Consider the following 72,089-nt stretch of genomic DNA (forward strand, 5'->3'; position numbering starts at 1 on the left):
ATGAGACAAGACAAACATCACCGGTGGGGTGATCAGGTGCCCCTTCGCTGGGATGAGACATTCTCAACCATTAGACAGCACCAACTCTTGGAACTGAACCTAACAAAAACCATTTTTCGGTCCAGAACTATTAACCTTTAATAATTTCGTGTAAGTGTGACCTCTCGCTTTTGGTGCTAGAGTTCCATCCTAATGAGCCCACCATAGGAAAGAAGCAGATTAGAACAAGAGACTAAGTTACCTTATCCTCTTATAGGAGATAAAATAAAGAAATGCGCAAAACTACCATCCTTTAGGGGGAGCACTCCTAGGGTGCCTCGAGGCGATGTGCAATAACTTTATTCAACTAACGAGGGGGACCGAGGGATATGCTATCTCACTTCTTGCTCCCACTTACTATGAACACTCTCTTCATCCACCTTGATATTGAACTACCAAAATGTTGGGTTTTATATCCTAAAACTTGTAGTATGTAAACAATGGAGCTTATTCTGATTATTCAATAAAGGTATTATTGAATAGATCTATTGCTTGAATAGAAATCCAATAAATCTAAAAGTCCCTTGACTATTGGATGAGTAGTTGAACTTTGTGTGGATACATAAAGGTGGATCAGGTTCGAATAAATAGTCAAAATGATCTATAGTACATGGATAAGGTTGGGTACCTTATTCTGGTAACACTATTGGATACGACCTACTCTATAGTTGTTACAAGGAGTTGTAAAGTGCTACAAATGAAGTGATCCTAATTCATTCATGTTGGATATAAGGAGTGGGGGTGTCCTTGTGCAAAAGAGTTTGTACAAGATCGGACCACGAAATGAGTCACTCTTACTTTATAACGCTGTTTACTTTTTAAGACTGACTATTTCAAAGTGATGACCTAGGTAACTTGACCTTAATCCTGAGCTAACTATGAACTCCTGTTTAACTGGGATTGCCCTTAGATTTGCATAGGTGAGGGTTGGCTCATCAGTGTCGGCTTGATATGACTGCCATTTCAGGGGTAAGACTGGATAGATAGCTGGGGACATAGGGTGCAAGAGGGAATTCACTCCTACCCTCTTTAGGGATAGTAGAGAGGTTGTTCCCTTAAGTGCTGATTTTGGGGCTTGAACAAGGGATCCCACCCTCTCATTTGGCATGAGAGGGTCTCGGTTTTGTGATTGGATCACAAAACAATTGTTCATTAGGAGATCAGTGGGGACTTAAGGAACAAGAGGTAATTTTGGGGGTAAAACAGAGATTTGACCCAGCCGTTATTGTGAACAACTGGTGAAGAGTTAACTTACTAATCATGGTTATATCGAGTGGACATAATATATCTATAGTGAGAGGAGTTCAACTATGGGCTTTAATGGAGTGACCCATTAGTTAACGAATGAGCGTTAGATCGGTCTAATGAGTTTAGCCGATTAATCTCGGATCGTTGGAGCCTATGATCTATAGGTCCATGAGGTCCCCCTACTATCTCGAAAATGGAATAACTCTAGAGTAGTGTGATAAGTTAATTTGAAACGTTCAAATTAAAATAAAATGGAATTGAAGAAAATATATTTAAATATATGAATATGAATTTGTGTAAAAATAATTTAATATTGGATATTAAATTAATTAGAATTATTTAAATTGTTTAAATAATTATTTATTAATTTTTTTAGAATATTAATTTATGAAATTAATTTGTAACATTAATAAATTTTGATTTTAGAAATAAAATATGATTTTAAAATCAAAATAGATTTTGGAAATTGAAAAATTATACAAAATTGAAAATGAGTTTTTCATCTTGAACTAGCTTACAAGGAACCCACCTTATCCTTTAGTTTACTCCAAGCATGAGCTGCATCCCATGCAGCACATCTCTTTGCATGATAGTCTGCAATATATTGAAGAGACTGGAGTGAAGAATGGAGGATGAACCGACTGTTTTTTTATTGAAAAATTCGGATGAAGAAGGTCTTCTTCAATGTGTTGGTTCAATGAGCTTTCTCCATATTCCCTTTGATTCCAGCTTATTTTGAGTCCCACAACTCAATCTAGAGCACCAAGAGAATAGTAGGGAAGATCTTGTGGTGGTCTACACAAGGATTCAGAGGATTTTGTAGTTGAAAATGGAGATTTTGTTGGTTCGGCCAAGGTATGTTCTTAAACCCATTAAACTCTATTTTTAGCATGTTTCTTTTCAACCAAAATTAATGAATTAGAATGCTTATGGATTCTATTCCCTTCCGCTGCATGCTGGTGTTGATCCAACACCAAACACCATCCATTAGAGGGACACGTAAAGGTGTCGCAAGGCCGAGGGTAGATATCACGGTGTGGACTATTTAGGAAAAACGTGAAAGGTTTAAGTGAAGCATCTTATGCCCCAAGTACCTCCCACTGAATGTTCTACCTAGGGTTCATTAACCTAGATAATCCGACTACTGATTTTAGTCTAAGTTGTCATTTTAAACTCTGCTCATAAACAACGTTTGTCTATGAAATATGAACAAGTTCAAGTAGTCACATTTAAACACTTTAATGAACTGTCCTTAACTTGCATGCATGCATCAAATCTATCTAATTCACCTTTCAAGGTAAGTTCCCAAGTAGGGGTGTTACATTTTCGTCAACTGAAATACCCCAGCCTAGACAGAACCCACCTTAGACAAAAGGTCCCTTATAGATAGATTTGCTACACTTTAACCTTTTATTTTCCAATTTAATCCTATCAAACTGATTAAAAGATTAAAGTCTTAGGGTTGCTAATCATATTAGAACCGTGATTTTAGGTTTATGTGACCCAAGTTTTAAACACTTTAAAATCATGAATTAAACCTAAGTGAGCATGCATGTCTTTCTTATTTCTTTTAGTTATAATTTCTCTTTAACTTAAAAAAAATAACTAAAGCATTACGCACAACGAGGCGTTTATAACATTTATGAAGTAATCTATATGTCATGCTTCATGCAATGTCCGGTCATTACTATACATAACTTTTATATAACGCGTAACAACCAAGCAAACATGCTATCATTTACCCTTATACTATAACAATTATAATATAAAGATGATGCATGTCAATGCTTTTTATGCATGCATAAATATAACTCTTATATTATATGATGCATGAGCATGCTCTTACATAATTAAATCATGCTTCTCTAAATTATAATAATTACAATAAAGAGATGATGCATGAGCATTGCATAACCTAAGGTGGGATTTACTATATGTGCATACCATATGATATATAAAAACATACATCGCATGTAATAAATAAAGGATTAATGGACCGGGATGAGCCTTTAAAAAAAATGTAATGAAAAAATCCTATCTGTTACATTTTTCATTGAGCAAATCGGTTCACAGGCGAACCGAGTCTTGAACCGCCAAGAGGACTCCATCATGTAGTAAACTTCAGTAGGTAGACGATCGTTCAGCACGCACTAGACGATAGAAGCATAATTAAACGAACGCGTAGACGATGAGGCTGGGAAGCCTGATCATCTATGTGATCTCTTAGCACGACGACAGGTAAACGATTTACTTTGCATTACTAAACGATCGTTTAGTCAGTTACTAAGTGATTAAACTTGCCAACCTAAACGATCGTCTAGCGTGTGTGCGTTAAACGATACGCGAGCATCTCATCGTCTACACGTCGCGATACTCAGCGATTGCACCCGATCGTCAAAACGATATGATGAACTCTTGATCACATACCCCATCGTTTAACCAATGCATTCAAAAGCGATCGCGTAATCCATTGTCTTTACGATGCGATCAACAGCGATCGTGTATCACATCTTCTGCACCATGCGGTCAACCCTAGATCGTCTTCTTCCTCGAAAAACTGCAACGCTTGCCCAGAACTTCTTCGAATGACTCAAAAATTCAAACAAATTTTGAATACAGACTCGGTAACGATTATTAATGCCCAAAAACGCAGGGGCCTTTACAAAAAACCGCAAATGTAAAAGGATTTAAACCAAATTGAGGTTAATAATCCCAAATCCATCCATTAATCCGCACATCCACTGCAAATTTAACCATTAAATAGTGTAGAAATGCACCCATCATGAATGTAAATGTCATTTCGTTGCAACATATAAAATCGAAGTATCAGAACCTGGCTCTGATACCAATTGAAGGATCTCTTACCGAAGAGTTCCATGAGCGTGTTCGGATTGCTCCGATCTCACCATGACTGGAATACATATTATACATTCAAACACACAGTTATGCAAACAAATCTTAATTAATGGCATGCTATGTACAAGATATACTAAGGGAAAGAGTGTCATACCAGTTGAAGACAATCTTCAATCTTCGGAACTCGACGTAGCGGAACTCTCCAGAGCTCGTTGCGCCTTGTTTTTGTTTGACCGGCCTATCATTTTTTGCGATCTACCAATGCCTAGCAGCAGCATCACAACCGCAAGATCACGAACGAAATGGGGACAACACCACCAGAAAAGAGCCCGGGGTATTCTCGGAGTGAGAACCCGAAGCGTGGTCTTTGGTGAATTTGGTAGAGGAAGGAAGAAACACGAATCGTGTAGGCGATAAGAAAGTGGGAGGGAAAAAGACGCTATCGCATAGCAAAATTCTTATCGTTTAGGTGAAGTTACACGATCGTTTAGTTTTTACTAAACGATCGTTTAGGAAAAGGTATACGATCTTTTAGCAAACTCAGCACACTATACGATCGTTTAGAGAAGCTATGCGATCTTGTAGGAACTAGTATGCGATTGTTTAGGCGCGAGGTGGACGATCATTTAGGCGGAGAGGAACTATCGTATAGGCTCTCGAAATGCTTAAGCGATCTCATAGGACCAACGCATGCTCTCTTCTATATCTTTTTGGATGACGATTCAAAATGAAACAATTTCATTTTTATTTTATCGGTTACAATAACTGACTCATTGCCACTAACCCACATCCAAACGTGATTTTTGGGTTAATTATCATATAATTAACCAACTAAAATATTAATAAATATAATCATATTATATTTTCATCCTATAGATTGATATCACATATCTACTATAGTATTTTCTCCTCTACTTGATATAAATCATATTTATATCTAATTTCCTCCAAAATAATGTATCTCATACATTTAGCCAATTATATCATATATAATTAACCAGTCCAATTATATCATATATAATCGAACTTCCTCTTATCAATTTGAACATTTCAAATTAACTCAAACACTGGTTCTCGACTTTATCCAAGCTACCCAGGGGACCTAATGGACCTATGGCTCGAAGCTCCAATGGTCCGTGAATAGCTGACTAAACTCTTTAGCCACGAGATCCACCATCCGTTAACTGTCAAGCATTCCACTAAAGACCAACAGCTAAACTCTTCTTACCACAAATATATTTCTGTGTCCATCGGATATAATCAATCATGAGTACGATAACCCTTCACAGATGCTCGTAAGTACAACTGGCTCAAATTACCATTTTGTTCTTGTAGTTACATCTCACTCCTTAAGTACCACTAATTCCTCTAATGAACAATACAACATAGTCCAACTATGTGTGAACACCTCTTGGGCCAAGAAAAGGTGTATTACGCCACATCGTTCAAGCTCTGGAATCAGCCCTTAAGGGAGCTATCTATCTACTTACCCCTACTTCGGGGAAGGAGTGAGTTCCATCATGTGTAGCTAAATTCCTAGCACCCAAATAAGTCGAATCCCCAAAATAGTAGGTTTGAATCGGCGACCTGGCCACTTGTACCCATACAAATCAAAGGACCGCTCTCAATGGTCGGAGTTCCCAACTCACTCAAGATTGAGGTCATGTTACCTATGGTCATCCTAGTGAAGTGCAGTTTCTATCATGAACAATGTTATATAACGAGACGTTAAACTTCGTGTCAGGTCTTATACAAACTCTTTGTATAGGACGCCCCCCTCGTATGTCCCCAACTCGAATGATCAGGATCAGTCTATCTGTGACAAGTCACAACACTTGTGACCATTCCACAAAGCGGGACGCGTCCGTAGCGTTACCAAGATAAGGTTTCCCTCCTATATCCAACCTGGTTGATCTTCTTCGGTGATCGGTCTTTGGGCTTGTTGATCTTCTTGGATGATCGACCTTTTGGCTTGATGATCTTCTTAGATGATCGTCTTTGAGTTTGTTGATCTTCTTGGATGATCGTCTTTTGGACTTGTTTATCTTCTTGGATGATCGACTTTTGGGCTTGATGATCTTATAGAATGATCGAACTTTGGGCTTATTGATCTTTTTGGATGATCGGTCTTTAGGCTTGTTGATCTTCTTGGACGATCGGCCTTTGGCTTTATTGATCTTCTTGGATGATCAGCCTTCAGACTTGTTGATCTTCTTGGAGGATTAGTGTTCACACGAGGCTTCCGGAGAAACTTGTTTCGTGGAGTTGAACTTAAGTTGGTGTTGATGTTGATGTTAATCTGATGCGATGTGGTTTGATCTCTAGTACTTGATCCTCTGATTCTCTCTCGGTTGAATGCGTATGCTTGATGTATAGAAGCGGGGCGTATGGATGTTCTTGAGCTTTGAGTCTTGGAAGAATGCTTGAATCTTCAATGGACTTCAGTTTTCAAGCATGTTCAGAATGCTTATATCTTCAAAGGACTTCAGTCTTCAAGCGTGTTCAGAATACTTGTATCTTCAAAGGACTTCAGTTTTCAAGTGTGTTCAGAATGCTTGTATCTTCAAAGGACTTCAGTCTTCAAGCGTGTTCAGAATGCTTGTATCTTCAAAGAACTTTAGTCTTCATAATGCTTATATCTTCAAAGAACTCTAGTCTTCAAGCATGGTCAGCTTTAGGTGTCAAAGAATCTTTTTATTGTAGAGAATTCTCTCTAAGCTCTCTGGAATGCAGAATTGCTGACCTCCACAAATGAAAAGAGCTCTTCTATTTATAGGGCTCTCGAATGAGCTTCTTGGGCTTGGGCTTGGTTGATCCATGTGTCTGGCCTTTGGATCCAATTAGTTGGACTTGGGCTTGTTGGTCTATGGGTCTGACCTTTAGGCCCAATTAATCGGATTTAGGCCTGATTTGACATTTGGGTCAAATTCAACCTATTTTTAGACTTAGTTGGACTTTGACGCAAATAATAATATCAAATTGGGTCAAATTAATCTTATTTGATTAAACTATCATGCTAAAACCACATGCGCTCATCGAAATTTGTCTTTAGCTTCAATTCGGGACATATGTCAACTCATAATTAGGCCCAAATTTAATGATTTGGGATTTTGTCAATTTAGTAAATGGTGTGGCAACTTGTGATTGGTCCAAAATTTCTCATTCAACACCCCTATTTGAATATCTAATCTCTTGGGTGAATGTATACGTCTCCAATTGATCTTGGTTAGTCGGGTTGGTAAAATGTCTTCTAAAATTATGATATTTTGAGAAATTAGTTTTTATGTTTTTTTTATTAGTATAAGTTTAGTTTAATACTAATTGGTATGTATTTTTTTCTTTCTTTCTTTCTTTTTTTATTTATTTATTTTTTTTTATTTTAATTTGAGGTTAGAAGTCTGATTACACGAGAACGAACGACGAAATTTGTACACTATTCTGAAAATGGCAAAACATGTTTTTTATTATAAAAATGGCTGAAAAGAATAGATGATGTATTTTAACAACATTAATGGACAGATTTATCCTAGAAACATGATCCTATAATTAAGGTGTAATTGGCATAGAATTAAAAAATAATAAATAAATAAAACAGAAAAACATCCCCTATAAATTAGGATAAATCAAGTGATTCTTCTAGATTTGATAAAATAAATTTAAAAAATTAGATTCATAGCCATACTTATTAATTTTATAAAAATAACAAAAAATAAAAAAATAAAAAACTCAATCCACGTGATACACTTGATATAATATTGATATATACTTAATACACTACTAGTATACACATAATACACTTGATACAATGTCTCGGCCCTACTATAAGGAAGAGCGTCATTGAGGACGATGACGAGTTTAAGTAGGGGAGAATGTCTCGACCTTACTATAAGGGCAAGCATCATATACACACTTGATACACTTGATACATTATTGATACATGTTTTATTTAAGTGTTTTTTAAAAAATCATAAAAATGATTTTTTTAAAATACACTTTTTCTCTTATTATTCCAAACACGGCCAAAGTGTCAAAATAAGTATACTAAATTGAGTGTTAGTGAGCTTTAGGTTGAATCTTCCCGACCTATTGTACATTTATACTTAAAAATGAAAGAAACAATATCATTTAAAAAGCATACAAATCAATGAAAAAAATACACAACTGATATCCTTTAAACGTGGTATATTAGTTGACTGATATACCAAAAAACGTGAGATTGTTAAAAGTAAAAAATTGGAATATGGAATAAACAAAAATTTAAATCTAAAAATTTTGTCATATTTACAATTTTCCATATATTTAAGTTATGCCCATAATTATACATTTTGGATTTATCACCCATTGCAAATTCTCTTAAATCAAATCCAATCAATACGGACAATTGCATATATGAAAATGTAATACAAAATAATAGCAAAATTAGTACAATCTTGAATAATTTTAACTTTTATGAGTACCTATTATTAATTAAAATCTATCATTAATAGACCTATCAATGACTGAGGTCTATCATTTATGGACCTATCTGATAATCTTAACGTGGATTCAAGTCTATTCGTGATAGATCTATATTACTAATTTAAGTTTATAATTGATTGTTTATAAGAATGATATTATTATAATATGACATATAAGAATGATATTATTATAATACGTTTACTGTCAAGTGATTTCTTGCATTTTTTTTTTTTTACATTGTTATGAATGCACATTATCAATAAAATAAGAAATATTGTATTAATGCAAATAAGAGCGTAACTCAATTGGCATAGTATTCATACTATCGACCTAGAGGTTTGAAGTTCGATTTCTTCACCCCACATTTTAATTACAATACCTTTCAAAAAAAAAAAATATTGTATTAATGATTTTTCACTATCTTTTTTTCCATATTTGATTATTTACTACTAGATCAATTACTTATATACCTTACAAATAGGGAAAAACTGCTTTATAGATGATATTTAACATTCATTTCAATATAAGGTAGTTAATATGTCTAGAGCATGCTTGAGTTTGGTTTTAGAAACAGTAATATTAACAAAATTGATGTATTAACAAGTGATTAGTTATTATTTAAATATTTTGTTCTAGACTCTTAAAACTTATTTTTGTACCATCAAAAGTGATTTTCAACGACTAAAGAGCATGTTTGATATTAATTCTAAGAATAATTGTTTTAAGCCCAATTATTTAATTATAATTAGTTTTGTAAAATTGTTATAAAAAATGTTAATATTTGGCCTTATACTTGTATAAGTGATTTAATTTAATTAAGAGTATTTTTAAATGATTAATGATTTTTTAAAGGTAATTTTAAAATCAAGAAATTACTAAAGTATCGTTACATTTAATATTGAAAAAAATAAAGATGGAAAAAAATTAGAGAGAGAAATTTAATAGACAGCAAGAATTCAAAGATAGAGATAAAATTATGGAGATATAAAAGTCAATTTGATAGAAAATCTCAAAATAGAAATGTAAAAACAATGAATCAATAAAAATAAATAAAGTTGTATTTCGCATTTACATATATGTATATTGGTAGTGAATTAAGAAATTAGATTTTAATTTCAATAATTATTTAAAATATATTTGATATTATATATATAAATATAGACGCAATATGAGAGAAATCACTCACATAATTGATCACATAAAATTAAAAAATAATTCTCAAAATCCATGTAAAGCTCCAAATTAGTGATTTTGTTTCTATCACCCCAAATAGCCCATATCGTAATATAAGCTCGAGCCAGTTCAACGTCATTCAGACAACTAATGGTGCAATCACACAGGTGAAGTATAATATAGTAAAGCGATCAGTACTACAAAATCTACATTACTTGACATTTCTGTAGAAAAAAAACGTCAAGTAATATGATTTTGGACAAAAAAAAGTCAAGTAGAAGGGCTAAAAAAGCAGAGATTGACGAAATATTTCGGATATTTTCATGCGAACCTTTATTTGACACGATATAAGGTCTTACTTGACACATTTCACGTGTCAAGTATAAGAAGCTCTTACTTGACATTTTTTCCGTGTCAAGTAAAAGGGTTAAAAAAGCAGAGATTGACGGAATATTTCGGATATTTGATAAGCCTCCAATTATGTGGCAATATCATGAAAGAAAGAATAAATGAGAGGCGGTTGAATCGGTTAAGAAGGATGTCCAATTTCGTTTGGAGAAGTGGAGGTTTAAAAAAAGAAGGAAACGGAAAGAGAGGCCAATGAAATCTGAATATCAAGAGTGAGGAAGTGGAGCTCTCGAGAGTGGGAGTTCGGAAGTCTCTGTCGTGGGAGAAGTCATCGCAGTGTGCTGCTCATCGTCTACTTCTACTAAGCGATCGTGTAGCAGAGCTCAGCGATCATGTAGCATTTGGTAGGCAATCGTGTAGCATTTGGTAGGTCATCATATAGAAACTGGTAAGCGATTGTGTAATGTTTTGTAAGCGATCGTGTAGGTCCAGGTAAGCGATCATGGGGTGTTTATGGGCGATCATTTAGTGTTACTCAGCGATCATATAGCGTTTGATAGGCAATCGTGTAGCATTTGGTAGGCGATCTTATAGAAATTGGTAAGCGATCGTGTAATGTTCTGTAAGCGATCGTGTAGTTCCGGGTAAGCGATTGCAAAGTGTTTGTGGTCGATCGTCTAGTGTTACTCAGCGATCATGTAACAGAGCTCATCGATCGTGTAACATTTGGTAGGCGATCGTATAGCATTTGGTAGGCGATCGTATATAAACTGATAAGCGATCGTGTAATGTTTTGTAAGTAGTCGTGTAGTTCTGGGTAAGCAATCACGGGGTGTTTGTGGGCGATCGTTGAGCGTACAGTATTTTGTAAACGATCGTTTGGAGTCATTAAGCGGACATCTAGTCTCTGTTTGTCTATTATCGTTTAATAAAGAGTTCGTTCATCGTTTAATTGCTATTCCGAAAGATTGTACCAACTAGTTACGATAATAAAGATTTTCAAGAATCAGTTTCCTAACAATATTTTCACGCGAACCTTTACTTGACACATTTTCGTGTCAAGTAATATAAGGTCTTACTTGACAAGTTTCACATGTCAAGTATAAGAAACTCTTACTTGACATTTTTTTAGTGTCAAGTAAAATATAAAAAAATTACCTAATAATATTTTTTTCTTACTTTATTGAAAAGCCCTAAATTTATAATTTCATTTTCTCCATTTCTCTCTTTCCCCAAACCCTTGGCCGTCTGCATTTCTCCTAGTCACCATCGTCCACATTTCTTTAGTCCATCAGTGTTGCCATCCATGGTTGTCCGCTACTAGTGATGTCGTCCAGTGGGTCGTCCGCTGTCGATAGTGTTGTCTGGTAGGTCGTGCGCTGCCGCTGAGGTCCGCTGCTAGTGGTGTCGTCTGGTGGGTCGTCCGCTGACGGTGGTGTTGTCTGGTGGGTTGTCGGTTTGTGGTGCCGTTGGGATCGTTCGCTGTGAGTAAGTATTTTTTTAAATTAAAAAAACTGAGTTTACAACTTGAAGTTTGCATTTTTGTTATGTCTATATTTTTTTAATTGAAATGTGTATATATTTGTTATGTATATGTTTTTTTTTTAGTTTGAGGATGCAATTTGTTAGATGATGCAGTTTGGGGATGCACTTACGGATGATGTTTCTTTTTTTTTTTAGTTTAAGGATGCACTTATGGATGCAGTTTTTTTTTTAGTTTGAAGATGCAGTTTGTGATTAGTTTGTGATTGAGGATGCAGTTTTTATTTTTTATTTTTATTATGTGTATGCAGTTTGGACTTTTGAGTTTGGTTGGAGTATTGTGATTAGATTAGATTGGTTGTTTATTATTATTACTGCTGATATTTTGCTGATCTGCTTGGTTTTATGAGTTTTTGTGATTTTGTTGGAATATAATGTTTGATTATTTGGACCAAATCTTGGTGGGTTATTTAGATGTTAACTTTTCTGATCTGCTTGGTTTTTATGTCTTCAATCACCTTATGCGAATAAAGATTTTTAAGTTTTCTATAAATATCAATTCCATACAAATTTTATAAGTTTTATGAGTTATCTAATTTGAATTATTGTAATATTTTTTTTGTAGTTCCAAGATTAGCTTATTATAAGTATGGATAAATCATGGATGACAAATAGTAGATTATCTAAAAAGTTTGATTTGGGTGTAGAAAACTTCATCAAATTTGGATTTTCCAATATAAATAATACTACTATACATTGTCCTTGTTTGAAACGTGGAAATTGTCAAAGTCATAATAGCAATGATATTAGAGATCATTTATATTTTAATGTGATTGATGAAAGTTATAAGATTTGGTTTTGGCATGGTGAGGAACTTCCTAGTTCATCCTTGCATGAAAAATCCTCTGAGTGTAGGTATGAAGAGAATGATATTGGAAATATAAAAGAAATAGTTGAAATTGCTCATGAGCAATGTTCAAAAGATCCCAATAGATTTGAAAAGTTGCTTAATGATGATGAGAAGCCATTGTATGAAGGATGCAAAAAGTTCACCAAGTTGTCTACATTAGTGAAGTTATATAACTTAAAAGTTAGACATGGATGGAGTGACATTAGTTTCTCATTACTACTAAAAGCATTAAAGGATATCATACCTTCTACTAATGACCTTCCTATATCAATGTATGAAGCAAAGAAAATATTAGGTGCACTAGGAATGGAATATGAAAAGATTCATGCATGCCTTAATGATTGTTGCTTGTATCAAAAGGAATATGTCAATGCAATTGTGTGTCCTAAATGCGGTGAGTCAAGGTGGAAATATGGTAAAGACACAAATAAGAAGAAGAAAATCCCTGCCAAAATAATGTGGTATTTTCTTCCTATACCACGTTTTCAATGGATGTTTAGAAGTGTTGAATGTGTTAAAAACCTGACTTGGCATGCTAATGAGAGACAAATGGATGATAAATTACGTAACCCTACAGATTCCCCAGCTTGGAAGTTAGTTGAAACCATGTGGCCGAACTTTAGTTCAGAACCCAAGAATCTTCGTTTAGCATTGTCAGCAGATAGAATAAATCCACATAGTGATATGAGCTTTAAGTATAGTTGTTGGCCAGTTGTTATGGTCATTTATAATCTTCCTCCATGGTTGTGTATGAAAAGAAAGTTTATGATGTTATCAATACTGATTTCAAGTCCAAAACAACCAGGAGATGACATTGGGATATACTTAGAGCCATTGATTGATGATTTAAAACTTCTGTAGGAAAGTGGTGTGCAATGTTATGATGCTTATTAAGAGGAACGATCAATGATTTTCCAGCATATGGAAACCGTAGTGGATGTAGTGTCAAAGGTTATAAGACATGTCCAATTTGTGGAGATAACACAACTTCATTAAGATTGATATTCATGCAAACATTTTTCTCGATATGTATCACATCTAAGCAATGTCTAACATGGAGATGTTTCCAATAAGGGAGTTGGAAAAAAGCAGACATCCTATTCCAACAACCTTTGATACTTCCTTTTGTGATATTTCTTTTTTTCTTTTTTTTTTCCTATTTGAAAATCAAGATCTTTAGTTTTTTCAAATACAACCTCTGCAGACAAAGGTTCTGGAATACTTCCAATTTCTCTCTGACCATCAAATGATTTCTTTTGACGTCGAAAATGATGATTTTGTGCTAGAAATTTTCAATGGCCAAAGTATGCCATTTTTTCCAGGTACCCTTCTTGAAATTCCAGGAAAAACAAAAGACGGATTGAATGTTAGACGTGATTTAGCTGATTTAAAAATTCGACCAGAGCTTACACCTTTTAATGGGGATAAAAAAATCTTCCTTCCTCTGTTTGTTATACTCTTACTAGAGAAGAAAAACGTTGTGTTTTGAAGATGATATCAGAAATGAAGGTTCCTGAGGGTTACTCCTTCAATGTTAGAAATCTTATGTCAGTAAAAGATTTAAAACTCAATGGTCTTTAATCTCATGTTTCCATGTGCTCTTACAACAATTGCTCCCCATTGCCATCAGATCTGTGCTACCAAAGCATGTTTGATATGCGATAACTCGTTTGTGTATTTTTTTCAATTTTATATGTAACAAAGTCTTTGATATTATACAATTAGAGAAGCTGCAGGAAGACATTGTGATTACATTATTTTATTAGAGAAGTATTTTCCTCCCTCATTCTTCACAATAATGGTGCATCTCAAAGTTCACATTATTAGAGAAGTCAAACTTTGTGGGCCTATATATTTGTGATGGATGTATCCCTTTGAAAGGTTCATGAAAGTGATTAAAAACTCTGTGAGGAATAGGCATCGTCCAGAAGATTGTATTGCTGAAAGTTTTATATTAGAAGAAGCTGTTGAATTATGTTCGGATTTTTTATGTGGAGTAGATCCTATTGGACTTGGGTGTCAAAAGTTAAGAGACAATTCAGGCAATTCAGAAATTGGTAGACCATTGTTAAGTGGAGTTCTTTACATACTTGAACGAGATATTTTATATTAAGTTCATCGATATGTCTTAGAGAATACAATTGATGTGTAACCATATATAGAGTAAGTTATTGTGGCTTGGATCCATTTATTTCATTAAATACATGAATTTGAAAATAATTATATTTGAACATTTTTAAGGTTACAAGAGATTTGGGAACTAAATTATAATACATTTAAGGTTGCACTTTTTAAATGTAATTGGGTTGAGAATATTGGTGGCATAAAAACTGATGAGCTTGGTTTTGTGTTAGTTGACTTAAATAGAATAGGCCACAAGAATGATTCTTTCATACTAGCATCCCAAGCAAGACAAATATTTTATGTTGAGGATCCAAATGATGGTCGATGGTCTATTGTCCTTACTCCACCACAAAGAGATTTTGAGGATCAATACAATGACAATGAGCTTGGAGATACTACTCTACATTGTCAAGGAATTCCTAAAGCCATGTTAGATATTGAATCTAGAATTGATTTGGATGAGAACACTTCAACATATGTAAGAATTGATTGTGAAGGCACATGGATTCCTAAAGAGTAAATGTATGGGTGAGTTTTCACTTACTATTAATTTTTATAATTTTGTTGTATCTGACACCTAACTAAACTCTTTTCTATTTTTCAGAATAATTCTTACACCATGGAGATGGCAAGTGATGAGGACTTGCAGTTTGGTTTGGATATTGTCAATGAAAATATGTAACCGAAGCAAGATGAAATACCAAACAAAAAGAAAAGGCGAACGCGAGGACCGACTATTATGCATGAGGTAACAAAAATTTGGAGTGTAGGGGAGAAAAAATTGGTTGAATATAATGATGATAGAGTGACTATTGGAGATAATGGATATAAGTTAAAATCTTTGATAGGATCTACTGTGCATTATCATATCCTGATTACATATATATCTTGGAAGTGTGTACCAACTTAAAGGAAAAACTGTTTAATATTGTTGAGGTATGTATATTTTCCTTTGTTGATGTATTATATTAGTATTATGCTTGAAAAGTAATAATCGAGTTTTTTAAATGTTTAGGGTGCTTTCATAATTGATGGTAGAAGTAAGAAGGCTATTCTCAAAGTTGTGGGCGTTGCATCTCGTCAGTTCAAGTCTTGGTTAACGACATAGTATATTATCCCTTTTAAGGATGAACCCCAAATTTTGTTACACTCACCTTCAATGTACTCCTACATAATTGAAACATATCATTGGCAAGAGTTTGTCAAATCGAGATTATCTCCGGAGTTTGAGGTATTAAACTTTTCATTAAGAACATCAATATTTGTCACTTTCTTCTTATTTTTATTTCGAACAATTAAATTTATATAGAAAGTGAGAAATCAACAACAAGCACAAGAAAGAAGAACAAGTATAATCATCGGATGTCCAGAAGAGGTTATGCGAATCTTGCCGAGGAAATGGAATGAATATTCTTAAGTTTAACTATTTTACAAATATTTTTATATCTAACAATATGTTTATTATGCAGAAAAAATTACCTTCGTCTAACGAATGTGATTTTGGACGAGCTAATATGTGGAAAAAAGCTCGGATAAACAAAAAAATGATAGTATAACAATGGGGATGTCTAACAAGTCGTCAACCGAATAGTAAGATTACCAATGTTATGTTTGCATGAAATCATTATAATATTTTATATGTGTTATTGAATATATATAATTTCCATTTAAAATGAGATCATAAAGAATAAAGATCCACTTTCCAAAAAAAAAAAATGATTCACCGAATGATGTTTTGCCTCAAGCCTTGGGTACTCCAAAATATGGTGGATGCGTACGTGGGGTGGGTGGTTTCATTACGCATATCATTTACTTCCATACAGTGAAAAAAGGGGATACAAAAAAAAAAAAAATTGTTGATGAAAATGAAGTACTTTGTAAGCACATTAAGGAGTTGGAAGATCAAATTCAAAGCAGCCCAAGATCTGAGCATGGTAGTTGCTCCAAGAATAAAATCCGAAAGATTAAGGAAGGGAAGAAGGTGAAGGAGATGCATTAAGGTTACAACTATTAGTTATGATAATTTTTAACTTGTTAATTTGTACTTTTATATTTATATTGTAGGAGAAGGAAGTTGTTAGTACATCAACCACACATGAGGAAAAGAAGAAGGTGAAGGAGATGGAAGCTATTACTGTACAACCGATCTTGAAGTGAATTGTATTATGAGGTAAATTTACTATTAGTTACTTATAAAATTATACCTTGGTGGTTTTTGGAGAAAGTTTCAGAGAATGCGGGAAAGGATGAGGAAGTGATTGCTATTAGTGTACCACCGATCTTGAAGGTGAATTGTATAAGTCCCATGTTCTTCTATCTTATTTAGGAATGAACATTTACTCATGTTCTATCTTCATTGTGCTAGGAAAAAGTTTGAAAGACGATGCCGAAAGAGAATGAAGTTACTAGTGCACCATCCAATTTATCAATATTCTTGAAGTCTATTGTTAGGTATGCTGAAAAGGTAATGGTTAATGGGACTAGTATTTCCTTCCAACTACCTGTTAAACTCTTTGGTTTTGGCTGAAAGAGTTATGTTTTGTGAGAAGATGTGTTCGAGTTTTGTAGCATGTAAAAAGTGAAGACTTTATCAATGGTGGCTTATATCGCGTAAGTAAAAGTTATTTGTTTATGATATATTATCACTTTATTATATACTAGTAAGTTAATGTGTTCGATCTATTATTGTAGGTACCTACACTCGTTCATTGTTGATTCAAATAAAAGGTCCAAGTATATTTTTGTAGATCTATCTTTTATATCCGTGGGCCAAAATACTCGAGAAGTTAGAGCTCGGAACCTTTGTAGTAGATTAATGGCTTATGAACACGGTCATTTAGTTATTGCTCCTTATAATATTGGGTAAGTATAACTAACTCATGTTCAGAACCATATACTCATGTTCTACATTTTCCTGTTTGTTCCAGTGTACAATTGTGTTGGGATCATTGTACTTGAAAGCTTTTTCTACTCTGTTTTACCTTAATGTAATGAGCTACCTTCATGTTGCATACTAATTAGTTATGTATATTTATTTAGTGATCAATGGTCGTTAATTGTTATCAATGCGTATGATGACGTGGTGTACTATCTTGACTCATTGACAAAAAGTTCACGAGAAGATAACAAATACATAAAAAATATGTAAGCTAACTTTGCTTGAGTTTTTTTTTTCGATGTAAAGTTTATTTCATTTTGAATATTATACTATACTATTTGACGAATGTAGGGCAATGACCATTTACCAATCTCAAAAAAGTTTGCAAAGGACTCGAAAAACCACATTTTAGAAAATAGTAAAGGTAAGTATAAGAGCATTGAAAAATTAATAGAATGATGTTTACTTAATGCATTTGTATGATATGTGTATTATTATTGGCTTTGTATTGTAATGTCCTTTACAAATGGGAACTGTCGAATGTGGGTAGTACGTTATGAGATATATGCGAGAAATCGTGACTAAAGAGAAGAATATATTAATAGATGCGGTATGTCTTTAAACTACTTATATATATTGTAACATTATAGTGCAAAAATTAAATAAATATGTATATCTCACTTTCTATGTTTTATAGATTGATATGAAGAGCTCGTACTCACAACTTGAATTGGATGAACGCTTGGAATGGGCTGAATATTTAGGTCGCTATATCTTATGGACTTCCTATAAATTGTGTATGTGGCTACATGGGAATGCCCAAAACTTTTTTTTGTGTAAATGTTTTGTTCAGTCATTATAGGTTATATACTTCAAAGAAATGTGTGGTGGAGGATAGAATTTTAGTCTTGTGATTTTTGGATTACATAGCACATATAGATTGGTCTTACAATTGTGGAATTATTATATTGGGGTGGGTTGATAGAGTAATGTAAATTTTTTGAATTATCGTACTGTTGTACGATTCGTCTTGTAAATTTTGGAACCGTTCATATAGACATGAGTAATAAAAGAACGGAATTGTTTATTTTAGTATTCTCAATTGTTACATTGGATGTATTGGGCTGATATGTAGACCTGAAATATCTATGCAACTGTTTAGTTGATGGAATTGTCTTATTGGAACAAATGTAATGCAGGAAATGAGAAATGGAAATTAAATTTGAATGTTTAATTTGGAAAAAAAAGCATAGATGACATTATATATGTGTCAAGAATTAGATTACTTGACCATTATTTCGTGTTAAGATAAAAATATATTTGACAAATAAAAAATATCAAGAGTAATCACAATAATAAGTGTCAAGAATTAATATACTTGACATGTCAATAGTGTTAAGTGTATTATATTTCTTGACATGGAAATTGGGTCAAGAATTATTTCTCTTGACGTTTTTACACTATCAAATTATGACATTATACTTGACAGTCGAATAGACAACGTTTTTATTAGCATCAAGTATGCGCTCTACTTGACATTAGAAAAACGTCAAGTAATCCAATTTTTGTAGTAATGGACATTGAAAAGCGAGGATCGTCCTCAAGGATCAAACTTACAGATTTTTGTTTAGCTATTCTAGGATTGTGTCAATTTTATCTAAAGCATGAAAACTAGATGAATGAATTGGTTTTTTAAAGTAAAAGAAAGTTTAGAAAACAAACTAGATCAAAGGTCATTATTAACTTCATTAAGTCTTGTAATAGTTTTATGGAATCTTGTGTTATTGAGATGTTAAAGTCTAGAAATGAAATCTTGGTTTATTATTTTTCAACAATAAATTTTTCTCATGCAAATTTAGTTGATTACTAATTTTTTGAAACAAAAATAAGAAGCATAGTAATAAGTAGAGTCATAGACAACTTTCAATATTAACCTAGCTATTTTCATGAGAGATTTTAACAATGATTCAATACAAGTCTACATAAACATGCAATCTATCAAATTGAACAACAACCTAATATATATTGATGGCCTAATATAAGCATAAGCACAATAGTATTGAAAAAGTTCAATTCGACAATATCAATAAAAATACTATATATTAACTTAAATCCATAAATAAATTCATCAACACTCCAGAGCAAACGAGTCTACCCACACATGGTTTTCAAACATATTATCATACAATTTGGCAGGCATAAATAATAAAGAAAGTGCAAAGAACAAGAAACACTCGACTTTTTCTTGCAACAAAACTCCCTTTAAGGCTCCAAAATTTCGTTCAAGTCAGTTGGGAACCCTAGGTCTTATAAAAACAGTTTTCCAAAAATACACAATTTTTAAATAACCTGGTGCCATAAGGCAGCATTGTAGCGTATTATTTAATAGAGTAAGTTAACATGTAACAGAGTAAATTAGAATCAATAAGCACTCTAAATATACTTAATTTGAGTTTAAAACATGCTTCAAAGTAATTATTACAGAAAAGGGTTTATTGAACACAATACCTTTGATGAAACCTCTTCAACACCAGTTGAGCTCCACGTAAATGTACTTCAATCTATAAGTAGACCACCATGAAGATCTTCTCTATTATTCTCTTGCGAGGATTGTGTGATGGAAATACTAAATTGAGCTGGATTGATGAAGATATGAAGAGGGTTTGGAAGGTTTCGAATTTTGCAAAGTTCTTGAAGAAGTTCTGAATGCTTAGCTTAATAATTTAGCCCAACACTTAATTTATAAAGCTTTCATCATGAAAATTCAAAGCTTGCATGAAGGCCAACTCCTACTTTATGGATTAAGTGGAATTAGATGAATAAGGTGCTTTGAACCATAGTGGAGATTTCCAACTTTTGGAAATCTACAATTTGTATTTTCAAAATTTCTTTGTGTTTCAAATTTTGTTTTCAAAAATTGATTTATAAATCAATTTTACAAATAAACTAAAATATTTGTTTTATTAGTTTTAAAAAAATTAATTCAATTAATTAATTTTAAATAAAACTAATTAAAATATTAAATTAAAACACCAATTTCACTATAATAAATTTAATTTCATATAATTAATATTCAAATCATAATTTAAACATTAATTGATTCTCCAATTTCGTTTAATTTCGATAAAATTAAACATTTCAATTATATCGAGTACAATTAATAGAAACTCTAATCGAATTTGAACATTTCAAATTGTAAACCCTAATTTCAAATCTCATCAAGATTACTCAATTTACTAATCGAAATTATGAGCTAGTAAAGGGACCTTATGGACCTAAAGATCATGAGCTCCAATGATTTGTAATTAATTGGTTAAACTCTTTAAACCAAATTTGTTAACTATCAAGACATTCCACTATAGCTTGATAGCTGCATTCTCCTCATTGTAGATATATTTCTGTCCATTTTAATTATAATCGGTATGTCAATCTTTCACAAGTCGTTATATTTACAATTGAGTCAAAGATTATCGTATTTACCCTTGTAAATACATCTTGCTCCTTAAGCTTCCATTGATCCTGTATTAAACAATTGATTTATAGTCCACTTGATAAATCATAATTCTCTCTTCTATGAGAAGGCGGGGCCCTATTGTTCAAGACAAGGCATCAACGCTTAAGAGAATAACCCATTTGCTAACCCTAAATCGGGTAGGGGAGAATTTCATATTGCAAAGCTATGTCCCTAGCTATCTATCTGGTCTTATCCCTAAAAATGAGAGGTTTATTGAGCAGTGTTGTTAGACTACTCTCCCCTATGCAGATCAAGGGATAATTCTGAATTAACAAGAGTTCATAGTTAGCTCATGATTAAGATCAAGTTACCATAGATCATTGAGTTTGAGATGGTCAGTTTTAACAGTAAACGATTGTTATAAAGAAAAGTAAATATTTCAAGGCCCAGTCTTATGCAAACTCATTGCACAGGATGCCCACACTCACATATCTCCACATCAATGATTTTTAGATCACATCATTTGTATCAGTATAAAAATGAGCCACGTTCAATAGCCTCACCAGGATGAGGTACTCAATCTCATTCGAATACGTATAGACCATTTTGGCTACATACTAGAACAGAACCCTTTGTTATGTCGCCACATAAAGTTAAAGTATTCATGTTATAGCCATGAATTTATTTATTGGATTTTCATAAAAGGATACAATATCGATAGTAATTTATTGAATAAAATACTCAACAACATTTATATCGATAAATAGAATATGTTAACAATATTTACGAACTGCGAGTTTAGGACATTCCCAACAATCTCCCACTTGACTAACACTCTGGTTAGATTAAAGTATAAATATAAAATGTTTAGAATGTTGAGAAATGAAAAGAGAAAAATACAATAAACTAGGGCATCTAAAATATCCTTTGACATTCTCCCACTTGCCCTAGATTATGATGTTCCCATTTACCCTAGATTATGATGTTCGTAGTGCTAGTCCAACCAGGTGGCCCTTGAACGCTTTAAAAGGACTAGTAAGATTGTCTTCTGAGGCTATCTGTGTTACTATCACATCTTCTCGGTATACAATCTCTCTAATGAGATGATACTTTCTTTCGATGTGTTTTCCACGTTTGTGACTTCTAGGTTCCTTGGAATTAGCAACTACCCCATTGTTGTCACAATACAGAGTAATGAGCAAGTGCATATTCGGAAGCACTTCCAAATTTGTTAAGAACTTGCACAGCCACACTGGTTCTTTAGCTATTTCGCATAGAACTACATATTCTGCTTCCATCATGGAATCAGCTATACAACTTTGTCTAATGCTTCTCCATACTATCACTCCTCCATAAGAGTGAAAACTGATCCCGAGGTAGATTTCTTAGAATCTACGTCAGTCTGAAAATCAGAATCAGTATATCCTGTAAGGATCAAATTCTTAGGTCCATACACAAGCGTATAGTTTCTTGTTCTCTTGAGAAATTTGAGGATGTTTTGTACAACTATCCAATGACCGCGTCCTGGGTTAGAGTAGAACCTACTGACGATTCTAACTGCAAAACATATGTCAGGACGTATACATAACATAGTGTAGATCAGACTCCCAACTACCAATGCATATGGAATTCTTTTCATTTCCTTAATTTCTTGAGAGGTTTTAGGACACCATTCCTTTGATAGATGAATTCCTTGTCTAAAAGTTAACAAACTCTTTTTGGAATTTTGCATGTTATATCTTGACAACATTTTGTCAATATAAGATGCTTGAGATAGTGTTAAGGTTCTGTTCTTTCGATTTTGAAAAATCTGAATCCTAAGAACATATTGAGCATTTTCCAAACTTTTCATTTGAAACTGTGATGCTAACCATCTCTTTACGTCAGCAAGGTAACTTGTTCATTCCCAAGGAGCATGATATCGTCAACATAAAATACCAAGAATGCTATAGTTTTATTGACTATTTTCTTGTATACACAAGGCTCGCCAACATTCTGTTCAATGCTATAAAATTTGATCACAGTATCAAATCTTATATTCCAAGATCTAGAAGCTTGCTTCAACCCATAAATGGATCTCTTAAGCTTACAAACTTTTTGTTCTTGACCCTATTTAATGAACCCTTCTAGTTGAGACATAAAAATACTTTCATCAAGAAGACCATTCAAAAAAGATGTCTTGACATCCATTTGCCAATTTATAAATCATAACCCTTTCTTCCATGAGAGAGAAGGAACTTGTTGTTCAAGACAAGGCGTTAGCGCTTAAGAGAACAACCCATCTGCTAACCCTAAATTGGGTAGGAGTGAATTACATATTATAAAGTTATGTCCCCAGCTATTTATCCGGTCTTATCCCTAAAATGGGAGGTTTATTGAGCAATGTTGTTGGACTACTCTCACTTATGCAGATCAAAGGATAATTCCGAATAAACAGAAGTTCATAGTTAGCTTAGGATTAAGATCAAGTTACCCTAGGTTATTTAGTTTGAAATAGTCAGTTTTGACAGTAAACGATTGTTATAAAGAAAAATGACTATTTCGAGATCTGGTCTTATGCAAACTCACATGATGCTCCCACTGACATGTCTCCACATGAATGATTTTTGGATCACATCATTTGTATCAGTATACAGAATAGAATCTATCCAATAGTGTCACTAGGACGAGGTACCCAATCTCATCCGTATATGTATAGACCATTTTGACTACATACTAAAACTTAACCCTTTCTTATATAGCCACATAAATTTAAAGTATTCATGTTATAACCATGGATTTGTTTACTGGATTTTCATAAAATGATTCAATATCAATAGTAATTTATTGAATAAAATACTCAACAACATTTTTATTGTTAAATAGAATATGTTAACATTTATGAACTGTGAGTTTAGGATATTTTTAACATTATTGCCGCAACATTGCAGTTCTATGGGAAAAGATGCATGCGAATGAAAGCGTTGCACTGTCCAGTGCCACAGTACTCTCGCTTGACGTGTGCATCTCTCCTCAAGGTGTCGTTGCACTCTTCAAGGAAGTGCAACAACAACAAACTTACAAAATAGAACGAAAAGAACTTTAAATTAAAGGAAAATAAAGAACTTTTCAAGTGCTTTTCACCACCACAAACTTAGAAATTTGCTAGTTTCTAGCAAGGATAGAATAAGACTATAAGAAATAAATAAACGTGCTAGTGATTGAAATCTCAATATTAAGAATAACATGCTAGATCCATAAGTAGAAACATGCAAGGACATCTATTGTTTGTGGGTGCAAGTCACATTCAATTCAAAACTCAGAACTGACTTTAGACTTGATTGAGCTTTTTCAGTTTTCCCCCTATTCTTGCTCAAACATCAATCAAGCATCTATTCATTCAAGAAAGTAATGTATCAACTAAGGTGTTTGAACCATCTCATTCTAAAATGCCCTAAACTTGCATTCTTTTACCTAGGGCACTAGCTTTCACACATTCACCGGCTCGTACCAAAAATTTTTATGGGCTTCCTAACTGATTACTACAATGCTAAATTGAATCATTTTTACCCCTGTCCATGCATACACATTACATGTTTTTTACCACTGTCCATGTATACACATTACATGTTTTTTTTTTTTCAAAACTCTCTCAATTGATATTCTTTTGTTTGACTCATTCTTTTTGTGCACAAATGTCTATCTTTTTCAATTAGCAAATAAAACTCTTCTTTTCCCTTAGTATAATGTTACAAACCATCATCCAAGAAAACTCTTTAATTCAAAGTGACAACCAAATATATGAGAGACTCCAAGAGGAATTTAAATAGATCATAACTCAAGAAAATGCTATCATATTTCTATATTAGATCATCTAACATGTATATTTAAAATAAATCATAGACAATCATCATCAGAAGCATGCAAGTTTATACATTTTACTAAAACTTTTAAGCAATCTAGCCACTTAATATACAAAGAAATATCATCAATCAAAGTATCTACCTCATTAAAATCAAAATCTAATATTCTCTACTCAAGATAAGTGGTTAATACTACTTCAGCATGCTCAGATACGTCCTATCTATGTATGACATCACTCATATTACAAGTACTAAGCTCCTAAGGAGCCTTAAAAGAGCAATAAATGCTATAGAAAAGTTCGACTAATTATAGCTTTTTATTACACGCCATATGCTAGAAATGCACAGCTTTTTTTATAGCGTTTTGTAAATGCTAAAAATACAATTTTTGAATTGCACATTTCCTCTTTGTAAAATGTAAGATAGCATTTTTAAAAAAGCTATAAAAGTGTTTTTATAGCAAAAATGTATGGTTGTCATTTGTTTATTATAGCATTTATTTGTAGTTATAATTATTTACTTAATGAAGGCTATAATAAGGCTACAAATTGTCATAGTTTTTTTCTACTAATAGCATTTATAAACTTTTTAAAGCTTTAATGAATATTATTGTTGCATCTTTTATAACTTCCCTAATATGTTCAGAATTCGTTGTTATGTTTCGTGCTACACATTAGAAGTCATATTAAAAAGATTGTATATAACCCACAAAATAAATATAATGAAAATGATTTGGATTTATTGTCGGTTGAAAAAAGTGAAATCGGATGTATAATGTCGGTTTTATTTTTTTAAAACGGATTTTTAATGTCGGTTTTAAACATATGATAACCCTCTAAATCTCAGTGAACCACCAAAAACTATTTTCGGCTTTGAATTTGAGTGGGGGAACTCACAATTCACCACATTAATACCCAAATGAATATGGAACAAAAATGTCATTAAATAAATACATAAAAAGAAGTAGAAGGAAGATGTGTGGGGCGTTTGATTTACATGACAGTCCAACAAGAGGAAGTCTTGGGGTTCCAAAGAGCAGGGAGAAGAAACTTCTTGCCCCTAACCCCAACGGCATTGTAAGCGCCGCCAGTGCGGGGATCAACGGCGACCTTACCGGTGTAGCCAGGGGCGGCTCCAGTGCCGAACATGCCTGGGCAGGCAGTAGATGCCTCGATTACGATAGCCTTGTCGCCGAGTGTGAATAAGCCAGTTTGGAAGGGGTTGGTGACAACGGAGGCCAAGCCAGAGGCCAATGAAACGACCATGGCGTCAGCCGCGACATCGCCGCTTGGTGGCTTGAGGATGGCGCCTGATGGACCATAGTCGGCTCGGTGGAATGGCCATAAGCAGGCTCCCGGGCACTCAGTCTCTGGGTTCCCAATAATGACGTACGGAACTCCATCAAAAGCTCCATGCTGTGCGCATTTTCCCATGCAAAGCCCTTCAACCGTTACATCTCTAGCTGCCACAATCACCGGGAGGGCACGTGGCAACCCAACGACGGCGTTTTTGACAAGAATCTTAATGAAATCACGAGTCATAACCTTTCCAAGAGAGTAGTTAGGATCAACGTATTGCTTGACCACCCTGACTTTGATTTCGGCACCACCGGGAACGTAGGAGCTAACCATGCGCCACCAGGATGAGACTTGTGAACCGTACCCCGCGGGACCATACTGGTTCAACGACTTCAAAAACGCCCTCAGTGTGTTCTTCTGAATCCGCCCTAACCGGCCATAGAACACCACCGACAAATCGAGGTTGCCTCTAAGCATCGTCCCACCGTGGTTTTCCAATGCGGCCAGTGGTTGAGTGGCGGCCTCTGCCACAGAGAGGCCAATTAGAACCACCAGGAGAAGGGAGATGGCAATTCGCCTACAACACTCCATATTTTTAACTTTTATTTTTCTTTGTTAATTTTTGGCTTTATGTGTTGTTTTTTATTTAGCAGTGCTGCTAAATCTTCCTTCCCACTTCTTAAGGTTCCACCTGATGGGGGATTTTATATGGCCGTTTGGTTGTTAGGTGGCTGCCTCATAATCGGACTGCTAATGGCCTTCCTTTTCTTCGGATCTCTATTTTTACCAATTCTATTTTCTCTCTTTTTTATTTTTTTCCTTCTTATTTTTCTATAGTTAGTGTCAACCTTTTCAAATATTCATTTCTTTTTCAACTAAAAACTTGCAACCATACATTTGTCCCATAAAGATTTAGTATGCAGTTATCCCAAATTCTTTTTTATTTTTTTTATTTTCTTAATTTCAGACTTTAAATAAAACCAATATATTATGCTTTTTTTTATTTTATTTTTTTTATCATGGTCCCTAGATTTTCCTTTTAAATTTATTTTACTTTGATTTTGATTGTTTAATTACCTCTTAATTTTATTTTTTAATTAAAATCATAATATTTTTTTTTCTATTTTCTAAAAATTCCGTCGTAGTTATATTTATATCTTTTTATTTATTTATGGGAACTACAGATGTCAATCGGCAAAAAATCACGGGTAGTTTTTAATTTTTATAATTTTTTTATTCTTGTTTTAAATATTGTGATAATATAATTCTCTTTCTTTTTTTATTTTCATTGGAATTATTTAGTTAAAAAAAAGTTTTTTTTAAAAAAAAAATTGATGAGATGATTTGATTCTCCTCTTAACCCTAAATTTTAATTTAAACTAAAATATTTGTTATTATTTTTTTAAATTTTCGTGTAATTCTTCTTCGGTCAGAGGTTTTTATTTTAATTTTATTTTAGATTTTTTTTATTATCTTCTTAATCTCAAACTTTAATTTAAGCTGAAGTATTATTTTTTTCAATTTCTATTTTGCTTTGATTTGGATGATTTCATTATACTTTTAATTTTAGACTTTAATTTAAACTATAATATATTTTTTGTTTTTTTAAAGGTCTCGTAATATCTCATTGTTAAAAAAAAAATACAAGGATTTTATTTTCTATATTTTTTAATAAACTTCAAATTTTTTTACCTTTCGACGTTTTTTTCCGACGCATCAATTTTCGTCGACATAGATTGATTTCTCCCGACGTAATTTTAATTCGTCGGCCAAAATGAAGCAACATCTACGTTTTTTTTATTTATTTATGCCGACGCAATTAGACATTTATCCCGACACACAACGTGTCGACCAAAGTTTTAAAACAAATTAGTTTTCCTAATTCCCACTTTCTTTTCTCCCAATTTCCTTTCTCACTCAACTTTTCCACCATTTTCCTCCCACTCCTCCCCTCCCCCCACGTTTTTTTCTTCCACCTCCCTCCCATTCATTTTTTTCTTTGCAAGCTTGGAGGTTCGATGGCCGCTCTTCCGATGCCGGCAGCTGCACACTCCTCCAACGTCGGTGCCACACACTACTCCAACTCCAACAGTTGCACGTTGTAAGTTTACCTATTGTGTTAACACAATGCTTTCTTTTTCTTTTTTTTTTTTGTTGATTAACATTGATTTTTCTTAAAAAACAAGTTAAATGGTGGGTATTAGAGTGTCATTGACTAAAATAAAGATCTAATTGAAACTTCTAAATGGTACATTAGCTCATTTCCAACAACTTTGTTCTCCTCTGTTTCAAATGTTATTTTCAAATGATTAAAATGAATGCATTAGAAAAGAAATGAAAAAAAGAACACACTTTTTTTTACATTACATTAATGAGTTTTAACTAAAGGTTGTAACTTATGGTTGAATATACTCTTTTTCCTCTATCTTGCCACTACAAGAATTTTGGGCTTTAATATCGGTTGGAAAAAGTGAAATCGGATGTATAATGTCGGTTTAAAAAAAAAACGGATCTTTAATGTCCGTCCATGGTCATCCGCAGTTGGTTGGTCGGTCTCCATTAGTCTCCATCACGTTTGTCGTCCATTCGTCAGTCTCCAATCGTCATTCTCCATCGCGTTAGTGTTCAGATCTGTAGCCGTGGGTCGTCTCTACCAGTGGGTCGTGGGTCATCTCTGCCAATGGGTTGTGGGTCGTCTCTACCAGTGGGTCGTCGGTCGTCTCTGCCAGTGGGTTGTGGGTCGTCTCTACCAGTGGGTCGTCGGTCGTCTCTGCCAGTGGGTTGTCTCTGCTGTGGATCATCTCTGTCGTGGGTCGTCTCTGCCACAAATCAAATACTCTATTGATATTATAAGATTTACACGGGTCCTTAGTCTTCTAAGAGGTATTCATTTAAACATGAACTAGTTTTAACTTACAACAGAGTATTTGATTTGTGTTTTCTGAACTCCGAAAGGTTAATGTAGGTCTTTCTTCCTTGATGGATGTTCGCATAGTATATCTAGATATCATGAGACCGTTTGCTGAATTTGTGAATTATTGACAACTACAATCATGATATATAAATCTGTGAAAAAATAAGGTCTTTTTCTTCTTTAGAAAGGTTATGGATTCTTATATGCAGGTTCATGACAGCAAATCATCCTCAAGCCCTCCATTATTGGACAAATATTATATAATAGTATAAATTCTTAGACTTTCTTTTTAGGATTGTTGATTCATTGTCTGCATATGTTAAATTGAGATAAGAATTAAACTATTTCAGAGTAAGGTTCTTTTGGAAAGTAGTTGAATTAGAATATTTGAGCTAACTCATTTGAGCAATAATGAAATGATTTTGAGTGAAGTTTTTCATTTGTTAGGTTCAAGTTTGACGTGTAAGGCTAAATTTTGATTCTTGGGGATTTGGAAGGAAGATATGAAGATTGCATTGGACATGTTTTAAGAAGGTTGACAAATGGAGAAGGTGCACCCAACACAAAAGGACTTCATAACAACATTAATAACAAGTACAAGGTAATATTAATAAGATGTTTATCTTAAAAGTCTATTTGTTCTATTTGTTCTAAATTTGTTGATGTTGCATATTTTACAATCATAATTTTATGCTTTTAAATTTTCCCTTGTTATTATTATTATTATTATTATTATTATTATTATTTTTGTAGATTAAGTTGCATATTTTACAATCATGGATAAGTCATGGATGAAAATGAATAGAATGTCAGCTAAGTATGGTTTAGGGGTCGAGATGTTTATTAAAAATGGTCTACAACATTCAAATATGTTGAATGTCATGAGTTATCCATGTTTGAAGTGTGTGAATGCAAAGACTCTAAATGTGAACAAAATAAGAGATCACTTACTTTTTAATGGTATAGATCAAAGTTATCAGACATGGATTTTTCACGTTGAATCATTACCGATTAAGAGAAACAATGAAAATGTGTCTACTAGTGAAAGAGACAAAGTTGATGAGGATGATGTTGACGTTGATGACACAATTGGAATGTTTGAGGCTGCATACAATAACTAAAACTATTTTAGTGGAAAATCCGATAATTTTGAAGAATTATTAGATGAAGCGAAGAAACCATTGTACCCAAATTGTAAAACTTTTCGTAAATATCTACATTGGTAAAGTTATATAATTTGAATGCTAAATTTGGATGGAGTGAAAAGAGTTTGACTGAGTTGTTGGAATTAATTCATGACATATTACCTAGTCCTAGTGAAATTCCAACTTCTACTTATGAAGCATAAAAGATGTTGGGTACTCTTGGAATAAAGTACGAGAAGATTCATGCATATAGAAATGATTGTTGCTTGTTTAGAAAAGAACTCTCTAATGCAAATGTATGCCCCATTTGTGGTATGTCAAGATGGAAGCTTCAAAAAAATTTAAAGGAAAGGGCTAAGAATATCCTAGCAAAAGTCATGTGGTATTTCCCCCCAGTTCTAAGATTTGAAAGAATGTTTCAAAGTAAAGAAACAGCAAGTTTATTGACATGACATGCTAAAAAAACAAGAAATAGGTGATTTATTAAAACATCCCAAAGATGCCTTATCATGGAAAAAAATAGACAATTTGTGGCCAGAGTTTGGGTCAGAACCTAGAAATCTTCGTCTTGCTCTTTCGACAGATGGGGCAAATCCACATGGAGATCTTCGTAGTAGATATAATTGTTGGCCAGTGATGTTAATGACGTACAATCTACCTCCATGGTTGTGCATGAAGCAAAATTTTTTGATGTTGACTGCAATAATATCTGGTCCTAAACAACCGAGAAATGACATGGATGTTTATTTAGCTCCATTAGTAGATGACTTGAAAAAACTTTGGAAAGATGGGGTAAAATATTACGATGCTATGAAGAATAACATTTCATGCTTAAAGCCATTTTATTATGAACCATTAATGATTTTCCTGCGTATGGTAACTTGTGTGGTTGTATGGTTAAAGGATATCATGCATGTCAATTTGTAGAGAGAATACTTCATCCACTTATTTACCAAAAGGGAAGAAGATGGCATATCTCGAGCATCACAAGTTTTTACCCTGTCATCATCCATATAGGAAACAACAGAAAGCTTTTAATGGCGCACAAGAATTAGAATTTGGTCCAAAACCATTGAATAAGGAAGAAATTCTTACAGAAACAAGTAAGTATCAATATTCATTTGGTAAGAAAACTATCAAGGAAAAGAACAGCGGAGATAGCCCTTCAACTTATTGGAAGAAAAATTCTATTCTTTTCGAGTTAGAATACTGGAAGTATCTTGATGTGCGACATTGTTTAGACGTGATACACATTGAAAAGAATATATGTGCAAATCTTATTGGCACATTTTTTTATATTCCTGATAAAACGAAGGATGGAATAAAAACTCGATTAGATTTGGTGGAACTAAACATTAGATCAGAGTTAGCCTCTCAAGTAGGAGAGAAAGTCTTTTTACCTTATGTATTTTATACATTAACACGAGCTGAGAAATTGAGCTTTTGTAAGGTACTATCAGAAATTAAAGTACCTGAAGGCTATTCATCGAACATTCAAAGTTTAGTGTCGCACACAGATTTGAAACTTTATGGACTTAAGTCGCATGAACATCACGTTCTTATGCAACAATTATTACCGGTAGCCATTCGTGATATTTTACCCAAACATGTCAGACTTGCAATTACTCGCCTATGCTTCTTCTTTAATGCTATTTGTTGCAAGACAATCAATTCATCTCAATTAAAGGGTATGCAAGAGGATATCGTTGTCACTCTATGCCTCATAGAGAAGTATTTTCCACCATCATTCTTCACAATAATGGTACACCTTGTAGTTCATCTCGTAAGAGAAGTTGAGTTTTGTGGACCTGTTTATTTAAGGTGGATATATCCTTTTGAACGATACATGAAAGTGTTGAAAACTTATGTACGAAATAGAAATCGACCAGAAGGATGTGTTAGAGAAAATTATATTGTCGAAGAGACTATAAAGTTTTGTTCTGAATTCGTATCTGGTGTTAATTCTATTGGGCTAAACTCATTAACAAAGAAAGCGAATTCAAACATTGATAGAGCATTGTCAGCTGCTTCTTTTATCAGACGAGTAAGGATGAGTTGGATCGAGTTCATCTTTATGTCATTCAAAATGTAAATGATGTGCTTCTTTACGTCGAATATGTAGATCTCCATCTTATTCTCATTTTAGGTTACTTGATTATTCAATAATATACTAATTTTGTCATTTATAATAGGTAACACACGGATATTTTGTCCAAGCTCAATTCTGGTAAAAATAAAAGTAGAAAGTGGCTTCAAGAAGAGCATAATCGTACATTTAGTCGGTGGTTGTCCACACAGGTAATCTCTAGAGACCTACTATTTGATGTATAATTAAATGTTAACTACTAAAATATTATGAAATATATCGTAGGTTACACTAGCTCTCGAAGTTCCCTAAAATTCTATATCGCCTTCTTTAATATTGATAGCTAATGGACCTTGTCCAACTGTGACAAAATATTTTGGTTATGTGATCAATGGTTATTACTATCACACAAAGAATCGCAATGATGTTAGGAGGGTTCAAAATAGTAGAGTTAGTATAACGGCTACCACAATGCAAGTCTTTAATGCTAAGCACAAAAGGCCCGTCATGTCAGATATGACCTTATACAAGAAATATGGGAGTTTGACTATCATGGATTATTATTTATTTTATTCAAATGTAATTGGGTTGAAAATAGAACTGGAGTCAAAACAGAGGAGTTTGGGTTTAGTATTGTGGACCTCAATCGTATTAGACATAAATCAGACCCATTTATTTTATCCTTCCAAGCAAAACAAGTGTTCTATGTAAAAGACCCCGCAAATTCGGGGTGGTCAATTATTTTAACATCTCCACAACGAACAACTGAGGATGATTTTTATGAAGATAAAATAGGAGATATGCTACAAGAGTGTGGTTATGGAGGTATGCAAAGAATGCCCAATCTTGATACATCTATTGAGATTGATGATACAACATCCACATACATTAGAAATGATTGTGAGGGTAGATGGGTTGATAAATAATGTATTAAACATGGTATGTCATTTACTATGGATATATGTATTTAAATATTAAGATTTTTTTTTTTTTTTTTTTTTTTTTTTTTTTTTTTTTTTTTTTTTTTTGCAGATTGATATGGAAACTTCAACAAGTAACAGCGAGAATGATAAAAATATGATCTCACAAAAACATGGCGGAATAAGTATACCACGCGGCCCAACTACAATGTTTGAGTTGACACAAATAAGAATACCTGGGCAACGGTTGACCATTGATTATAATGAACATGGACAACTGATTGGATCTGAAGCAAAGAAGATGCAAAGTTATATAGGAGTTTGTGTTCGACAACAAATTCCTATAACGTATGATTCTTGGAAAAAAGTTCCAAACCATTTAAAAGACAAATTTTTTGATTGTGTAACGGTATGTTTTCTAAAATTTTAATTCATGTGCATAGTAGTTTATTAGTTTATTGTTTAACTACTTTTGTCATTGTGCAGATGTCGTTCGATGTGGACTCTAAGTCCAAACATTGTATACTAATGTTCGCATCTAGGAAGTTTCAGACTTTCAAGACTGATAACTTGTAGAAATACAAGCTATTTTTGCTCTTAAGTTGGAACAACTAAGGTTTTTAATGATAAATTCTCCCCATTTTTAGAAGAAACGCATGGAATTACTCAAACATTAGCAAACTCATGCAAAAGAAGTTTTATTACTAAATACTGCGGTACTAACGCATTGTATTGCAGGATTTTAACAATAAGCTAACGCATAATCAAGAAGTGTCGCAGGCAAAGCTCTAACGCATGGGCCATGCATTGGAGGGAATTCAATGCAGAGAAGAGTCATTGATCCCAGCTGATTGTGTCACATCACCACTTGTAAGTATGGGCACTTGCAGCAGGCGGCGTCTGAAAAGCTTTCGAATGTCAGGCGGCTGACCAGGGCATGGATTTTAATGCTGCCCATCAACCAAGTGGACATGACCAATGGCTATAAATAGATGAAGTCCCTCCAGAGTTTGGAGTTAGTATAGAAATTTTCAAGTTCCTTACTCTCTGTATAGCATAGTCGTAATTTTAGTTCTTTAGAAGTTGTGCTGTGGTGCCAAGACGATCAGAAGGGTTGAGAACCACCATCACCGCTGGTCAGGGAGTGGAGGAAGCCAATCTTGAGAAAGACACTTCGTCCAACTCCTATACAAGTGATTGTACACAAAAGAATTGAGCCAAAGAGATACAAGAGATTGTACTATGCAACTTGACTCAGTTCCTTTCATCTCATTTATCGCTTTCATTTCATCTGATTAAATATTGCTTTTGTAAAGACACTCTGTTTCTTTATAAAATTCATATATTTGATCCATCACACTTGCCATTGTTTATTTCTTGTTTATATTGAATGCATTAATACTTTATGCAAAACTTCATTTCAACGCTTAAGCCAACTTGATCAATTGGTAAAAGCATCCTTAGCTTAGATTATTCGAGAGAGTAAATAAGTCAGCATCAAGTAGAATGCCTAGTACATCTAGAGATAGACTTACTGGTGTTTATTGCATTCTGTGTTAGACGCATGCATCCTAGAGATAGGTTTTGTATGTTATTCACGTTGAGAAGTGTTGAATAAAGTCTAATGCATAAACAAAGATAAGCAAATCATTCATCTCATCCACATCATACTCTAGTTTGTGTACATTCATCTTCGACCGACGCATACCACTTACATTAAAATCCATTTTCGCATGATCCATCACTCACTACTCAACTTTTTTGTATCTTCTTATACAGGCACAACACTTTAGTGCAAATAACACATTTCTCTCATACATTTAGGAAAGCCCCTACAATAGCTACAATGCAAGGTTTGCATTAGTTTAACTAAATCCCTAAGTTCGAGCCTAGACTTATCAGGAACCTAAATTGGATTTATACTTGGGTCTGGTTTAGGAAAACTTGAACGTCATTAGAAGGAATATTGTGCGTTCTGTTGCATATCTCTAACGCACCAATGCATTACAATTACATAAACGCATCAAAGCATCAATGCATCACTTATACTTAGAACTTATTCTTCCAATTTATTTTATACAATACACTCCTAGAGCGAATCACGATAGCAACGAACAAAGGCAACATTGACTCAAAAGTTCATACTTCCATTTAAGGATGAACCCTCGGTCTTGCAATTTTCTCCCCAACAATATTCTCATATAGAGCAAGATCATTGGACATCGTTCGTTAATGAACGATTGAGTGAAGAATAGGAGGTAAGTCATTCACAATAAATTACATGTCAATATTATCATTATTTTGATAGGTAACTTCAACTAGATTTATTGTACAAAAAATCAGTCGTCTTCAAAAAGAAAGACGTGAAAAATGTGTATATAATCATGACATTTCTCGGAAGGGCTATGCGAATCTAGCCTAAGAATTAGTGAGTTATTCAGCTTAAATTAAATCTTTTATTCTAATATGTTTATGCTAATTAAATATGTATGTTCATGTAGAACCTATTGAATTACCCTTCTTATCGGGCGACTTTATGGAAAGAAGCAAAAAAAGGAAAAAAATAATGAATACTTTGATGAAGTTCCTCAAGAATGTGCCAATCGGATTGTAAGTATATATTATGCAAAGTTTAAGATGAAATATATATAATGTTTGGAACTTGTGATGATATAGATATTGTGTGAAAATTTTAATATGTTTTACAGGATAAATTGGCTGAAGTCTATGAAGGTGAAGATGTTCTTACCAAAGTATTGTGTACAAAGGAACATTGGGGACGTGTTAGAGGAATGAGTGATTTTGTTTTCCATTCTCAATATTTCAAATTAGTAAAACCAAAGTCCTCAATGAGCCAAGAAATTGAAGGAGGCTCTAGTGAAAAAAAATGTTCGACATGGTAAAGTGCCAAGAGAAAGAACTCACAGCAGACAATCTTATCAGTCCAAATCATCTGTTGGAAGTGTTGTACTAAGTGCGTCTGAATAAGAAGATACTGAGAAGATGTCTAAAGAATATTTGGAGGTAATTTATTTGTTGTGACTTTAAAATTTTAATCATATTGTACGTGCTTAACCATGCATGGCATAAGTTCTTTTAAATTTGTTAAGGGGACACCATGCCACTTGGCTATAGGAACTATAGATAATATTGTTGCAGTAGCCACAACATTTGATGATGATGTGTCATGCTTAACTGTTAAAGTTCTTATTGATCTTGTCATTGGAGAAGATTTGCCTATACCAATTCCTGTGAAGGATAAAATAGAGTTCTTAAATCAAGCAATGGGCAACTTCATAAAATGACCTCGTGAACTTGTAGTTATGGTTGACGAGAAAAAAATGTGTCTCTTTTTCGGTAATTGAGTTGTGTTATTTATTATTTTTCCTACTTTGAATTTTGTAACTTTGGTTATGGTAAGACCATTCAACAATTAAGAGCTTCAGCCAGTCCTCTAAATATACTGCGCCAACGGTACCATCAAACTATTGAACAGATATGACATGCATAACATGAACGATGTAGACATGATCCGTATCACTTTGGACGAGCATATATTTGGAAGAGATAAATTTATTTATTTAGGTCGTGATGATCTGATCCAATATTGCAATATGGTTGAAATAGGCTACATGTGTATTTTGACATACATTGCGTAAGTATTACTCATCTAGATTCACTCATGTTTACTTTATTTCATGTTTAAATAATAATTTTTACTTTGTTTATGTATATTTGGGATGAATGTGGTCGTGATATTAAGAAGAAGTTTTTTATAATTGATCAAGCAAGAATATCGCCACACGTGAAGTCTCAAAATATCCGATCCAGAAATTTAGCCAATCAACTAGAATTGACTAATTTAGACCAATTAGCCCTCATTCCATATAACACAGGGTAAGTAGATACAAGTTCTTAAGTTATTTTTAATTTTCATTATACACGTACTATTTCAAAATTGTTACTCATTATAGTTATAATTGGATATTGATTGTAATCAATCTACAAGAAAATTGTGTTTATATTTTGGACTCTCTTCGAAGTAAGGTTCAAGAGGATTTTCATGAAGTTAAATATGTAAGAGTAATTGAACTTTCTTAGCTCTTAATTGAAGTATTTATGTTTAACTAATGTTTTCAAACTATTTAGTGGATTCAAAACATGGCAAGCCAAGCACGATCTCCAACACCATCGGTCTTCTCCAAAATGGAAACCTGTAAAGGTAAATTTTGCATTCATTTTTTTTTTTTTAACAATTTATGTTCATTAGAACATAAGAACAATTGTTTTCAACTTCTTTTTATGCAGTTTCCTCGTCAATTAGATTCTGTAGGATGCGGGTACTATGTGCAAAAGTATATACACGAAATAGTGCATAATCCTACTACTCCCATTACTAGCCTCGTACGTAAATTATTTATTTTTTATATAGTACTAGATTTAATTTAATAAATGGACGTAAACTTATGTTGAATTTATCTTTTTTTTCCCTCTTTATAGTTCATTACAAAAAATGCATATACCCAAGGAGAGATTGACGTAATTCAAACCCAATGGGCAAGTTTTGTTGGTCGATTTGTGTAAGGATGTAATTCTTGTTTTTTGTCTCAGTAGAATGTAAATGCTAGCTTAGAATGAATGTAAATTTATCTAATCATGATCTTTGTGAATGGAATTAGTACTAATTGCTATTTGTGAATGAGAGAAATGATGGCTTGATGTAAGTATTCTATGAAAGTCTTGTATTGTTATGCAAATAATGGTGATTAGTGTGTTTATTTCATATTTTGATGAGTATATGTAATGGATTGGAAATATTGATTCTTGTTTGTGGATAAATTCATTGGTGGAAGACATCATCTGTTTATTATTAGAAGATTTATGTATAATATTTTTTGTGTTCATGGGGTATTTAGTGTTAAGTATTCATGGAATTAGTACTAATTGATATTTGTGAATGAAAGAAATGATGGCTTGGTGTGGGTATTCTATGAAAGTCTTGTATTGTTATGCAAATCTTGGTGATTAGCGTGTTTATTTCACATTTTGATGAGTATATGTAATGGATTGGAAATATTGATTCTTGTTTGTTGATAAATTCATAGATGAAAGACAAATATTGATGGGCTTGCCATTCAAATTTTTTTATACTTTTTAATATAAAATAATGACGGATATTTCCTGATCCAACACGAGACATATAATGTCGTTTTTAACTTATTGACCAAAAAAATGGATTTGGCAACAGAATTAAAAAAAAAACGAACAGATTCTTGGCTTCAATGTCGGTTAAGAATTTTAAAAAAATAATACAGTCTTTAAGTTGGTTGGAAATTTCATTGAAGACCTTTAATGTCGGTTGCAATGACATTGAAGGCTGTGTTATTAAAGCCCTTTAATGTTGGTTTAAAACCGACATTAAATGGTTTTAATAATACTATCTTTAATCTCGGTTTAAAACCGACATTAAAGTCCAAAATTCTTCTAGTGTATACTTGTATTTGTAGCATCAATTTTAAACACTTATCTTGTAATTATTGTCTTTCTACAAATAGTTGAAAAAAATGGGCTGAAAGATTTGAACTACATGGATGATGATTAGAATTTTGACATTCTATTATTATGTGATTTACGTTGATGGACAAAAATACAAAGTAAGATTTATAAAGTTAGAGAAACACAATTATTTATTTAACTAAATGTGAAATTGTGTGTTTTAGAACTTAATTTGTTTATAGATTGTGGATAGACGGACTCCATGAGCATTTGCGAGTTCAAATGCTTGTAAAAAAAAAATATTGTATATGAAAAGCATGTTAAAAACTATTTATGGAGTTACAAGATGAATTTCAATTGTTATCTAGTTTCTTTGGGTAATATGTTTGTTATTCATACTTTTTAGGTTGCTTTAAGAGTCAAAGTGACATTTGACTATTTTTTTAAGAGTTTTTTAGTTTCTCTTTGAGAGTGAAAGTGCCGTTTAGATAACTATTTATGAGATTTTAAGTTAGTTTTGAGAGTCAAAGTGACTTAAAGGAACTTTTGAAGTTTTTTTTAGAGTCAAAGTGTCACTTAGACCAAATTTAGGAGCTTTTTAGTTTGAGTTGGAGAGTGGAAGTGACACTTGGGAACCTTTTAGTTTGTGTTTGAGAATCAAAGTATAACTTAACCATTTTTAGATTATTTAACGAGTGAAAGTGCTTTTTAGACAGTCCTTAGAAGCTTTTTTAGTTGGTTTTGAGAGGTAATGCGACTTTTGGAAACTTTTTAGGTTATTTTTAGAGTCAAAGTTTCACTTCGGTAATAATAAATTTTAAATTTGTGTAGCAAAAAAAGGAGACGAATAAGAAGAGTAGAAAATGTCTCAACTTCAACCATTGTTATGGGTCAAAATCCTTTCTACAAGTGCAAAATGAATTATTATGATGCAAATTCGTTGTTGTTTTATTCATTATCTCATAATGTCTGACTAGTAAGTTTTTTTTATTAAACTATAGACAACAAAAAATGGTGAAGATGTCGGCTTAGTGGAATTGTTTCATGAAAGTCACTTCTCGGAGAAGGATGGGTGGGTAAGCAAAGCTGTCAAAGATGCATATGTACGTTGTATTATGTGATACATATGTAAATTTTTGTTAAATATGTGTGTTTTAGTGGATTTAAGAACTTGTTACATTGTTATGTGGCTATCCTGCAGCTATGGTAGCCAATATAGATACTTTTATTTCAACATTCTCTACGTTTTAGGTGTGTTTAAGGCAAGTTTGTGTTCTGTAGAAATCTTTTTTTTTTCTTTTGCTACTTTGTAGGTTTTAAGAGAAAAATTCTTTTAACTTATTTAGGAGGGAGGGGTTCACAATGGGGGAGGGATTCTGAGACTTTTTAGGAAATTTCTTTTAGCTTATTTATAGTTTTCGAGAGATGGACTATATATTTTTAGGACTATTGAATTACTTATTTAGTCTCAAAAGTTGAGTAGATTTACGACATGTTTGTAGCATAATAAAATGGTTGTTTGTAGTGTTTACGACGTGTTTGTAGCATAGTTTGGCTTCTAGGATATTTTGAATGATGGTTTTAGTCTTGAAATAAAATTAGGTGGATTTAGGAGAGAGGGGGTTCACAACATGGGAAGGGGTTTCGACACTTTTTAGGAACTTTCTTTTGGCTTATTTATAGCCTTCGAGATATGGGCTATATATTTTTAGGACTATTGAATTGCTTGTTTAGTCTCAAAAGTTGTATAAGTGGATTTACGACATGTTCATAGCATAGTAAAATGGTTGTTTGTAGTGTTTAAGTCACGTTTGTAGCATAGTTTAGGCTTCTAGGATATTTTGAATGACGATTTTAGACTTGAAAGAACTTTAGGTGAATTTAGGAGGGAGGGGTTCACAATATGAGGAAGAGTTTCAACACTTTTTAGGAACTTTCTTATGTATATGTATACGTTGTAATTGTGTTTAGATTACCTTGAAGCTTGATTGTGCACTTTAATGGAACCTTGTTCTTGGCTTATTTGTAGATATCCGAAAGTTGAGTTATATGCTTTTAGGACTATCGAATGATGAGTTTAGCTTTGAAATAAATTTAGGTGGATTTAGGGGAGAGAGATTCACTTCGACGTTTTCTATGCATTTGTTGCTATTTTATAGGTTTAAGTGGCATTTAGGTGGAACTAGGACACGTTCATAGCTTGGGAAGGGGGAATGTATATGCTGTGATTGTGTTTTAGATTATCTTGAAGCCTAATTGTGCACTTTAAAGGAACTTTGTTCTTGGCTTATTTGTAGAGATCCGATAGTTGTGAAGGTTTAAAGGGCGTTTATGTATTTGTTTAAGTAGATTTACAACATGCTTGTAGCGTGTGGGAGGGGTTCATGTCTTAAATATAACCATTTTAATCACTTTTTAGATAACAAAATGGTTGTTTGTGGTGTCCATATTTTAATTATGAACATTCACGATATGTTTGTAGCTTGAGAGGGGGATCATTCCTCATAAATCATTTTAAACATTTTATTTAAGTCTTTGTGTGATTGTTAAGATATTTTTGTGCATTTTTCTCTGTTGATTTTAAGAAATCTTTCATAATATTTGTTTTTTCTATTTCAGGTCGTTCATGTAAATTCTTAAAGATCATTTTTTTGGAGATTGCGATAAGATTTTGAAACGATTACTTAGTTTGATTTAGTATCTCACTTATTTGGGTTTAGGGTATGTTAGCGTAGGGAAGATTAAACTTTTTTGTGTAGGGGATTTGTAAGAAACTAGAAAAGTTCAAATTTAATTGCATACACGATTTTTTTATTTTTTTATTTTTTTTGTAGAATTTTATAGCATGTGTATTGAATATTAGTCTTATTTTTAAATATATAAGCTTACTTTTGTTATATTTTTCTCTAATTAATTTTTGGTAGATTAATTTTTGTTTGTGCATAATTAGGTATTCAAGAAATAAAAATTTGGTAATTTAGAAATGACAGCTTATGCCGATGCAAATAAACGTTGGCAGAAATCTGTCTATTGAACTGAAAATTTTTTATGTTTAAAAATATGTTTTTGCTGATGCAAATTGTATTTTGTTAGGAAAACACATATGCCGAAGGAAACAATTGTTTTGCCAAAAATGGTATTTATGCCGACAAAAATAGTTTTCGTCAGGAGTCACTTCTCCCGACATGGATACGACGACGATTATGCCGATACAAAAAAAAATGCGTTGGCATAACTTATCTCAATATTTTTAGTATTTTGCCCGGCATTTTTTTAGGCCTAAACTTTAATTTAAACTAAAACTTTTTTATTATTTTTTAAAAATTTTCATGTAATTGTTCTTGAATTAGAGGTTTTTATTTTAATTTTATTTTATATTATTTGATTATCTTCTTAATCTCAAACTTTAATTTAAGTTAAAGTATTATTTTTTTAAAATTTTGGATGATTTGATTATTTTTTTTAATTTAAAACTTTAATTCAAACCAAAATATTGTTATTCTTTTGTTATAATCTCCCTTAAGTTAAAAAAATTAATTTTGATTTAAACTATTTGATTATCTTCTTAATTTCAACTTTAGTTTAACATGAAATATAATTATTTTTTTCAATTATAATCTTCGTAAGTTAAAAAGTCTTTTTAATTTTGATTGGGATGATATGATTATCCTTTTTATTTTAAATAAAAATAAAAAAAAATTACAAAAAATGCCCTTGAACTATGGGGTTAGATACCATCCCATCCTTAACTTTTAATTTGATCAATTATCCTCTTATAGTTGCAATAAGCCCCTTTTAATTTTTATTTGGGTGTAAAATATCATTCCTCTTCTCATTTTGTATAAAATTTCGTAATAATCATTTCTTAGCTGAAAAAAAATATATTTTTTAAATTTGATCTAGATGATTTGAATATCCTTCTAATTTAAAAAAAAATTCATATCCTAAAGTAAACTAATTTTTTTTTTCCAAATTTGTACCATAAGAAAAATACCTCTCCCAACCAATGCCCAATCCAAAATATTATGTTAGGGGGCACAAATTCACATATGAATAGAAGTCAATAACTTCTAGATTTGTGTCTATATATGGTTCCCAAATTTCGGCTTTTATGTAGAATAAATTTTTAAATTTAAATTTTGTATCCAATTTGTCTTTTAGATGTTTGAAAAGTGATAAAAATTAAATGTTATATCATATATATAAAAAAAGTTAACATTGTATTTAGTAGGTCTTATTGGACATTTATAACAATGTATTATTAGGTACAAAGTTGAAACTTTAGGGCTCAATGAGACATTAAATTTTGTATCCAATCTGTCTCTTAGATATTTAAAAAGTGATAGAAATTAAATGTTATATCATATATAAAAGAACTTTGTGTCTAGTAGGTCTTATTGGACATTTGTAACAATGTATTATTAAGTACAAAATTGAAACTTTAGAGCTTAGTAAGACACAAAATTAACTCTTTTTTTTCTCAATAAATAACTATATCTTTTTTTTTTCTTCTCCATCTTCATTCAATTTCTCAGGCACTCTCCTTCTAATCGAACAAACTAAAGCCTAAACGATATTTCTTTTAATGGCAAAATTTGAAACCAAGCACAAACGGATTAAATAATACAATTAAAATAATGTGAAATGACCAATAGCCCAACCCATCACACAATAAACCCCGCACGTGTGAATGAATTGCCAAAAAAATTAGGAAAAAAATCGCACAACTTTTCAATTCTTCGAGTTTAGTTTCTTCCAATCGGTCTCTTCAACTTCCAAAGTTTTTTTTGTTCTCGTTCTTGGTATGTCTACAACTTCCACACTTTCTTCATTTTTCTTCGAGCTTCTTCTCCATCTCCGTTCTCCTTTCAATTTCTTAGTAAAGCCTAAAACGATATTTCTTTTCTTCCTCAAGCTTCTCTTCTATATATACCATTCTATCGCAACGTAGAGCGTTGCGACGCTGCCCTTTTTTGCTGCAAAATGGTGCATTTTTTCCTTCAGCGTCACGCAGCGTTCAACTTAGAGATGTGGGGAGCATTGCGGCACTCCCAGTATTGCTAAAGTGTGTTGACTTGTTCCTTTAAAGGGGCAAAGTGGTATTTTTCTTGGCTCTTCTTCTAAAGTGATTCTTTGGTGTCATTTGGCTCGATTTAGCTCCAAATTCTTTGAAATAACCCATTTGTGTCGGGATGGGAATTTACCTATAAAATAGATAATTTAAGCAAAGAATTAAAGTATGATTGAGGGAATTTTTACTAATAAGATAGCTCTTTATAAGACTCATCACTTATCCTGGTAACACTATGGATACGACCCATTTTGTATTTGATACAAACATAATGATCCAATGCGTTCGTGTAGCTGACATGCGAATGGTTGTATCCTATGCAATGAGTTTGCATAAGACCGGACTACAAAATAGTAACCACTAGGTATAACACCATTAACTAGTTAGGTTCCTATTTCAATTGGATGACCTAGGTAACTTAGTCTTAATCCTAAGTGTATTATGAACTCTTGTTCACAAAGTATTGTACTTTGATTTGTATGGGTGAGAGAGACCAGTTTTCCGACTCAATAAGGCTACCATTTCAGGGACAAGACCGAGTGGGGAATTGGGAACATAATAATACAAGATGAAATTCACTCTTTTCCGACTTTAATGTAAGTAGATGAATATTCCCTTAAGTGATGTCTCCGAGAATTGAATAAAGGGTGCTACCCTCTCACTGGCCTGAGAGGGATTTCTATTTATTGGTTGAACCATAAACAAATTGTTCATTAGAGGAGCACTAGTACTTAACGAGTCAGAGGTACCCAATGGTAAAACGGAAATTTGACCAAGTTGGAATTACAAACACTCGTGAAGGACTAACTTGCTGTTATTGGTCTATCTCTGTGGACACATAAATATACATGTAGTGAGAATAGTGCAGTTGTGAGTCTTTAGTGAAGTGTACCCACAATTAAGGAATTTTCATTAACTTGGTTAATGAGTTTAGTCAATTAATCTCATATCGTTGGAGCTTCTGATCTACAGGTCGACCAGATCCCCTTGTTAGCTTACTAAAGGATATTAAAGAGGAATGATTTGAATTGTTCAAATTAATTTAAGGAAATTGTATACTAATATGATTAATATGTAATTGATAATGGATGTGATCTATAATTCAAATCGAGTTGGAAAGAAACATTTGAATGAGATTGAAATAATTAATTCAAGTGAATTAGATTCACAAAGAATTACTTAATAAATAGAGAGGTGTTACACATAGATATATGATGTTTATGATAATTAAATATATATATATGTTCAATTGGATTTAATGTATAAATAGTTATTTAATTAATGTGCTAATTAATTAAGTAAGTGTTATTTTTTAAATTTTTTTGATAAGATGATTTGATTATCATCTTAATCCTAAACTTTAATTTAAACTAAAATATTTATTATTATTATTTTTAAATTTTCATGTAATCCTTCTTAGGTTAGAGGTTTTTATTTTATTTTTATTTTAGATTATTTGATTATCTTCTTAATTTTAAACTTTCATTTAAGCTAACATATATTTTTTTTCAACTTCTATTTTGTTTTGACTTGGATGATTTCATTATACTTATAATTTTAAACTTTAATTTTGGTTTGATTTGTGTTTAGTAGGTCTTATTGAATATTTATAACAATGTATTATTAGGTACAAATTTGAAACTTTAGGGTTCAATGAGACATTAAATTTTGTATCCAATCTATCTCTTAGATGTTTAAAAAGTGATAAAAATTAAATGTGATATCATATATAAAATACCCCATAACAATAAGTGGGGTACCACAACAATCAATGGGGTCTATTAGGTATAAAATTAATGTAATATCCCTTCATCTTCGGAATTACCATAACAATCAGTGGGGACCACAAGGCCGGAGTCAAAGATCTGTACCTATAAATACCCCATAGATTTCAGAGAAAACTTATGCTACTTGATACGGGGCTAAGTGCGGCTAGATTGTAGAGAGAAAAAGCTGAGCTGAGTGCTTAAGTGAAGAAATCCGGGAAGAAGACGAGTTAATGCCGAGAGGTGAATCTCAGATCTAACCTACCAAACACCCGATTGGAAGCTCTGTGCAAAGATCCCTACTACCGATGGAGCAAGCCTGAGAGGGAAGCGCTTCCTACCATCAAATCCATCCTATCCGGCAAGCAGATCTCCAACAAATCTATGCCAAGACATTGGTACTTCTTTGTATCTGTTCTATCTCTTTCATCATTGTATTTCATGTTTCCTTTATCTCTTCATTCACACACCATGTATCAAACACTTAATAGAGATATTAAATGTTTCGATAGCTTTCATTTACCATTTTCTGTCTATTTCCGTTCACATATCAATCACTTTCTTCATGATGTCTTCTTAATTCCTTGATAAGCAATATGAATTAACCAAGTACTTAATCTGTATTAAAGATATAAAATACGTTTAGCTAAGGCATGCTAGACAGCATCTTCACCTGTGAGAGCAGAAGTGAAGATGTCATTCTGATCTATCGAGAGAAGGTCAGAAGAATGCATTAACTAAAGATGTCATTACGTTAGTCTCTGTTTCACTACAGACATGTGGGAGCGCGACCAATCACAAAGAGGTGTATGCTAAGAGAAGGGCGTAACAATATTTGTAGCTTCAATACAATTAAGAACTTGCTTTGTTTATATTAATTGCCTTTCTCTTTCTATTCTGTTCATAAGACTTGCCATTTCATTCCACGTTCTTTGCATAACTTTCACAGCTAGCCTTGATCCCAGCATCTTATAAATGAAGCCTGTATCTTGTATCATCTAGCTTAGGTTTATCATATTTTTATGTTATTATCGCATCTTTACTGCTTTACTTTATTTTATCGCAATTTATATACTTGTACAAATATACTTTTAAAGATTGAAAACCTGGTCGCATATATCATGAACATACCACAATAACCTAAACCAGTCCCCGTGTTCGACCTCGGATCACACCGAGAAACTTGCAGTGGAATTATACTTGGTTCCATTGTAAGGAAACTTGTGACAACGCATGGCATACTACATGAACATCCATAATTAACACATATCTAGAAGTAGTATCGCATCATTATGAGCATAGAACATCATACATATTTAGCGCTACAACAAGTTTATGGTATCGTTGCCGGGGAGTGGTTAACGGTTTATTGTTTGAGTGTGTTTTTGGTATTTTGTAGGATAGATCTCATTCTACTGGCTATTCAATGTGGAGCAGCCTGACGGTTTATGAGTCCTAGTGCTGAACCAAAATTTGTAGCTGACCCTGAGATCGAGCGAACTTTCTGTGCAAGGGTACGTCAGAACTAAATTAGGCGAAAGAAGGCAGCCAGCATGGCGGACAACAACGATAACGCGGTACCGGTTGTAAACCAAGGGGCTGTTCGACCGACTAAGGATCCTGTCTTCCTGGCGGCTGATCACAACATCCCGATGCGTAATTATGCAACACCCAATTTGTATGATTTTTCACCTGGAATCTCGAGGCCGACTGTGGAAGAGAACGCACGTTTCGAGTTCAAGCCGGTCATGCTATAGATGATTCAAAATGTCGGGCAGTTTAGGGGTCTGCAAGGTGAAGACCCACATGCCCATCTGACCAGCTTTGTCGAGATGTGCAGTAATTTTTCCTTACCTGGCGTAACCCCAAAAAATATAAGATTGTATCTGTTCCCTTACACCTTGAGGAACGAGGCTAAGAGGTGTGCTTACTCACTGGAGCCAAATGAGATCACTTCATGGGAGCAATTGGTGAAGCGATTCATGAAGAAGTTCTTCCCACCTACCGTCAACGCAAGACGACGAAAGGACGTGTTGAACTTTGAACAAAAGGAGAATGAGACCCTGAGCACCGTCTGGGTGCGATTTAGGAGATTGGTGAAAAACTGCCCGCATATCGGGATCCCCGATTGCATCTTGATGGAAACATTCTACAATGACCTGAACAGAGCAACACAGGCTATTGCTGATTCCTCCGCGGTAGGATGTTTTATGGATAAAACATACACAGAGGCCAAAGTCATCCTCGACCGCATCTCGCGGAATATGGATGACTGGATCGACGATGGATATGGAGGCCGAGGCGTTGATAGAAGGAAAAATGAAACAGTCATTGTCTCGATGGAGAAAATGACCATGTTGGTCGTACAGATAGCCACGGTGACCTCGATTCTCCAATCAATAGCAATTAATCAAGGAGCCATCGCTCCACAATCAGCACAACCCGCTATACCGGCTCAAGTTGCAGCAATCAGTTGCATCAATTGTGGAGGGGCTCACAGAGTTGACGTGTGTCCATTGAACCTTCAGCCAGTGTGCACTATCCAGAACAACCCCTTCAGCAATACCTATAATCCGGGCTGGAGGAACCATCCTAACTTCGGTTGGGGTGGTAATCCCAACCTGGGGGGCCAGTGAACCATCAAGGGGGCAGTAGAGAAAATCCTCCTTTTCACCACAATCAAGGGCAATCAAGACCGCATAACCAACAACCATCATCATCTAACACCTTGGGAGGCTCGTTAGAGACACTGCTGAAGCAATATATGGGTAAAAATGATGCAGTGATGAAAGCACAAACGTCTTCTATAAGGAATCTGGAGATCCAAGTGGGCCAGCTGGCCTCTGAGCTAAGAAGTCGAACACCGGGAACATTGCCCAACAATTTAGAAGCCCCAAGATTTATAGGGAAGGAGCAATGTCCTTAAGACATTGAGCAGGCAAGCCTGATCGCCTGTGGAGATGTGGATTGCGATCACCAAGGACAACGCAATTTTCGGTCCATATCTCAATACTTATTTAATGCTTTATTGAATTTCTATCTCTTTAAATTCTGAATTATGTCTTCAATTGTTCATTTAATTCAATTTTGAATTTATGAATTTATTTTCTCATTTACTTCTTTGCATTTAATTCTGTCTCGTCTTTAGTTCTTTTACTTTTTTTTGTAATCATTGCATTGTGCTTTAAATTGTGAATGATTGAGGAGAAAAAAAAAAATCTATTGTCGCAAGTTATAGCACTTGCGTTGATGAAAAATATTTATATAATAAAAATAATAAAAACAATTAACAACAAATAAGCAAGGCGACAATGGACGTATCTTAAGCCAATTAGGAATGCTTTGCGTTCACCTAACTCAACTGTATTGAGTTGAGGGGTGTGTTGCGCTCGCATGTGTGCTTTGCCCGTCGTTAGCCAAATGCAATATGTTGAGGCATCATCTAGAAATGCGTTGGTTAAGGGGTGTGTTGTGGGGATAAATGCGTTGTTGCCCATCCTCTGCAAAGATACAGTTGCGTTGGTGAGCACAATGCGTTATTCTTTATCATGCATCAATTCAAATAAAATATTAAAGAAAAATTCGTTTGGCAATTTAGGAAGAAGTCCAATCGATTTGTATCCTCAAGCAATTATGACTTGGCAAATGAAAGGACGCTTTATCTGAAATTCCATAAATGAGGGAGGTGGAACGATGCGCCTGTTGAGCTATTCGAGGCCTGTTGCCACAAAAATCTCGTTGGGCCCCACCACGACCAAACCTATAAATACGGCCTTCTTCTTTATTGGAAACTCTTTACCTTACTTTGGCAAAGCAGAAACCCTAAACGTCTTGCATCCCAAACCTTTCTTTCTCCCCAGAAGCTCGAGTTTTTACCAGACCTTTCCAAGCTCGTTTCCATGGCTGACCAAACCCTAAACCAATCACTTCACCTTCCTCCCCTGACCAAGTAGCCATGCAAGAGGCAGCATTCATGGCTGCTAGTCGCAGGCTTGCCGCCCAAGCCCACATTGTCCCCTGACTCGCCAGAAGAGCTCGGAGAAATCCTTTGGCCGTTAGCACTGAGAGCATGCCTACGCCAACACCTGCCGTCTCCACTGAAAGCTAAAGGAAGAGACGCGATGATATGAAGGTGTTTGGAAACATCCTAAGTACCTTGGAGCAAAGAGGTGGACTGCCCGAGGCAGGGGTTGTAAACCAACCACTGCCTACGGAGAGGAGGCGGTGGTAGTGGCGAATGGAGCCGTGAAAGATGGAGTAGTGGTGGTGGAAGAAGTGATGGTTGAAGAAGAAGAAACGAGGAATGATTTTCTGGTCCCAGAGACTCAGGAGGCAACTGTCATCACAGAAGCTTATGATAGACCTATAAGAAGAGAAGCAGAAGAGATTGTGATCAAGGAAAGAGAAAAAGAAGAGATCATAATTGAAGAGGCCAAGGAAGCAGAAGTTGCGTTGGAGACCCCTGACATTGCGATGGAGGAGGTTGCAGAGGATGCGCAGCCAGAAGAGGCTGAGAAGGAAGATAAGAAGAAAAAGAAGAAGAGCAAAGGAAAGAAGGCTTGAGAGGCAGAGTCTTCACATCATCGCAATGCAAGAAAGAACAAAGAGCAAAAGGATGATAATGAAGATGAAGAGGCCAAGAAGAAGAGGAAGAAGAAGGAGAAAGAAGAGAGAAGATTGCGCCGACGTGAAGCGAGGCACCTGAGAAAAGAAGAAGAAGCAAGGCAGAGGGCTGCGAGCCCTGAGAAGGATGGAAAATCGACCTCCGTGAGGGAGGATAGGGGAAAAACGACGCAGTTAATGGAACCGGCGTAACCTAAAGCAACACAATTGGTTGCGACGGATGAAGGAGAAGAAACAAAGGGAACCCCCTTAATACAGCATCGCAGGGAGAATGCTCCGCAAGGGTCCAACATCAACCCTCAGAGATTAATTTTAGCATTAGAAGAGGAAGAGAGAAAAAGAAAATAAGAAGAAAGAAAAGATGGAGATGGGCAAGCTCATTATCGCAGAGGGAAATAAAAGAAGAAGATTGGAGTTTGAAGAGATGCGAAGCAACAATGAGCTTGCCAAACTTGAAAAGATCTGGAAGCACGAGAAGGAACAGCGCCTATTGCTGGCCTCTGAGCAGTTTGAAGAGGAGTTTAAGAGAGAAGAAAGAGAAGAGAGAGAGAAGAGAATAAGAGAGGAGGAGAGATTGTTGTTGGAGGAGAAGAGAAGGAAGCGCGAAGCCAACAAGAGACGCTTATATAAGAGCAAGGGCAAAGAACTCGTTGAACGTGAGAAAGAAGAACAGCCCAAGGAGTGGGAAAAGAGACAAAGGAAAGCAACCCGCCTTGCTCTAGCAAAAGGCAAGGCTGTAGCAGAAAGCAGCGAGCCCGCATCGGTCAAGAAGCGATCATCAAAAAGAAAAGAAAACGATGACATGTTGATCGAGATGGGCTTCTACCCTGTACCGACCCCACTACCTGACCTCATCACGAGCGTTATTGTGGAGCATGGGTGGGACACATTCTGTCAATGCCCATACATCATCGTGCCAAAGGTAGTGCGGGACTTCTACCATGGACGTCTGCATGGAAATAGGGATGCGGTGACCTTTAAGGGAGAGACAGTATACTTCAGCACAAAGGACATCAACCCTGATGCACCAGGGAACAAGATTATTGATGATTCTATAGAAGAACAGATGGCAGACGTGCTGAGGGTACTAACGCAACCGGACACAAGATGGTCGGTCTCACTTAAAAGTATCTGCACCCTAGAGTCCAAGACCTTGCTACCGGAGGGAAGGCTCTAGGTTTATCTGGTCAAGAAGCGGCTGATCCGAACAACGCACGACAGAACTATATCAAGGGATCAGGTAATGGCCGCATACTGCATCACTCGCGGCATCCCTATCGACGTGGGGCAGTTGATCGCAGGGCAGATCAGAGTATTGGTGGGGCATATACAGGGGTAGTACTTCTTCCCGTGGATCGTCTCAAGTTTATGCCTAACTATGGGTGTAGGCATTGATGAGGAGCCAATGTCGGAAGTCCATGGCCTTATCAACATCAAAATTTTGAGGATGCTCCTCAAAGATTCCCCGTATTGCCCCGAGCTGCCAGCAAAGAGACCTGCGATCGATTTGAATGTGTCGTAGGAACCCAAACAAAAAAGAAGACGAAGAGAAGATAAGGGAAAATAAAGGGTTCATGAGTCACCAGCGCAAGATCCGGAATCTACGAACCCTTTTCCCTTAGTTATCATAAGTACAGTTGGGTCAATTTACCCTATTGCCCCTGTAGTTACATCTCACTCCTTAAGTACCACTGATTCCTGTAATGAACAATACAACATAGTCCAACTATGTGTGAACACCTCTCGAGCCAAAAGAAGGTGTGTGGTGCCACATCGTTCAAGCCCCGGAATCAGCCCTTAAGGGAGCCATCTATTTACTTACCCCTGCCTCGGGAAGGAGTGAATTCTATCTTGTGTAGCTGAGCTCCCAGCTCCCAAATCAGATGAATCCCCAAAATGGTAGGTGTTAATCGACGACCTGGCGACTCGTACCCATACAAATCAAAGGATTGTCCTCAATGGCAGGAGTTCCCAACTCACTCAGGATTGAGGTCATGTTACCTATGGTCATCCTAGTGGAGTGAAGTCTCTGTCATGAATGGTGTTATATAACGAGACGTTAACACTTCGTGGTTAGATCTTATACAAACTCTTTGTATAGGATGCCCCCGCTCGCATGTCTCCAACACGAATGATCAGGATCAGACCATCTGTGACAAATCACAACACTTGTGACCATTCTACAAAGCGGGCCGCATCCGTAGCGTTACCAGGATAAGGTTTTCCTCCTTTATCCATTTACTACAGACCATTTTGGTTATCACTCAAGACATGATCCACTTGTATGTCACCACATACATGCTTGAGTCACCTATAGATAACCAGGGATTTTATGTTTATTGGTTTGTGGTAAAGAAAATAAAACAAATAACCAAGCAAAATACAATATGTGAAGTAAATATCATATATTAACAACACAAGTGTTTGTACATACTGTTTACAAACTACAGGACACGAGACTTTAGGACATCAACCCCAACAATCTCCCACTTGTCCTAAAACGAAGTGGGGTACAAAAAACGTTGTACATAACAATAAACTAGGGCATAAGAACCCAGTACAAGAAAATCTCCCACTTTCCCTAGTCCAACCGTGGGCGATCCTATAGACCCATGCTCCAAAGGTGGGCCTCAAACACTATAGCCATGAGAGCCTTCGTAAACGGGTCAGCAACATTGTGCTCCGAAGCGATCTACGTGACGATTACATCCCCTCGATTCACTATCTCGCGGATCAGATGATACTTCCGCTCTATATGTTTGTCGCGTCGGTGACTCCTTGGCTCCTTGGAGTTCGCCACTGCCCCACTATTATCACAATAGAGGGTAATGGGCCTAGACATATCTGGAACAACTTCCAGGTCTGTCAAGAACTTCCTAAGCCAAACGACCTCCTTAGCAACTTCGCAAGCCGCTACGTACTCCGCCTCTATAGTGGAGTCGGCAATGCACCCCTGCTTAGTGCTTCGCCACACTACAGCTCCTGCATTAAGAGTAAAGACTTTACCCTGATGTGGACTTGCGAGAGTCCTTATCAGTCTGAAAGTCAAAATCTGTGTATCCTGTAAGGATCAAATCCCTCGAACCATACACGAGCATGTAGTCCCTCGTTCTCCGAAGATACTTGAGGATGTTCTTCACTGCGGTCCAGTGACCCTAGCCTAGGTTAGACTGATACCTACTGATTATGCCCACAGCGTAGCAAATGTCTGGACGAGTACAGAGCATCGCGTACATCAAACTACCAATGGCAAACGTATATGGGACCCGTCTCATCTCCTCAACCTTTTGAGGCGTCTTAGGACACATTTCCTTAGACAAAGTTACTCCATGTCGAAACGGCAGTAGGCCTCTCTTGGAGTCCTGCATCGAGTACTTGAGCAACATCTTGTCAATGTACGATGTCTGAGACAGTGCTAGCACTTTGTTCTTACGATCCCGAAAGATCTGTATACCTAGAACAAACTGAGCCTCTCCCAAATCTTTCATTTGGAATTGGGTCGCTAGACAGTTCTTAATTGCAGTCAGTAGACCTACATCATTCCCAATGAGTAGAATATCGTCTACATACAACACAAAGAAGACTACTGAACCGTTGATGATCTTCTTGTAGACACAAGGTTCATCAACGTTTTGGTCAAAGCCATACGACTTGATCGCTGCATCAAACTGTACCAAAATCGAGACGCCTTTTTCAGTCCATAAATGGACTGATTCAGTTTGCAAACCTTTTACTCTTGACCTTGGGCTATTAATCCCTCGGGCTGCACCATATAAATGGTCTCCTCAAGATTGCCATTCAGAAAGGCCGTCTTAACGTGAATTTTCCAGATCTCATAATTATAATAAGCTGCAATGGATAAGAGGATGCGGAACGACTTTAACATGGCAACAGGCGAGAAAGTCTCATCATAGTCGAGTCCCTCTACCTAGGTATAACCCTTTTCCACAAGTCGAGCCTTGAAGGTCTGTACCTTCCCATCAGCACTCCGTTTGTGCTTGTAGATCCATTTACAACCTATAGGGCAAACCCCATCAGGCTGATCTACAAGATCCCATTCTGAGTTGAAGTATATCGACTCCATCTCGAGATCCATGGTCTTGACCCATTCATCCTGATCAACATCCTCCATTGCCTTCTTATAAGACAACGGATCCTCAACATCGCTATCTGCTACCATAGCAAGGATTTTTGTGAAACCCAGATAGAAAACGGGTGGGTTCGCAATCCTCCCATTACGTCGAGGTTCCCTCAACTCTTGAGGTGGAACCGACCTACTAGATGAACATCCATCAAAAAATCTTGTTGATGTAGTAGGCTCTTCAACAACTCTTATTGAAGTTTCAGTAGTTTCATTGGAAAGTTCACGTAACACGACTTTGCTTCGTGGACTGTGCTCCCTTATATGATCCTCCTCTAGGAATGTAACGTTTGTTAAAACAAACACCCTATTTTCTGTTGGATCATAAAATAACCCCCTCGTGTACCTTTGGGGTAGCCTACAAAGAGGCATAACCTTAACCGTGGTTCCAACTTCTTGGGATAAACCTTAAGCATATGTGCAGCGCAACTCCAAATGCGGAAGTGACGTAAACTAGCTTTACGCCAGTTTCACAACTCCAGAGGTGTTCTTGCAACACTCGTGGAAGGAACACAGTTGAGTATGTACACCGCAGTCTTCACTGCAAAACCCCAAAACGATTCCGGTAAGGAAGTGTAACTTATCATCGAGCGAACCATGTCTAACAAGGTCCTATTTCTCCTCTCTGCTACACAATTCTGCTGAGGTGTACTCAACGCTGAGATTTGGAAAACGATTCCATGTTCTATCAAATAGTTTTGGAATACGGAGTCCAAAAATTATCCACCTCGATCCGATCGAAGTGTTTTAATCTGTCTATCTAATGCGTTTTCAACCTTAGCCTTGAACTCTTTGAACTTTTCAAAAGATTCAAACTTCCGTTGCATAAGATAAACATACCCATACCTGGAGTAATCATCAGTAAAACTGATAAAATACTCATAGCCACCTCGGGCTCGCACATTCATAGGACCACAAAGGTCAGAATGTACAAACTCAAAAGGCTCCTTGGCTCTAGAACCTTTTCCAATAAAAGGTTGTTTAGTCATCTTACCCTCAAGGCAAGATTCGCACATTAGTAAAAAAATTTCTTCTAACTCACTTAGAAGTCCATTCTTCATCAATCTCTCAATCTTATTGAGATTGAGGTGCCCTAAACGTAGATGCCAAAGTTGGGAATTTTTTTTGGAGAAATTCGTCGACGTTTTGATTGAGTTACGACAGTTCTGAACATTTCAGTATTATGGAGGGAATTAATGGCTAACGGCCTTAGCACATATAAATTCGATTCCAGATTTGTTGTGCAAATAAAAACACCATCTTTATGAATGAACGCTTTATTCAAATCAAAAGAAACAGTGTATTTACATTGCAATAAATACTTTATAAAAATAAGGTTCCTTTTTAGTTTAGAATGAATATATACATCATTTAAAATAAAAACCTATTATGTAAAGCTAACTGGAGTCCTCCCACTGCCACTGCTGAGACGACATGCCCGGTGCCTACTTCCATTATCATCTCACCAGCCTCCAGCTGCCGCCAAAATCTAATCCCCTGAAAAGAAGACAAACATGGTTAGTGGCGCCTGAATCAATTATCCAAGCAGAATCATCATTCTCCACTAAACAAGTTTCATGCATAAGTAAATCACATTTACCTTTATCCGCCTTGGCCTTAGCCTTGGCTGCTTTCTTCTCCTTCAGATACCAAGGACAGTTCCTCTTCCAGTATCTATCTTGGTTGCAATGGAAACATTTTCCTTTAGCAACTTGTGGACGCCTCCTTGGGGCGACAGGCGGTGGGTTAGCAGGTGCCTTCCCTTTTCCCTTACCACCCTTCTTCTTCTTCCTCTTTGCAGAGTTAGAAGAGGAAGGTGTAGACTTCATTCCTGAGGTCGAACCTCTATGGAATGTCCTGGAGGATGAAGCAACATTTGCTTCACCCTTCTGCCTCTCCTTACTTTTCAGTAAAGATTGGTATGTCTGCAACTCGTTGAGGAGAGTTGTAAGGTTATACTTCACTTTGTTAAGAATCACATTACTAACAAGTGCAAGAAGCTCTCCAGCAAAGAATATAGGATTATGCTAACCTGGCTGCCCTGATTGATGGTAAACTCATTCAACTCTGCCACATTGAAGTGGACCATCATGTTTAGCACATATTCACGAACAGAGGTGCCTTCTTTCATTTTAGAGTTGAATATGTATTTAAGAGCCTTATGCATACGTTGTTCAGACGGTTATCCAAACATCCCTCATAGGGACTCCATGATCTCGAGCGCCGAGACCATAGGCTCATGTTTCTTGGCCAAGATTTCAGAAAGACTTGCCAAGATGTAGGCTCGGGCTTTCTCATTCGCCCTTGTTCATCGCTCGTATGCCTCCCGAACATTTCGAGCGACATTTGAAGCTGGAATAGAAGGACAAGCCTCCGTGAGAGCGAACATGAGATCTCCGATGATTAGTATCGTTGTGATCATGTGTTTTCATGTTGGAAAATTATCGCCAGTTAGTTTTTCAACGCTTAACAACGATAAGGTGGCTGTAGCCATTTGAAAAAGTTGCTGAAAATACGAACAAAACTTTATTAGATTTTTCTAAACCACTTTTAAACCAATTAGTTTTGCAAAAAATTTTCAAGTACCCTGAGTTATAGACTTCTATTTTGCAATGATACCCCAGTGAGTCAGGACAAACGTCACCAGTGAGGTGATCGGTTGCCCCTTCACTGGGATGAGACATTCTCAACCATTAGGCAAAACCAACTCTTGGAACTGAACCTAACAACCACCATTTTTTGGTCCAGAATAGTTAACCTTTAACTATTCCATGTAAGTGTAACCCCTTGTTTTGGTGCCAGAGTCCCGCCTTAATGGGCATACCGTAGGGAAAAGACGGATTAGGACAAGAGACTAAGTTACTTTATCCTCTTGCACGAGATCAAATAAAAAAATGCGCAAAACTGCCATCCTTTAGGGGGACACTCCCAGGGTGCCTCGAGGCGATGTGTAGTAACTTTATTCAAGCTAACGAGGGAGACCGAGGGAAATACTATCGCACTTCCCACTCCCACTTACTATGAACATTCTCTCCATTCACCTTAATATTGACCTATCCAAACACCATCCGTTAGGGGGACACGCCAAAGGTGCCATGAGCCCGAGGATAGATCTCACGGTATGGACTATTTAGGAGAAAAGTGAAAGGTTTAAGTGAAGCATTTTATGCCCCAAGTACCTCCCACTGAATGTTCTACCTAAGGATTCATTAACCTAGACAATCCAGCTACTAATTTTAGTCTAAGTCATCTTTTTAAACTCTGCTCATAAACAAGCTAGAACGGAGATGGAGAAGAAGCTCGAAGAAAAATGAAGAAAGTGTGGAAGTTGTAGACATACCAAGAACGAGAACAAAAAAAAACTTTGGAAGTTGAAGAGACCGATTGGAAGAAACTAAACTCGAAGAATTGAAAAGTTGTGCGATTTTTTTCCTAATTTTTTTGGCAATTCATTCACACGTGCGGGGTTTATTGTGTGATGGGTTGGGCTATTGGTCATTTCACATTATTTTAATTGTATTATTTAATCCGTTTGTGCTTGGTTTCAAATTTTGCCATTAAAAGAAATATCGTTTAGGCTTTAGTTTGTTCGATTAGAAGGAGAGTGCCTGAGAAATTGAATGAAGATGGAGAAGAAAAAAAAAAGATATAGTTATTTATTGAGAAAAAAAAGAGTTAATTTTGTGTCTTACTAAGCTCTAAAGTTTCAATTTTGTACTTAATAATACATTGTTACAAATGTCCAATAAGACCTACTAGACACAAAGTTCTTTTATATATGATATAACATTTAATTTCTATCACTTTTTAAATATCTAAGAGACAGATTGGATACAAAATTTAATGTCTCATTGAGCCCTAAAGTTTCAACTTTGTACCTAATAATACATTGTTATAAATGTCCAATAAGACCTACTAAATACAATGTTAACTTTTTTTATATATATGATATAACATTTAATTTTTATCACTTTTCAAACATCTAAAAGACAAATTGGATACAAAATTTAAATTTAAAAATTTATTCTACATAAAAGCCGAAATTTGGGAACCATATATAGACACAAATCTAGAAGTTATTGACTTCTATTCATATGTGAATTTGTGCCCCCTAACATAATATTTTGGATTGGGCATTGGTTGGGAGAGGTATTTTTCTTATGGTACAAATTTGGAAAAAAAAAATTAGTTTACTTTAGGATATGAATTTTTTTTTAAATTAGAAGGATATTCAAATCATCTAGATCAAATTTAAAAAATATATTTTTTTTCAGCTAAGAAATGATTATTACGAAATTTTATACAAAATGAGAAGAGGAATGATATTTTACACCCAAATAAAAATTAAAAGGGGCTTATTGCAACTATAAGAGGATAATTGATCAAATTAAAAGTTAAGGATGGGATGGTATCTAACCCCATAGTTCAAGGGCATTTTTTGTAATTTTTTTTTTATTTTTATTTAAAATAAAAAGGATAATCATATCATCCCAATCAAAATTAAAAAGACTTTTTAACTTACGAAGATTATAATTGAAAAAAATAATTATATTTCATGTTAAACTAAAGTTGAAATTAAGAAGATAATCAAATAGTTTAAATCAAAATTAATTTTTTTAACTTAAGGGAGATTATAACAAAAGAATAACAATATTTTGGTTTGAATTAAAGTTTTAAATTAAAAAAAATAATCAAATCATCCAAAATTTTAAAAAAATAATACTTTAACTTAAATTAAAGTTTGAGATTAAGAAGATAATCAAATAATATAAAATAAAATTAAAATAAAAACCTCTAATTCAAGAACAATTACATGAAAATTTTTAAAAAATAATAAAAAAGTTTTAGTTTAAATTAAAGTTTAGGCCTAAAAAAATGCCGGGCAAAATACTAAAAATATTGAGATAAGTTATGCCAACGCATTTTTTTTTGTATCGGCATAATCGTCGTCGTATCCATGTCGGGAGAAGTGACTCCTGACGAAAACTATTTTTGTCGGCATAAATACCATTTTTGGCAAAACAATTGTTTCCTTCGGCATATGTGTTTTCCTAACAAAATACAATTTGCATCAGCAAAAACATATTTTTAAACATAAAAAATTTTCAGTTCAATAGACAGATTTCTGCCAACGTTTATTTGCATCGGCATAAGCTGTCATTTCTAAATTACCAAATTTTTATTTCTTGAATACCTAATTATGCACAAACAAAAATTAATCTACCAAAAATTAATTAGAGAAAAATATAACAAAAGTAAGCTTATATATTTAAAAATAAGACTAATATTCAATACACATGCTATAAAATTCTACAAAAAAAATAAAAAAATAAAAAAATCGTGTATGCAATTAAATTTGAACTTTTCTAGTTTCTTACAAATCCCCTACACAAAAAAGTTTAATCTTCCCTACGCTAACATACCCTAAACCCAAATAAGTGAGATACTAAATCAAACTAAGTAATCGTTTCAAAATCTTATCGCAATCTCCAAAAAAATGATCTTTAAGAATTTACATGAACGACCTGAAATAGAAAAAACAAATATTATGAAAGATTTCTTAAAATCAACAGAGAAAAATGCACAAAAATATCTTAACAATCACACAAAGACTTAAATAAAATGTTTAAAATGATTTATGAGGAATGATCCCCCTCTCAAGCTACAAACATATCGTGAATGTTCATAATTAAAATATGGACACCACAAACAACCATTTTGTTATCTAAAAAGTGATTAAAATGGTTATATTTAAGACATGAACCCCTCCCACACGCTACAAGCATGTTGTAAATCTACTTAAACAAATACATAAACGCCCTTTAAACCTTCACAACTATCGGATCTCTACAAATAAGCCAAGAACAAAGTTCCTTTAAAGTGCACAATTAGGCTTCAAGATAATCTAAAACACAATTACAGCATATACATTCCCCCTTCCCAAGCTATGAACGTGTCCTAGTTCCACCTAAATGCCACTTAAACCTATAAAATAGCAACAAATGCATAGAAAACGTCGAAGTGAATCTCTCTCCCCTAAATCCACCTAAATTTATTTCAAAGCTAAACTCATCATTCGATAGTCCTAAAAGCATATAACTCAACTTTCGGATATCTACAAATAAGCCAAGAACAAGGTTCCATTAAAGTGCACAATCAAGCTTCAAGGTAATCTAAACACAATTACAACGTATACATATACATAAGAAAGTTCCTAAAAAGTGTTGAAACTCTTCCTCATATTGTGAACCCCTCCCTCCTAAATTCACCTAAAGTTCTTTCAAGTCTAAAATCGTCATTCAAAATGTCCTAGAAGCCTAAACTATGCTACAAACGTGACTTAAACACTACAAACAACCATTTTACTATGCTATGAACATGTCGTAAATCCACTTATACAACTTTTGAGACTAAACAAGCAATTCAATAGTCCTAAAAATATATAGCCCATATCTCGAAGGCTATAAATAAGCCAAAAGAAAGTTCCTAAAAAGTGTCGAAACCCCTTCCCATGTTGTGAACCCCCTCTCTCCTAAATCCACCTAATTTTATTTCAAGACTAAAACCATCATTCAAAATATCCTAGAAGCCAAACTATGCTACAAACACGTCGTAAACACTACAAACAACCATTTTATTATGCTACAAACATGTCGTAAATCTACTCAACTTTTGAGACTAAATAAGTAATTCAATAGTCCTAAAAATATATAGTCCATCTCTCGAAAACTATAAATAAGCTAAAAGAAATTTCCTAAAAAGTCTCAGAATCCCTCCCCCATTGTGAACCCCTCCCTCCTAAATAAGTTAAAAGAATTTTTCTCTTAAAACCTACAAAGTAGCAAAAGAAAAAAAAAAGATTTCTACAGAACACAAACTTGCCTTAAACACACCTAAAACGTAGAGAATGTTGAAATAAAAGTATCTATATTGGCTACCATAGCTGCAGGATAGCCACATAACAATGTAACAAGTTCTTAAATCCACTAAAACACACATATTTAACAAAAATTTACATATGTATCACATAATACAACGTACATATGCATCTTTGACAGCTTTGCTTACCCACCCATCCTTCTCCGAGAAGTGACTTTCATGAAACAATTCCACTAAGCCGACATCTTCACCATTTTTTGTTGTCTATAGTTTAATAAAAAAAACTTACTAGTCAGACATTATGAGATAATGAATAAAACAACAACGAATTTGCATCATAATAATTCATTTTGCACTTGTAGAAAGGATTTTGACCCATAACAATGGTTGAAGTTGAGACATTTTCTACTCTTCTTATTCGTCTCCTTTTTTTGCTACACAAATTTAAAATTTATTATTACCGAAGTGAAACTTTGACTCTAAAAATAACCTAAAAAGTTTCCAAAAGTCGCATTACCTCTCAAAACCAACTAAAAAAGCTTCTAAGGACTGTCTAAAAAGCACTTTCACTCGTTAAATAATCTAAAAATGGTTAAGTTATACTTTGATTCTCAAACACAAACTAAAAGGTTCCCAAGTGTCACTTCCACTCTCCAACTCAAACTAAAAAGCTCCTAAATTTGGTCTAAGTGACACTTTGACTCTAAAAAAAACTTCAAAAGTTCCTTTAAGTCACTTTGACTCTCAAAACTAACTTAAAATCTCATAAATAGTTATCTAAGCGGCACTTTCACTCTCAAAGAGAAACTAAAAAACTCTTAAAAAAATAGTCAAATGTCACTTTGACTCTTAAAGCAACCTAAAAAGTATGAATAACAAACATATTACCCAAAGAAACTAGATAACAATTGAAATTCATCTTGTAACTCCATAAATAGTTTTTAACATGCTTTTCATATACAATATTTTTTTTTTACAAGCATTTGAACTCGCAAATGCTCATGGAGTCCGTCTATCCACAATCTATAAACAAATTAAGTTCTAAAACACACAATTTTACATTTAGTTAAATAAATAATTGTGTTTCTCTAACTTTATAAATCTTACTTTGTATTTTTGTCCATCAACGTAAATCACATAATAATAGAATGTCAAAATTCTAATCATCATCCATGTAGTTCAAATCTTTCAGCCCATTTTTTTCAACTATTTGTAGAAAGACAATAATTACAAGATAAGTGTTTAAAATTGATGCTACAAATACAAGTATACACTAGAAGAATTTTGGACTTTAATGTCGGTTTTAAACCGAGATTAAAGATAGTATTATTAAAACCATTTAATGTCGGTTTTAAACCAACATTAAAGGCTTTAATAACACAGCCTTCAATGTCATTGCAACCGACATTAAAGGTCTTCAATGAAATTTCCAACCAACTTAAAGACTGTATTATTTTTTTAAAATTCTTAACCGACATTGAAGCCAAGAATCTGTTCGTTTTTCTTTTAATTCTGTTGCCAAATCCATTTTTTTGGTCAATAAGTTAAAAACGACATTATATGTCTCGTGTTGGATCAGGAAATATCCATCATTATTTTATATTAAAAAGTATAAAAAAATTTGAATGGCAAGCCCATCAATATTTGTCTTTCATCTATGAATTTATCAACAAACAAGAATCAATATTTCCAATCCATTACATATACTCATCAAAATGTGAAATAAACACGCTAATCACCAAGATTTGCATAACAATACAAGACTTTCATAGAATACCCACACCAAGCCATCATTTCTTTCATTCACAAATATCAATTAGTACTAATTCCATGAATACTTAACACTAAATACCCCATGAACACAAAAAATATTATACATAAATCTTCTAATAATAAACAGATGATGTCTTCCACCAATGAATTTATCCACAAACAAGAATCAATATTTCCAATCCATTACATATACTCATCAAAATATGAAATAAACACACTAATCACCATTATTTGCATAACAATACAAGACTTTCATAGAATACTTACATCAAGCCATCATTTCTCTCATTCACAAATAGCAATTAGTACTAATTCCATTCACAAAGATCATGGTTAGATAAATTTACATTCATTCTAAGCTAGCATTTACATTCTACTGAGACAAAAAACAAGAATTACATCCTTACACAAATCGACCAACAAAACTTGCCCATTGGGTTTGAATTACGTCAATCTCTCCTTGGGTATATGCATTTTTTGTAATGAACTATAAAGAGGGAAAAAAAAGATAAATTCAACATAAGTTTACGTCCATTTATTAAATTAAAGCTAGTACTATATAAAAAATAAATAATTTACGTACGAGGCTAGTAATGGGAGTAGTAGGATTATGCACTATTTCGTGTATATACTTTTGTACATAGTACCCGCATCCTACAGAATCTAATTGACGAGGAAACTGCATAAAAAGAAGTTGAAAACAATTGTTCTTATGTTCAAATGAACATAAATTGTTAAAAAAAAAAATGAATGCAAAATTTACCTTTACAGGTTTTCATTTTGGAGAAGACCGATGGTGTTGGAGATCGTGCTTGGCTTGCCATGTTTTCAATCCACTAAATAGTTTGAAAACATTAGTTAAACATAAATACTTCAATTAAGAGCTAAGAAAGTTCAATTACTCTTACATATTTAACTTCATGAAAATCCTCTTGAACCTTACTTCGAAGAGAGTCCAAAATATAAACACAATTTTCTTGTAGATTGATTACAATCAATATCCAATTATAACTATAATAAGTAACAATTTTGAAATAGTACGTGTATAATGAAAATTAAAAATAACTTAAGAACTTGTATCTACTTACCCTGTGTTATATGGAATGAGGACTAATTGGTCTAAATTAGCCAATTCTAGTTGATTGGCTAAATTTCTGGATTAGATATTTTGAGACTTCACGTGTGGCGATATTCTTGCTTGATCAATTATAAAAAACTTCTTCTTAATATCACGACCACATTCATCCCAAAGATACATAAACAAAGTAAAAATTATTATTTAAACATGAAATAAAGTATACATGAGTGAATCTAGATGAGTAATACTTACACAATGTATGTCAAAATACACATATAGCCTATTTCAACCATATTGCAATATTGGATCAGATCATCACGACCTAAATAAATAAATTTGTCTCTTCCAAATATATGCTCGTCCAAAGTGATACGGATCATGTCTACATCGTTCATGTTATGCATGGCATATCTATTCAATAGTTTGATGGTACCGTTGGCGCAGTATATTTAGAGGACTGGCTGAAGCTCTTAATTGTTGAATGGTCTTACCATAACCAAAGTTACAAAATTCAAATTAGGAAAAATAATAAATAACACAACTCAATTACCGAAAAAGAGACACACTTTTTTCTTGTCAACCATAACTACAAGTTCACGAGGTCATTTTATGAAGTTGCCCATTGCTTGATTTAAGGACTCTATTTTATCCTTCACAGGAATTGGTATAGGCAAATCTTCTCCAATGACAAGATCAATAAGAACTTTAACAATTAAGCATGACACATCATCATCAAATGTTGTGGCTACTGCAACAATATTATCTATAGTTCCTATAGCCAAGTGGCATGGTGTCCCCTTGACAAATTTAAAAGAACTTATGCCATGCATGGTTAAGCACGTACAATATGATTAAAATTTTAAAGCCACAACAAATAAATTACCTCCAAATCTTCTTTAGACATCTTCTCAGTATCTTCTTATTCAGATGCACTTAGTACAACACTTCCAACAGATGATTTGGACTGATAAGATTGTCTGCTGTGAGTTCTTTCTCTTGGCACTTTACCATGTCGAACATTTTTTTCACTAGAGCCTCCTTCAATTTCTTGGCTCATTGAGGACTTTGGTTTTACTAATTTGAAATATTGAGAATGGAAAACAAAATCACTCATTCCTCTAACACGTCCCCAATGTTCCTTTGTACACAATGCTTTGGTGAGAACATCTTCACCTTCATAGACTTCAGCCAATATATCCTATAAAACATATTAAAATTTTCACACAATATCTATATCATCACAAGTTCTAAACATTATATATATTTCATCTTAAACTTTGCACAATATATACTTACAATCCGATTTGCACATTCTTGAGGAACTTCATCAAAGTATTCATTATTTTTTTCCTCTTTTTTCTTCTTTCCATAAAGTCGCCCGATATGAAGGGTAATTCAATAGGTTCTACATGAACATACATATTTAATTAGCATAAACATATTAGAATAAAAGATAAAATTTAAGCTGAATAACTCACTAATTCTTAGGCTAGATTCGCATAGCCCTTCCAAGAAATGTGATGATTATATACACATTTTTCACGTCTTTCTTTTTGAAGACGACTGATTTTTTGTACAACAAATCTAGTTGAAGTTACCTATCAAAATAATGATAATATTGACATGTAATTTATTGTGAATGACTTACCTCCTATTCTTCACTCAATCGTTCATTAACGAATGATGTCCAATGATCTTGCTCTATATGACAATATTGTTGGGGAGAAAATTGCAAGACCGAGGGTTCATCCTTAAATGGAAGTATGAACTTTTGAGTCAATGTTGCCTTTGTTCGTTGCTATCGTGATTCCTCTAGGAGTGTATTGTATAAAATAAATTGGAAGAATAAGTTTTAAGTATAAGTGATGCATTGATGCTTTGATGCGTTTATGTAATTGTAATGCATTGGTGCATTAGAGATATGCAACAGAACGCACAATATTCCTTCTAATGACGTTTAAGTTTTCCTAAACCAGACCCAAGTATAAATCCAATTTAGGTTCCTGATAAGTCTAGGCTCGAACTCAGGGATTTAGTTAAACTAATGCAAACCTTGCATTGTAGCTATTGTATGGGCTTTCCTAAATGTATGAGAGAAATGTGTTATTTGCACTAAAGTGTTGTGCCTGTGTAAGAAGATACAAAAAATTTTAGTCGTGAGTGATGGATCATGCGAAAATGGATTTTAATGTAAGTGGTATGCGTCGGTCTAAGATGAATATACACAAACTAGAGTATGATGTGGATGAGATGAATAATTTGCTTATCTTTGTTTATGCGTTAGACTTTATTCAACACTTCTCAACGTGAATAACATACAAAACCTATCTCTAGGATGCATGCGTCTAATACAGAATGCAATAAACACCAGTAAGTCTATCTCTAGATGTACTAGGCATTATACTTGATGCTGACTTATTTACTCTCTAGAATAATCTAAGCTAAGGATGCTTTACCAATTGATCAAGTTGGCTTAAGCGTTGAAATGAAGTTTTGCATAAAGTATTAATGCATTCAATATAAACAAGAAATAAACAATGGCAACTGTGATGGATCAAATATATGAATTTTATAAAGAAACGGAGTGTCTTTACAAAAGCAATATTTAATCAAATGAAATGAAAGCGATAAATGAGATGAAAGGAACTGAGTCAAGTTGCATAGTACAATCTCTTGTATCTCTTTGGCTCAATTCTTTTGTGTACAATCACTTGTATAGGAGTTGGACGAAGTGTCTTTCTCAAGATTGACTTCCTCCACTCCCTGACCGGCGATGATGGTGGTTCTCAACCCTTCTGATCGTCTTGGCACCACAGCACAACTTCTAAAGAACTAAAATTACGACTATGCTATACAGAGAGTAAGGAACTTGAAAATTTCTGTACTAACTCCAAACTCTAGAGGGACTTCATCTATTTATAGGCATTGGTCATGTCCACTTGGTTGATGGGCAGCATTAAAATCCATGCCCTGGTCAGCCGCTTGACATTCGGAAGCTTTTCAGACGCTGCTTGCTGCAAGTGCCCATACTTGCAAGTGGTGATGTGACACAATCAGCTGGGATCAATGAATTTTCTCTGCATTGAATTCCCTTTGATGCATGGCCCATGCGTTAGAGTTTTGCCTGCGACACTTCTTGATTATGCGTTAGCTTATTGTTAAAATCCTGCAATACAATGCGTTAGTACCGCAGTATTTAGTAATAAAACTTCTTTTGCATGAGTTTGCTAATGTTTGAGTAATTCCATGCGTTTCTTCTAAAAAATGGGGAGAATTTATCATTAAAAATCTTAGTTGTTCCAACTTAAGAGCAAAAATAACTTGTATTTCAAGTTATCAGTCTTGAAAGTCTGAAACTTCCTAGATGCAGACATTAGTATACAATGTTTGGACTTAGAGTCCACATCGAACGACATCTGCACAATGACAAAAGTAGTTAAACAATAAACTAATAAACTACTATGCACATGAACTAAAATTTTAGAAAACATACCGTTACACAATCAAAAAATTTGTCTTTTAAATGGTTTGGAACTTTTTTCCAAGAATCATACGTTATAGGAATTTGTTGTCGAACACAAACTCCTATATAACTTTGCATCTTCTTTGCTCCAGATCCAATCAGTTGTCCATGTTCATTATAATCAATGGTCAACCGTTGCCCAGGTATTCTTATTTGTGTCAACTCAAACATTGTAGTTGGGCCGCGTGGTATACTTCTTCCGCCATATTTTTGTGAGATCATATTTCTATCATTCTCGCTGCTACTTGTTGAAGTTTCCATATCAATCTGCCAAAAAAAAAAAAAAAAAATTTAATATTTAAATACATATATCCATAGTAAATGACATACCATGTTTAATACATTATTTATCAACCCATCTACCCTCACAATCATTTCTAATGTATGTGGATGTTGTATCATCAATCTCAATAGATGTATCAAGATTGGGCATTCTTTGCATACCTCCATAACCACACTCTTGTAGCATATCTCCTATTTTATCTTCATAAAAATCATCCTCAGTTGTTCGTTGTGGAGATGTTAAAACAATTGACCACCTCGAATTTGCGGGGTCTTTTACATAGAACACTTGTTTTGCTTGGAAGGATAAAATAAATGGGTCTCATTTATGTCTAATACGATTGAGGTCCACAATAGTAAACCCAAACTCGTCTGTTTTGACTCCAGTTCTATTCTCAACCCAATTACATTTGAATAAAATAAATAATAATCCATGATAGTCAAACTCCCATATTTCTTGTATAAGGTCATATCTGACATGACGGGCCTTTTGTGCTTAGCATTAAAGACTTGCATTGTGGTAGCCGTTATACTAACTCCACTATTTTAAACTCTCCTAACATCATTGCGATTCTTTGTGTGATAGTAATAACCATTGATCACGTAACCAAAATATTTTGTCACAGTTGGACAAGGTCCATTAGCTATCAATCTTAAAGAAGGCGATATAGAATTTTAGGGAACTTCGAGAGCTAGTGTAACCTATGATATATTTCATAATATTTTAGTAGTTAACATTTAATTATACATCAAATAGTAGGCCTCTAGAGATTACCTGTGTGGACAACCACCGACTAAATGTACGATTATGCTCTTCTTGAAGCCACTTTCTACTTTTATTTTTACCAGAATTGAGCTTGGACAAAATATCCCTGTGTTGCCTATTATAAATGACAAAATTAGTATATTATTGAATAATCAAGTAACCTAAAATGAGAATAAGATGGAGATCTACATACTCGACGTAAAGAAGCACATCATTTACATTTTGAATGACATAAAGATGAACTTGATCCAACTCATCCTTACTCGTCTGATAAAAGAAGCAGCTGACAATGCTCTATCAATGTTTGAATTCGCTTTCTTTGTTGATGAGTTTAGCCCAATAGAATTAACACCAGATACGAATTCAGAACAAAACTTTATAGACTCTTCGACAATATAATTTTCTCTAACACATCCTTCTGGTCGATTTCTATTTCGTACATAAGTTTTCAACACTTTCATGTATCGTTCAAAAGGATATATCCACCTTAAATAAACAGGTCCACAAAACTCAACTTCTCTTACGAGATGAACTACAAGGTGTACCATTATTGTGAAGAATGATGGTGGAAAATACTTCTCTATGAGGCATAGAGTGACAACGATATCCTCTTGCATACCCTTTAATTGAGATGAATTGATTGTCTTGCAACAAATAGTACTAAAGAAGAAGCATAGGCGAGTAATTGCAAGTCTGACATGTTTGGGTAAAATATCACGAATGGCTACCGGTAATAATTGTTGCAGAAGAACGTGATGTTCATGCGACTTAAGTCCATAAAGTTTCAAATCTGTGTGCGACACTAAACTTTGAATGTTCGATGAATAGCCTTCAGGTACTTTAATTTCTGATAGTACCTTACAAAAGCTCAATTTCTCAGTTCGTGTTAATGTATAAAATACATGAGGTAAAAAGACTTTCTCTCCTACTTGAGGGGCTAACTCTGATCTAATGTTTAGTTCCACCAAATCTAATCGAGTTTTTATTCCATCCTTCATTTTATCAGGAATATCAAAAAATGTGCCAATAAGATTTGCACATATATTCTTTTCAATGTGCATCACGTCTAAACAATGTCGCACATCAAGATACTTCCAATATTCTAACTCGAAAAGAATAGAATTTTTCTTCCAATAAGTTGAAGGGTTATCTCCGCTGTTCTTTTCCTTGATAGTTTTCTTACCAAATGAATATTGATACTTACTTGTTTCTGTAAGAATTTCTTCCTTATTCAATGGTTTTGGACCAAATTCTAATTCTTGTGCGCCATTAAAATCTTTCTTTTGTTTCCTATATGGATGATGACAGGGTAAAAACTTGTGATGCCCGAGATATGCCATCTTCTTCCCTTTTGGTAAATAAGTGGATGAAGTATTCTCTCTACAAATTGACATGCATGATATCCTTTAACCATACAACCACACAAGTTACCATACGCAGGAAAATCATTAATGGTTCATAATAAAATGGCTTTAAGCATGAAATGTTATTCTTCATAGCATCGTAACATTTTACCCCATCTTTCCAAAGTTTTTTCAAGTCATCTACTAATGGAGCTAAATAAACATCCACGTCATTTCCCGGTTGTTTAGGACCAGATATTATTGCAGTCAACATCAAAAAATTTTGCTTCATGCACAACCATGGAGGTAGATTGTACGTCATTAACATCACTGGCCAACAATTATATCTACTACGAAGATCTCCATGTGGGTTTGCCCCATCTGTCGAAAGAGCAAGACGAAGATTTCTAGGTTTTGACCCAAACTCTGGCCACAAATTGTCTATTTTTTCCATGATAAGGCATCTTTGGGATGTTTTAATAAATCACCTGTTTCTTGTTTTTTTAGCATGTCATGTCAATAAACTTGCTATTTCTTTACTTTGAAACATTCTTTCAAATCTTGGAACTGGGGGGAAATACCACATGACTTTTGCTAGGATATTCTTAGCCCTTTCCTTTAAATTTTTTTGAAGATTCCATCTTGACATACCACAAATGGGGCATACATTTGCATTAGAGAGTTCTTTTCTAAACAAGCAACAATCATTTCTATATGCATGAATCTTCTCGTACTTTATTCCAAGAGTACCCAACATCTTTTATGCTTCATAAGTAGAAGTTGGAATTTCACTAGGACTAGGTAATATGTCATGAATTAATTCCAACAACTCAGTCAAACTCTTATCGCTCCATCCAAATTTAGCTTTCAAATTATATAACTTTACCAATGTAGATATTTTCGAAAAGTTTTACAATTTGGGTACAATGGTTTCTTTGCTTCATCTAATAATTCTTCAAAATTATCGGATTTTCCACTAAAATAGTTTTAGTTATTGTATACAGCCTCAAACATTCCAATTGTGTCATCAACGTCAACATCATCCTCATCAACTTTGTCTCTTTCACTAGTAGACATATTTTCATTGTTTCTCTTAATCGGTAATGATTCAACGTGAAAAATCCATGTCTGATAACTTTGATCTATACCATTAAAAAGTAAGTGATCTCTTATTTTGTTCACATTTAGAGTCTTTGCATTCACACACTTCAAACATGGATAACTCATGACATTCAGCATATTTGAATGTTGTAGACCATTTTTAATAAACATCTCGACCCCTAAACCATACTTAGCTGACATTCTATTCATTTTCATCCATGACTTATCCATGATTGTAAAATATGCAACTTAATCTACAAAAATAATAATAATAATAATAATAATAATAATAATAACAAGGGAAAATTTAAAAGCATAAAATTATGATTGTAAAATATGCAACATCAACAAATTTAGAACAAATAGAACAAATAGACTTTTAAGATAAACATCTTATTAATATTACCTTGTACTTGTTATTAATGTTGTTATGAAGTCCTTTTGTGTTGGGTGCACCTTCTCCATTTGTCAACCTTCTTAAAACATGTCCAATGCAATCTTCATATCTTCCTTCCAAATCCCCAAGAATCAAAATTTAGCCTTACACGTCAAACTTGAACCTAACAAATGAAAAACTTCACTCAAAATCATTTCATTATTGCTCAAATGAGTTAGCTCAAATATTCTAATTCAACTACTTTCCAAAAGAACCTTACTCTGAGATAGTTTAATTCTTATCTCAATTTAACATATGCAGACAATGAATCAACAATCCTAAAAAGAAAGTCTAAGAATTTATACTATCATATAATATTTGTCCAATAATGGAGGGCTTGAGGATAATTTGCTGTCATGAACCTGCATATAAGAATCCATAACCTTTCTAAAGAAGAAAAAGACCTTATTTTTTCACAGATTTATATATCATGATTGTAGTTGTCAATAATTCACAAATTCAGCAAACGGTCTCATGATATCTAGATATACTATGCGAACATCCATCAAGGAAGAAAGACCTACATTAACCTTTCGGAGTTCAGAAAACACAAATCAAATACTCTGTTGTAAGTTAAAACTAGTTCATGTTTAAATGAATACCTCTTAGAAGACTAAGGACCCGTGTAAATCTTAT

The 72,089-nt window shown here is 34.2% G+C and overlaps 1 protein-coding gene and 2 pseudogenes across 1 annotated transcript; 2 read left to right on the forward strand and 1 right to left on the reverse strand.

The window, feature by feature from the left end:
• The first annotated feature begins 12,253 nt into the window (after window positions 1–12,253).
• Window positions 12,254–13,375, forward strand: LOC150035959 (uncharacterized). Its single transcript, XM_090313527.1, has one exon. It carries the CDS (start codon window positions 12,254–12,256, stop codon window positions 13,373–13,375), a length of 1,122 nt encoding a protein of 373 aa, XP_090169653.1.
• Window positions 13,376–14,399: 1,024 nt separating this feature from the next.
• LOC150035960 (uncharacterized) lies at window positions 14,400–22,326 on the forward strand (annotated as a pseudogene).
• A 3,478-nt stretch (window positions 22,327–25,804) lies between these two features.
• LOC150035961 (protein EXORDIUM-like 2 pseudogene) lies at window positions 25,805–26,701 on the reverse strand (annotated as a pseudogene).
• Window positions 26,702–72,089: the final 45,388 nt, after the last annotated feature.

Source organism: Benincasa hispida, chromosome 5, assembly GCF_027475165.1.
Source record: "Benincasa hispida cultivar pf3 chromosome 5, pf3_genome.v1.1, whole genome shotgun sequence".
NCBI lineage: Eukaryota > Viridiplantae > Streptophyta > Magnoliopsida > Cucurbitales > Cucurbitaceae > Benincasa > Benincasa hispida.

Coding starts and splice junctions, on each gene's coding strand:
- LOC150035959 (XM_090313527.1), top strand. CDS start 12,254: ATGGATAAATCATGGATGACAAATAGTAGATTATCTAAAAAGTTTGAT.